This window comes from Falco rusticolus, chromosome 3 (genome assembly GCF_015220075.1).
Source record: "Falco rusticolus isolate bFalRus1 chromosome 3, bFalRus1.pri, whole genome shotgun sequence".
Taxonomy (NCBI): domain Eukaryota; kingdom Metazoa; phylum Chordata; class Aves; order Falconiformes; family Falconidae; genus Falco; species Falco rusticolus.
Genome location: NC_051189.1, coordinates 37,798,468 through 37,870,556, shown reverse-complemented (window position 1 = coordinate 37,870,556; position 72,089 = coordinate 37,798,468). Strand labels below are relative to the sequence as shown.

Sequence of the window (72,089 nt, the reverse complement as noted above, 5' to 3'; positions counted from 1 at the left end):
GTGTCACTAGCAACAGATATTTATGCGTGTCCTTATATTACCTTACCTAAGGAGCTAAAGGACAGATTGATCCGATCCCACTTACTATCCCCATCACTGCCTTCTCTCCCCTTGTCTCTCCCAAGCTCAGATATAGTTTCTTAGCACAACTCATACCTGACATTTTCCCCCACTGCTCTATGGCAGACTCCCAAGAGCTGCTACCTACCCATGTGCCATTTGTGTCCAAAAAAGTCTGTGACCTCAAGGAAGCTCCATGAGCACTGGAGGTATTTAGGAAGTTCATCAGGTATCCCCAGATACCTCTAGCCATTCCAGCACACCCATCTGTGACAGATGTTACATTTCCATTAATTTCAGAATATTGTTACAATGCTGGCCAAGACCTTGCAGGTGACACTGAATGTGTCTTAAGAAAAATTACACAAGCTTTATGTAAAAGTAAAAACCTTTCCAATATAGTGATTTAATTCTTAATTTTTGTTTCTACTAGCAAATTTACAACTAGCTTCCTCTTCTCAGGCCTCTCTAGCCTTCACCTGTGGTCTTCAGAAACAGGTGAAGCAGGCTAAGTTCCCGAAAAACAGCGAGCAGTTTTCTCAGATAAGCTGTCTTCTTGAGATCTTCCTCTCCTTCTTCCCTTCCTTTTTTTTTTTTTTTTTTTTTTTTTGTTCCTGAGGATAAGACAAAAGCATCAACTTCTTAAATCTCTTTATTCAATGCAGGAAAATGAAAAAAAGGTATTTGTAAGGCATCGTTCTCAGCCCTGAAATTTCAGTTCTTCTTTGCTCTCCTTTTACTCACTCATTTTTGTCTTTTGTAATTCCTGCCTATTCCATTTACAAGATACCTGTTCTTGTATCCAAATATTTGGTATTTCTGCTCTCTGGACTATTCCTCATCTTCCCTCCTCTGGAAGCTGACTGTATCTTCAGAGGCAGATGAAGATGCCTCAAGTGATGGCGAAAGACCATGATCCTCTTTCTCCAAACTCTCCATTCTGGTTTGGAAGTTGACTGGGGTTTAGTGATATTTTCAATAATGGCTGGTTGATATTCTCTTTCCAAATGTGAGCCCTGCTTTCAACAGCAGAATGATAAAGATGTAGTGCTTAATAATGAAGAACAGCATTTTTTATTTTACAAAACAAGCCTCTCAGCTTCAGTGGTGTTATTCATGAATAACACCTTGTGCATATGCATTATGACACAGTGCTTAATTGAATGATTGCATAATATGTTGTTCCACAGAATAAAATATGAAATATTCATTAGGCCAGAGAGAGAGTTAGAATGCCTGGTGGTTAAATCACTCACCAGGGAAATCCAGCTCCTATTCCTTGCTCCAAGTGAATATGTAAGTAGTTTACACAAAAAGGCTTTAAAAGCAACTAGGAATTTTACCCCAAAATATACTACACCCTCATGGCTAGTGTACTATCCCAACAGGCAGGAATATGCTCTGAGTGGGGCATGGAGAGACACAGTTAAATGTATATCACCTACATCTTTTCATGTAGTTAAAGTGCTCAGATGCTTTAACCACTAGGCAGCTGGGTTTAATGGAACCAAAAACTCCCTACAGATTTTATTTTCAGGAAATTATTGACTTGGTATAGGTGCCTTGTTCAGGAAAGGGTTTCCAGATGTAACTCCAGAATAGAGGGAAGCACTTTACTGCCGTCTAAATTCAAGGTCAGTTAAGTCCCTGTGAGGAACATGGTATAGGCAATATGCATATATCCTTCGCTTAAAGTGGAGGGCTCTCCAGTCACTTTTAGCTGCTTTGTGTCAACTGCTAAGAGCCCAACTCATCTCATGCCTCGCACTGGGAAACTGGGGGTAGTGGTAGGATACCAAAAACTTTGCAATAGTCTGTATGTCAACACCTAAATCCTGTTGCTGGTTTGGCATTTGCCAATCTTTGAGGTAGAAAGATCTTCAGGAAACATGTTTAGGTAAAGCAATACCTAAACCAATACCCTCAGATAAATGAAATTGGCATCGTAGTAGTTGCATCTGTTGGAATCATGAGGAAGCTTATTGAAACAATAGTGGAACAGAAGCTTGAAATAGATACAACTAGGAGGAAAAAGATACTTAAAAAATAGAATTAATTGAAAAATAATTTCCATCTCGGAGAACAGTTGGCTCTGTCGAAAGATATGTATGTATTTTATGAATTTCTGATAAATAACAATAACAAAATACCTTTTGATTTTATGGGTATCACAAAGAGGCATTCTCCTGGCATATTTATTTTTGTGTTTATTCAGGAAAAAAAAGAAAGTGAGATTGGGGAAATAATACACTCAGGGGAGACAGAATCAGTCAGAATAAATAAATATGCCCAAAACAATAACTGAAGCAAATGTGGCACCAAATATCACTGATAGACAAAGAATACATTAATGCAGTATTGCAAATTACTTTTGCTTAAGGCAGACATACTTGCTATATCCTCTTAATTATTGCTCTTCTCATCAGTTTGCAACTCAAAGCCCATTCTCTCAGTAGCAATTAAGGAATGATATGATTATATGAAGCTCTAGGAACAAGAGAAAGCTTGCAAACCAAAATGCTCAAGAGGTTTTTTTTTTAAAGTTTGTATTTTAACAACCACTTTGTACACTGTCCATCTGAAGAACCCCTTCCACATCTTCAGAGGCAATGGAAACAGTCTGGGCCAACAGAAACTTTGACTTTTTACATCATATCTTTTCAATCCACCTTCTCTTAGGCCACTCAGCCTCTTCTCAAGTGCGGAGAAGACAGGAGGAGGATGCTGTAGCTGACTGGTGAAGCAAAGGGTTCAGCTTCTTGGCTCCTGTTCATCCAGTGAGTGGTTCCCCTTGAGGTCATTCTACACACATATATACATATGCATCTATATCTCTATAGACGATACTTATCTCAGTACCTGACTGGTGCTAGAAGAAAAAGCTGCTGTAAGAAGGCAGGGATCAGAAACACTTGTCATGTTTATCTGCTTTTGTGTGTCCAAAGGGTTAGAGGTGTGCTAACGTGTCAGTCATACCAGCAGGACTTTGAAAGCTTGTGAAATTATGTCTCCCCTCGTTTCCCACGGGCCATGAGTCTAACCCACTCTGTTCTCAATGCACTGTTCATATACTTATCAGCTAGAACCTTATTAAGTTGATTTCTGTCTAATTCCACGTTTTGGTGAAAAGTCCAGGTTGTTTTGGCAGATCAAACCGAAAGGTACACAGGCTGTAAAAGTGCAGTATAGCATGCATATGAATTGATATATGTGGACTGACTATAGTTTAAGGTCATATGAAAGTAGACACCACAGTGAACTTCTTCTCAGTGCAAGAGTTCATAAAAGGACAAAAATTTGCTGCCTTCGTATTCTTTTGTTCAGTTAGTTTGAGATATTGCCAACAAATGAAAAATAGTGAATTATCCTCTCTATTCAGTGCTACATTTAGCTAGTTCAGATGGAGACTAGATTAAATGCTCACTAAAGCTGTTTGTATTGTGAAAATCATTAAGACAACTGTGATATTAAAAAAGATTAACTACAGATATGGTACCTTTAGTATTCTGGGAAGTCACTTTGAAACTGGTATTTTCTTATCAGCTGTGTTTTAAGTAATGACCAGACCCAGTTTCTTCTTAAAGGCAAAACAAGAAACAGCGTACTTATTTTTGGAGAGGTCCTGATTGTAACTATTTTTTTTTTCTTAACTTTAAATGGAAGAGTAGTGTAGAAGAATGAAGCTGGGCTAATTAGCATTGATAATATACAACTGTGGGCTGGCTTCAGGGGGGGTGGGGGTGGGGGGGGTGGGGGGGTGGGGGTGGTGTAGATAAGGGGCAGCTGTGGCTAGTTCTGTTAAGAGGTTGAGAGCCAATGAAGAGGGAGCATCTGAGGAAGAAGTAGAGGAGAAACAAGAGGAGAGAGAACACACATTCTGGATGAGGTGAGACTAGGAGAAGGCAGCAGAGGGACTGTATGAAAAGTATGTTGGTAGGAAATGGTAAAAGAACTTGTTGCAGCTTCATAGTTTGGAGAGTGCTGTGATGGAGTAGGACTACAGTCAGCCTTAAAAACCACTTAACATAGACTGATATATTATGGGGCAAGTAGTGTTTCCTATTTATGTAAATGGTACTAACTTGATTTTTAGGGAATAGTGAAAAATTATATCAATGTTTTTCAAATCAATCAAAGAGGGGAAGAGTTAGAGATTGGAAAAATTTGCTCGGAGGCCAGCAAGGAGCCTATTCATGTACTGTTGGCCTTGGGAATCTTGATTTCTGGCAGAAATTTCACCAACATGCAAAAACATCTAGAAATGTGTAAGCACAAATAATTTTTTTCATCTTCCCTAAGTGAAGAAAGACAACCTGTCCTAAAATATTCCAAATTTCCATATCCCTTCCTTATTTGTTAGGGATACAAGGCAATCTGTTATTTTTTCTTCTGCATTAATATTGATCATCATTATTTTAGGAGTATATCAGCTTAAGAAAAACTTTATACTAGATTTAAGTAGATCTGAGGGTGGGATCATTGCAGAGTTTCTCAAGATTTGGCAAAATACAATGCCGGTAGGGCCTTGGCTTAGGTATCCAGCAATCAGGCATTTGAAAAATGAAGAAAAACTGCCTTTGCATCTTACCGTTCCTCTGCTTCTGAAAATGCTGTTTTAAAAAGTAGGGATAACAAAGTAATTTTCTGCATTACAATAAAGTAAGATTTTTCTCAATCAGAGTATTCAGATGTGACAAGGATAGAGGTCAGCTGATGCCACACCACTGTTGCTTTCCATAGAAGGCAGTTAATTCATAAAGAATATTTAACTTTATGATAATGTCAAAGAATACGTATTACAGATGTTATCATCATAACCTGGGTTCTTCATTGCAAACAAAAATGATGGTATCTAAAGCAGACAAAGTGATAGGAACCTAAAAGGCTGTGGTTGTGACTGATAATATCTGAGATGACATGTGAGTACAGAGGGGACAGTTTCAGTAGTATCAATGTTCATCCAATTTTTCAGAATTATGTGTCAGATTGTAAATATATTGTCTGCCTAATACTGTGCATTTGGCTTGCATCAGGAAGCTAGTTTTTTTCTGGAAGCTTGATCTGTTAGGCATAGCAGGGGGTCAGAAGCTAGCTCTGATTCATTCAGGATGAGGGAGAAGCCATATGAATGGATCAAGATAAATCATGATAAAACCAATGGATGGAAAAAATAATGGTATTAGGACACGAGGTCATAAGTACAGCCACATCATATTACAGCAAAGTGACTATGATTTCAGGACACCACACCAGAAAGTTTAGGTGATCACAGGAGCAGTTTGGCTGATTTATATATTAGCTGAAAAGAAAAATCAGGCAACACTTGGAGTACGTGTTCAGTTGAATCCTATGTTCTGTTCAAATTTCTGACTTGAAAGGGAATATGACGCTGGCTTCTCTAACGGAAACAATTATTGACAATGTGAGAATCTGTCTGGGGTAGAAAAGTTGTTGCCCCACTCTAGGAAATGTCTAGTGAAGGTAATTATTGATGAAGGAGTCCACTTTATGATAAACTGTAATCAGAAGTGAAAAGGGAACAGAAGGCTGAAAAGAAGGTTGGGGCTATGCTCGAGCTGAGGTACAGCCTCCTTTCTCCATTTTCAGCCCTCTTCAGGGGGAAGGGGGGCCATATATCCCAGGAGTGATGCTAAGGCCATGTTAGCAGGGTGGAGGGCTGATGGCAGTTTGCCACCACGTGGTATGGATTACAAAGGAAGTATGACCTGCACTGGACGAGTCATTGCCAGATGGTTCCCAGATGTGTTATTTATGAAGTCACGGCCTACTTAAACCACATTCCTGGTGTCTTGTCTTCTTTTCCTGCAATGTCCAAGACATTAATGAAGGAATGTATGAGAACTAAATAGCAGACCAGTTGTCAAAAACCAAATGGCAACAGAAATCCTTTCCTGTCTCTGGATATATGTAAATACATATTAGATTAACAAAACCAGCTTTAAACAGCTGATCCCTGAAGAGTCATAGAATTGGCTTCTGTAGTGCATATTAAGGACAGTACTTATCTTGGCTTCATCAGTCCCTTGTGAATCTCTACCATAAAACTTACATTATCCTCGATGATTCTGTTCTTATATCTTCTTCCTTCAAAAGGTCCCTCTCTCCCCTAACTTCCTCAATGTAGGGAAAGAATTCTTCTAAATAAAAGCTAGGTTATTCTTTAAAATATACATACCAAGCTAATCTGGATGAATGCTGTAGTGTTTGAGATGATCTGACAACGTCAAATACAGTTTGTGGATTGATTGTTTTTTTCGTTTATTTGCTTAAATTAGTCAGGTTTGGCAACACGCTAACATGACTGAGTGATCATGCAAGTTTCTTACCAGAAGGTAATTTATTTAGTTTGCATAATGTATCTGAGGCAATGCAGTAACGGTGCATTGGAGCAGAATTTTCTATTGCTTTTGTTGGTCTGTTTTTGTCTTTTGTTAGAAATGGATGGGATATTTATTTTTTTCCTGTTGCTATAGCTATGAGAAACAATTCCTGAGTTAAGCTAAGAAGGTAGAAAAGAACTCTGCAAACAAGCTAGTGCTTTGTAACATCCTAGAGACAGAATTGTAACAATATGACTTGACATGCAGAATAACATCAGTTGGCACGAATTTTATTGATTACAACCTATCATGTGATGGGCCCTCCAGGTTTTAACAAATAAGCTGGAATTCTACTGGTATAAGAAATAATGGAACTAAGTTTAAAACAATTCAGAAGTATTTATTTTGAATACAGAAAACTCGTGAAATATTTTGTAGATAACATTTTTATACAGATATTCAAAATAGATAGCAACCTGTTTGCTTTCTATTGCCACAAAGTATGGGATATATATTAACATCGATTTTCATTGCAGTGATCTAGATTTCTTTCTCAATTTATTCCCTTGGTGAGCAACTTTACTAGGTAGAGGTCAGTGTAAATGAAATCAGAATATGTCCATAATATGATATAGTATTGCAAGTATATTCAGGGTCAATGGGATTTTTCTATTTATATAGTAGACTATTTCAGTGTAGATACCAAGAAAAATGAAACTGTTATAACCTATTTCAGGTAAATACAATAATTCAAACAGCAGAAAAGGATGAGTGTTGCATGTTTTGTATAGGTGCAAACACTTCATGTGAAAGACACTGGTCATCTTCATTCAGTCGAAACATTTTGAATCATTCATCTGACTGCCAGCTATGTTGGAAGGAGAAAAAAAATATGGTTATCATTAAAGAAAAGCCCTGGAATCTGTTAGCTTCTTGTTAGAAAGATTAAGTTTTGTAAGTTAATACAACATGAAGTAAGGAAGGGGACTGCAATATACAGATATACATATTTAGGCTGAACATATGTGGCATTTTATGCATTAGAAGACATATATATATTCAATTTATATATTAGAAGACATAGAGCTCACATACTGAGAGCTAATATTTTGATAAAGAAGTCAGGGAGTAATTTATTGAAGAAAAACCAAATAAATTACTTGGCTTTTACCATTGTTCAAAATACAACCTTCTTGCACAGATAAGTAAGCCAGGTTAAAATAATTTAAGAACAATAATGCCTGGCAAGAAATAGCAGGTCAGCTGTGTCAAAATTCCCCCACAAGTAAAAGTTAAGTGAACAATGCATTCATGTAGTCTGATTATTCCAGATATTTTTAGGCATCCAATTCCCAAAAAATTTACATTGCAAAATAATGCACCAAAATAGTTTATACCTGTATGATCTTATCTTTCCTAATTTCCAGTTAAAACTTGATTCCATACAAACAGTACAAATTCGTCATTACTGAAACTGTACAGTAATTGCAACAGACGATCAATCTTGGATTCATGCCAATATATTCTTATGAGAAGAGTACATAATTTCATAACTTTATTTTCATTTTAAACTTATGTTCTACTAGGAGTGGTTCAGAGAGGAAGTTATTTATAACACAGCATCCATTTGAGGGGTGCAAGAATTTCATTAATACAAGGAATCACTGTTCTAACCCAACTTTTATTTCTTGAGCTCCCAATACCTAATGATGAAATGTCTTTACAATTCTTTAAACCTTACTTAGAGATATGAACAAAGATAGTGCAGTTTGGAGTATTATGTGTGAATACATATGAGATGACAGCAGCTAATGAGCTGGCTACTAACTGAGTCTTTCCATTATATCCTTCTCTGCCATTGCAGTATGACCTAGATTGAATTTCCTATTCACTTCAGATTTTCTGTTGCTCCTTATGCAGTTTAGAGTTCACTTTGATTTCTGAGTATTCATACTAACCAGCATGCCTAAATAATTCCCTGTTGTTGGAAGCACAAAAGAGCTAGTAAAATACAGAAAGAATAAGGGAAAGATGCTTGGAGACAATGAATGAAGAGAACTCGGAACATTTTCATTAATATCTTCATTAATGATCTGGATAATGCAGAAGAGTGTAAAGTTTTCTGATGATGCAAAACAGTGAGGAGTGGCTGATACGGCCGAGGTTGTGCTGCCATCCAGAGGGACCTTGATAGGCTGGAGAAGTGGGCTGGCAGGAACATCATGAAGTTCAAGAAGGGGAAGTGCAAAGTCCTGGGGAGAAACAGCCCCAGACACCAGCATGTGCTGGGGAGCCACCCAGCTGGAAAGCAGCTTTTCAGAAAAGGACCTGAGATTGCTATGCGAGTCAGTAAAGTGCCCTGGCAGCAAAGAAGGTTAATGGTATTGGGGGCTGTATTAGGAGGAGTGTTGCCAGCAGATTGAGGGCAGAGGTCTTTCCCCTCTCCTCAGCACTGGTGAGGCCCCATCTGGAACACTGCGGTCAGTTCTGGGCTCCCCAGTACAGGAGAGACATGGACATATTGGAGAGAGTCCAGTAAAGGGCCACAAAGATGATGAAGGGACTAGAGCATCTCTCCTATAAGGAAAGGCTGAGAGAGCTGGGACTGTTCAGCCTGGAGAAGAGAAGGCTCAGGGTGGTCTTATCAATCCCTATACACACCTGAAGGGAGAGTGTAAAAGGATGGAGGAGGCTCTTTTCAGTGGCACCCAGTGACAGGACCAGAGGCAATGGGCACAAACAGAAACAGGAGGTTCTGCCTGGACATCAGGAAGCAGTCTTTCACTGTGAGGGTGACACAGGTTGCCCAGGGAGGTTGCGAAGTCTTCATTCTTGGAGATATTCAAAAGCTGTCTGGGCATGGTCCTGGACAACCAGTTTTAGGGGCTTCTGCTTGAGCAAGGGGGTTGGACCAAGGACCTCCAGAGGTCCCTTCCAACCTCGGACACTTTATGATCCTCTGACTTTTAGTGAAAGGAACTCATTTGAGTGTAAGTGCATTTCTCAAGCTACAAACTATTGTACATGGGATCAAAGAGAATTAGACTAGATCAAAATTTGTCTATTTTTTCAAGGTTCTTCAAAACCGGTCTTTATATATAAAATTCTCACTTGACATGGAAAACAAAATACTTCACCATTATGTATTCTAAGAAAGCTTTTTTTTCTCTACATAAGAACCAAAAGCATAACCAAGAAAAACCTGGTATCGACCTCCCACTCTTTTTGTTAACTTTTGAAACTTCTTTTCATTAACTTTTTGTTAATGAATTTTTGTTAGTATTTTTTCAAACCTAGCAAAAATTCTAAAATTACAAAACGGCAACATTTACCATGTCAAAAGATTTTTAAAAAATCCCAAAATTAAACAGCGTTCTAATATAGATGTTTTTATCAGCCTTGATTTTTTTTTTAAATGCTGGGCTGCATTATTGGCAAGATAATTTGCAAAGCATTACTCATACCATTTGGCTTAAGAGTTGTTACTGTTTCTTATTTCCTTTTGGAAGTTTTTTAAAACAGAGATGATTACCGAAAGAACAAGTCAGTTCCTTTATCACAGTGAAAACTGCCAGTAATAGATTAAATGTATAGATATTAGGAAAACATTATTTTAAAGGTATACATACAAGATTGTTTATTGCTTTACATGGTGGTTTTCAAGGTTTATGTAAGTTCTGTTAATAATGCATGTTGTTACATATTGTGCCATTTGACCAAGGAATGGAAAGAAAGGTCGAAATCTGAGACAATATTAAAATACTTTAGAAACTTTAAAGCATTATAATAGTTATTTCAATAAAACTACTTCAAATATTTCTTCAAGAAGGAAACAATTTGGAGTTCAAGTTCAGCAGCATAATAACTGAAAATGTGTAACAGTACTCTTACTCTCATCACTAAACTATAGATTAGGGTCTTTTTCAGTTGTTGCCATTATAAATCCCTGTTCCCAGGGGTGCCAAGCTATCACAAAAATTTGCTTTGGGCAATGCTTTGAGATAAGTTCTTCAAATAATGCATAGGGCTGGCAACTCCCACTTGTGTTAGTAGGAGTTATCAAGGCAAATCTCTCATGGATTCATGGGAGAAAAAGCTCCAAAGTATAAAAAGTTTCGGCCTGAGGATTATTTGTTTTTGATATATATCCTGATAAAAACATGCTCTAAAATAAACCACTTCAAGCTAGTGATCTCAGTTATTTGCTGGGACTGTTAACACTCAGTAGATTGTGTTAACCTGAAATTCCACTGATGAAGCCTGTAACATAAATTACTTCCTAAATATTTGTGGAAGAAAGAATGATAGTTTGGCTGAAGAAATATGAATTTTTAAGACAATAGTAGATTTTATCTAATTAATAACACAGAAAATTTTTATAATAAACTTTTATGTTGTTCACCAATTCAAAAATGTTAGTTGAACTTGTTCAGATGTACCTGCTCTTCCTTGGAAGGTGGGGATATAGGTTGGTGTCGTTCATCTGAATGTAAATAGTTCTTAACTTCTGCATGCAGCTGCACATTTTCCACTTTGATGTAGCTTACAGTGGTAGACCAGCCCATCTTCCCTCTTTTTCTGGGACAAATTCCATTCCCCTGATTCCAACAGCTCCCATTTCATACTGTCCATCCGTGGATCAGATCAAAGGTTTACTATAAATGAAGCGTGTCAAGTTGTTTTCATTCATCTTCTGAAAAATCTGGCTATGTCTATGTCTCTGGTCCCTGCATTCCCCAAGTAGTTAGGCAGTAAAATATGTAGGAAACTTCCACTGAGAATAATAATTTTCAGTTCTCCTAGTCATTTACATTAAACATACAATTGGCTGAATACTGAAAAAGGAAAAAAAACCCACTACACAGACATATCAGCTTCATCAACTTCAGTCAGTTTGGAGTAGTAGCTTAATTTTATGTGTTCTGATTCATTCCTTGGAGGAAATTTTTCTCACAGACTATTGCAAGACTGCAGGGAAAAGAAATATTAGCCTTCCAGACTAAAGACCACCTTTGTGAGCACCACTTTTTCTGCCTACATGTTCTACATTCTTTTTCTTAGGTAAGGTTTTCCTAAAAGAACAAACATCAGCAGTAGACTATATCAGCTCAAAGTACTTCTCTGACACAGTTACAAGACTATAAGCTCAGCATATAGGCTAAGGAAAGTGAGCTACTCTTCATAAAATAGGTGCAGCTAAACACACTCTGTCTCCTGTAGGCGGATATTTCAAGTCCACAACTTTATGCTTCTTTTCATTTCTATATGACTTTCTGGTAAACAGATGGCAGAAACTTTAAATAGTACTTCAGGTGAGATCTCACCAATGTCTTCTACAACAGTAATATTGCTTTCCTTTCTCTACTGCAAATACTTACCTGCCACAGTCTCAGATTGTATTTATCATATTGATAGTGTCTTCACACTGGTGGCTCACGTATTTTATGTGACTGATTAATAGTACCAAGCTTTATCTTCTTCCTCTATTATTTCCACTCTAAGCACCAAAGTCTTGCTGTTTATCTTAAATCTCACACTTTCAGCTGTTGTGTGTCATCTCATCTCTTTTACTCCAGTGTTCAGTTCTCCATTTTGCTCTGTCATGGTCTGGACCTCTCCTGTGCTAATACCAATTTAGTACCATTGTAAACTATTTTAATTTTCATACTAAGTTTCCCCCAACAGTACCACTTGCACTCTTTCCTACCCATATTACAATTCTTGGGCTAGTCCATCTTCATAAACTTAATAAATGATTTCCTATGGGAATTACTTTATAATAAATTAACATCCAGATATACTTTAGCTGCTACATTTTTGTTTGCCTAGAAAACCTATTAATTTATCCAAGAAAGGTACAGCATTACCCTGGCATGATCTGCCTTTTCTGAACCTGCCTATAACTTTATTTCACTTCTGATTTACACAATTAACTATAATTCAATCCAGGTTTGTTCTAAAATCTTCATGAGGTAAGGCTACTATGCCTGTAATTAGTCAGAGCACACACCTCCCTTCCTTAAATACATGCAAGACATGTTTGTTTTGCTGCACCAAATGCAATGACTTGCAGTCTGATGGACTCCTTCAACACACTTGCTACCAGATTACTTTTCTGTGAGGAAATACTGAGTTGAAATATTTAAACAAAACTTAAAAGGTTTTTTCTGCTCATGTGGAAAATATATTTAAAAATCTCAGTGGAAAGTCATGAAATTGCATTTTGCTGACCTCTTTGGTTTGCAATGGGTAGCATTTAACAATCTATACATATAAATAAATAAATAATGAATATTTATAGCCCATCTGCTTTGAATATAGTCCATCAAATTTAAATGAGACAAAGGATTAAAGCTACAATTTGAAAGCTTAAAACTAGGAGGGTTTATTTTTAACCTTAAGGACAACCCGGCATTTAAATAAGACCAATTGGAACTGGGACTGAATGTGAACTCTTAATTTTATTAATCCCCTTATACTGTTGTGCATTGTTCTGAATCACCAAAATATGCATAGCTTCTGCATAGCCTGACATTTTGCTTTGCATTTCATGTTATATTTTAAGAAATACGTATCAAGTGTCACTTGCTAATGATTTCTGTGGGAGGAGATGAGTAATTAAGGACTTGTGAAACTGGGGCAGCATATGTTTTTATAATTGATAATATAAACTCACAGGATGGCTGCAGTTCAACAAAGGGCTTAGCTTGCGCTCTTCTATAAATAAGCACAGTAAATTAGATTACAATTTTAAAATTAGATTGCCAAGATTTTCAAAAGTGACCATAGGATCCATGTCTCTGGCTTTGGGACCTCTGCTATGAAGTACTTTTCAGAATCCTGATGTTTGACACCTTTTGAAAATATTGCAGTTTTAGAAAGTCTTTTATTTGTCCAACCTAAAAATCTATAATATGGTTTTGAGAAGAATTTAGCTAGACATGAAAAAAAACTCCAATCAACCCAAACAGAACAAGCAAGACTACTCTGTCAATTACATTGTTAGGTATGTTACATATAATACAACATGGGATATAAATTGTTTTTAAAAACGTGGATTATAGTCACTCAAATCCTTCTGTATTTTTATTTAGTGTAAAGCATTTATTTGTAATATTGATAGGTACAAACTGAGTCTTACAGTTGTTCCCTCTTCACTGTTGCTTTGCAGTTTCATTTAGAAAGTCAATGAATGTTTAAGTTTCATTGCTTTTCTTTCCTAAACATCAGTAGAACACAAGACAATGCCACGTACAGTCTTGAAGAATTTATCCGGGATTTGTAAATAAACCAGTCCTGTTTTATGGGGCTTAGATGCTGAGTTTCAGGTAGAGGAGGGAGGAACGGAGACATTTTTCCTCCTCCAGTGCTGAAAAAGATGTCTGGCACCTGAAAGCATCAGGCAATCCACTCAATATGGCTGATACACTAAGGCTGGCTTCTAACTACAGTTTTTGATGACTGTATTGTGAGATTCAGGGGTACTTCCCAAATCCCTTTGAAAGCTCAAACAATGTTTTGATTTAGTTCTTGAATAGAACCTAAGCAGTCCACTCTATCCTACCACTGTTTGGTTTCCAACAGAAGAAAACTGAAGTGGAAGGGTGAGAAGGATGCTGGTGTGGATGATAGGGGCAACAGGGAAATTGTCAAAATACACTTTACCTTGACACGTAGACCATGTTTACTATGATAGATCCATTTTTTAGGAAATCCGGGAAAATGCTCTATACATTATTTTCTTTTTTTTGCAGAGTGAGAGAGTTGGAAAAATCCTGGGAATGAATCTCTGTTGCCTTTTTAGAGCAGAATGAAATACAGAACCAAGAGAATGAAACTTTATTCACCTTTTCTTAAATTCTGAAGTCTCTTTGCACTCACTACTGTTTCTTGTTTAGTTGTTTATGAAAGAAAAGAGTAAAAAATAGTCTTGAAGACAGAAAATATCCCAGTAGATGTTACATATGTTACCATAAATTAAATGCTTGTAACATAGTGGCAGGCAATAGTAAGAACAAGAAAAACAGTTGAATGTAAGGCTCAATTTTTCTGTTGCTGCTGTTTGAACTTTTTCTACTACCTCCACTACTTCAGGAGTAGATACAGAACTTCTGTGCAACATCTAAAAGCTTATCTAATACCTGCATTTGACCACTGCACAGAGAAAACAGCAACATGGACAAACATTTCATGAAAGAGGAACTTCAAAATTCTTCTTACCAAGAATATTGTCAACTGCATAAAAATGAAGCTTGCATATGCTGATCTCTTTTCTCTAGTGCTGCTCATCTTCCTTCAATTAACAGCCTGTGTAAGAGGATTTAGGACACCAAAGCAAAAAAAAAACAAATGGATAACTATTGTAGTTGTCACTGGAAGGAGTTTAGATGAGCTATTAGGTGAGTATGGTTTTTGCTGTTCTGGTGGTACAGATGGCAGGAACAAAAAAATTTTGTGGATAAATGTGCAAATCTGTATGTTTTGTCCAAAACAAAATTAGTCATAGAGCGGACGCTACATCTGCTTTTAAATTGCCCTTTCACTTCTAGCCCACCAGGTGAAATCAGTCCTAGGAAAACTGCAAAGGAACTTTGTCACTAAGAATAAATTGTAGTCTGAATTGGCAACCCTTGTTAGATTCCTTCCTCTCTTTTTGCTGTACTGTCCCTAACAGATATGTACATATATGTATACACATTTATAAATGGCAGTACCAAAATTAAATGCCCAGACAGGACTTGGAATGGGTCTGTGTACTGTGTAACTCCACTCTTCTTGAGATGGTCTATGTAAAACTGCACTGATGGCACTGTCCACTGGGTAAGCTCACACAGTTATTCTTTCTGCCAGTCCTTCTGTGTCTCACAGAGATCAGCTTATACATCTTAGTTTTAAGCACTAAATTCATGTAGTGTTTGGAGGATAAAATTAAATGCTGATTAAGATAACAGTTGAACACTATCAACCACTTGGAAGGTGGGAGGGAAATAGCAGACAAGGACACATTTTTTGTGATTATACCATCCCACTACTCAGCTGAAATGGAGGAAATGCAGCTCCCAGTGCTATTCGGAGAGAATCTGAATGTGTTTGGTGGTATTTTGATGCAAAGGGAAATAAAGACTCAGAGCAAATTCACTGTGTGGAGGAGGAATGACACAACAGTAAAGCTTTGTCCTCAGCTACTGAATCTTAAAGCCAAAGTTCCTGTGTGTATATATACACCATAACTCATCTAACAGTATATATGCTGTATATTAGATATATACACAGAAGATTTCAATATGAAAAGTATTCTAAACTCTTCATGTAAAACCTGTATTTTTGCTGCAGCTTCAATCTATGAGGCAAATAAGGCAAACGATGTCTTTAAGTTGCTAAAACAGGTATTTTGCAAAATGGAAGATTCTGTTTCTCAAGAATAGTAAACTTTTTTGAGACAGTATATTAAGGTCTGCATTCTCAAAGGGTTTTCTGGACTCAGGCCAGGAAACTGAGTAAAGTTTTGTATTATAAGCTACAATGGAAGTATTTTTGCTGTTACTAAAAACGATAGTAGAATGCATTTTGTCTTCTGCCACTTCTCAGAATTGAACATAAGGGCACAAGAATTACTAACTTTTATTAACACACTGTAACATAAAATTTTACTGTCTGTGGTGAACTTCTCACAGAAAAAAAAAAGTCTGGAAATAATGCAACTAAATATAATTTAGGTCCAGTAGACACAGATGAAGAAGAAAAAAAAGACATATGCACACCCCATTACATTCAATGATACGCTGAATGCCATCAGCTCTTGTTGTTGAATGACAGTTGCCATTGACATCCATGGAAGTTGATCTTCAGTATCTCCCAAGTGTTGAACTCTGAGATACAGAATTAGCAATCAACAGAGTTAGAAAGACATATTAATTGACAAAATATTTCTGCCAACATAGTACTTTACTAACTTTTCAGTTGAAAATAAGGGACAACTTGCTCCCAGTGGAAAGCACAGTTATGAACCTAACACAGAAAATAAAGAAATAATTAAAAAGACACATCTAGAGTCTATAAATTCTTACATATTTGACTGCTGCCTGCCCTGCAGCCTACTCTAGAGCTGGTGTTAGCTCCTCATAGGCAGGTACGAGTTGAATTTCCAGGAGATGGAAATCACAGAAATCAAATGTTTCACTTCTACCTATTGTTATATTAAGAAATATGGATATAGGCAGGTGCACCTCTCACTACCTCTTTCTGTTTCATGTATGACTCATGGCTGTCAATGCATGTTTGGAGATCCTGGTGCATGACTGCTGAAATAGGCCTTTCAGAGACATAGGTAGAAGGATACCTGCTTTATAAATCCACAGTTGTCTTAGGCACAAAGTAGGTATTGGCATGCTCTTCTGTCCCGAAAGAACTGTACTTTGGGTCATGCATAGTACCAGAGTAATATATGTCTAAGAAACTTGCTGTAGCAATTAAGCTACTGGTAGAAAGCAAGGTGCCTAAAGATTTGGGGGGGAGTGGGTGGGGGTTGTCTGGATCACTCTTTTGGATTTAGGTGCTGTAATACTTTCTTCAATATGTTCTTAGAGCCTGATTGCTTCTGTTTAACAACTAATTACATTTATCTTATTTACTATTTAGTCTTTTGTGTAAGAAGTTTAAAAAAGTTCTCCCTTATATGTTCCTAGGAAACTACTAGTTTCCACGTCTGCTTTTTTTCAACATAAAATAGCTACGAAATTCAGCTGGTTACTGAGTTCCCAAGACTCCTAAGAAAAGACAACTCTGCTATATATTTCAGCAAATAACTCACCTGAGGTGCAGGAAGAAGAAGACTGCACTAATTTATAGAGAGCATTACCTGTTTTTTTTCCATTACACAATAAAAAAGAATTAATTTTTCTAGTTATTGGCTGATTACTCATGTTGTATTTCTGGTAAGTCTGGAATCATTAACTAATACAAGGATTCAAGACCTGGTGTTAGATTAAATTAGAATATAAATGAAATAAGCAACCCCAGAATAATATCATACCATATAAAGATGACTAAAAAATGATGCTATCAAAGTTCAAACCAATATATTTCATCAGAGTTTGTAATTTGTATCAAGAAATAAAAAAAGCATTTTTTTTTAATGCACTTTTCTTTTTGGTAGGTGATAAAAGCACCATTCAAGAGAGAAATCTGTAGTGCCAGTAATTTCAAATTTGTGAAGAAAGCTTTCTTCAGATCAAAAGTAAGAAGATTGTTGGCACTGTTAAAGGAAGCAAATATAAACTTTGGAAGTACCAACCATTTCCAAACTAGTGCTATCTCATTTTTTTTCTTACACACAAGGCACACTTGCTATTTTTAATTACAAGTTACCAAAACATTTCTTCCCTAATTTCATTGCTTTACTGAATGGTGGTTTACACTGTGCTTCTCATAAGGTTTTTCAAATTTGAGCCACCTATTAAAGTAACATTACTCTATTTTGCTTTTAGATGAAGCTCTACTTCAGGATAGGCTTTCTTTGTGTAAGTAGCTGTCATCTCTGCTAACATCACCAACAATGTATTTTTCTTGCATTGTAATTGCTTTAGGCATGACTGTCTTCTCATTGCATGCAACGACACTCTCTTATTAGAAATAATACGTGCTGTATGTATAAATAAACCTATGCATATAACACTTGATTAGAAATATTTAAGTTAGAATTAGCTAAGTGACGGCTTGGTAAAAAGAAATGTCTGGATGTTTTATTTATCAAGTAAAACTGCTATAGAAATATGCTTTTATGATGATTCCATGCTAAATATGGAATTATCAGTTTATTTCTGACTACCAGTATTTCAAGAGCATTTTATGATTCCTGTTCTGTTAGTACAGATGTTTTCCCCCTAGAAGACCTAGCAAGATTTCTATCTATGATAAGCTTTTATCATCACTAGTAGGAGGAGTGCTCAGCAGCCAGCGCTGGATCAGCATCTCATTTCCTGTCTTCTGCAAGTGCCTATTTGCATACAGGAAACAATTTGCTGAGAGTATTAGAATTATTTTACCAGGCGTGGATGAACAGTCTTGTTGACTTGCTACCTTGTTAAGAGACGGATATGAATCAATAAGAACACAATCCATGCTATGCATGTGAAGCCAAGGTGGTCATCACACATCACCACTTACATCCAAATGCGAGAGTCAGTGTCTTGTGGTTTCAGGTTCCGAGCTACGTAACATGATTGGATTCTTGGTTCCCAGAACATAAGGATCATAAATCTTGGATGCAAAATATCATGCTAGTGGTTTCAGGGCACAATACCTGTTTAAATTGTCATGACACAAATTAAATCAACGTGGCTATCACAGTAGACTCTGTTGGAGGATTTGGTTTGATAAATCTTAGTACCATTTGTTTCAGGGTTTAATAAGTTAACTTTTCATTTAGGCTGGTTTCTTTATCATAATTTTAATTTACTGCTTGTTTTTTCTAATTTTAATGTGTTATATACATAGCATCTTCTCCAGTATCTCACCTTTAAATCAGTTCATTGTTTCCAAAGCAATTGGCTCATCTTACCTTAGTTTCAACAACATGCCTACGTGAGACTCTAATAGGTAAATGATTTCCTTTTATTTCTTTGTTTTCAATCTTATTGGACTTGCACACTGGAAACATTTTCTCTTGCTTCTAATCAAGTAGTTATGAAACCGTTGTGTCCTTCAGTTTTGACTGCGTGTGTTGGTTGCCTTTACCTTGAAGACTTTCAATTCTCATTGGTTTTTCAACCTATAAATTAAATGTTTCACCTGAAATTTGATAGAACATAGATGCTTTCAATACCTTTACTCATTATCTGCTAAGTATGTTCATTAATCAACATTTCCTATTTTAAATAAAAATGTATTATTCTGACAGTTGTGATTATGGTCTCCTAGCAACTTTCTCAGACTGGCCCTTTTCACTTCAATAGGTCTAAGACCAGAAAAGAATGAAGATAGCCTTAATTCTGCATGTGGTTTAATCCTTTTCTCCATGTGGTATAACTTTAATTTATTAAAGGAGTTGATACCTGTAATTTCATTGGACTAATGATAAAGTACAGTATTAAACTTACATTCTACATGTCAGGGTAACCTATATCACAGAAAGAAAAATCTTTTCCCACATATTCACTTGGAGCCTGCAGTTAGCAGGCTGATTGTTTTTCAGACAGAAAGGTCCAGCAAGGCATCTTAAAAGAAAAACTGAATTCAATAGGATTTTTCAATACGTCAGCAAGAATCAACTTTTCTTCATTTTATGTGCTGCTCTCCTCAACTCCACAAGGCTGCATGAGGTAAATTTTCTTGTCCCAAGTTGCCAAGTGCCTTCTCCTTTTTCAAGTCCTCCTTAAGCTTTTCTCTGAAATTACTTCCTCTTCTTTTTATGTCTGTCCATATATCTGTACCTTTTTTCTCCCAGACCGTATTTTTGTCTTGTCACAGCTCATTCTTACAAAACTGTGTAAACTCTTCTCCTTAGGTGCCTGATGTTACAATCTCTGGCACCCTAGGAGACAGCTGCACTGCTTTCAGAAGAACAGAAAAGTTTATAATGCTACAACAGTAGATCTCCAAAATAATAGTTAATAAACCGCCATATATATATATATATATGCATGTATATACTTGTACATGAAGAAATCCATTCTTCCTTGCTGTCAGGGTGCAATTTCTCATTCTTCACCACTGAACAGATCAGATCTCTTTGCATTGGTTGGCACTTACTTCACAGCTCCATCTTCATGGATGCACACGGACAGCAGGACTACTGACAACATCAGTGTTCATCCCTTCTGTGTCTACTGAAGCTATCAGTTTAAGTATCTGAGCCTGTTCTTGCATTTGTTAGTCATCTATATTGTTTACAACACAGTTGCATACAGGCTTACAGGATAAATTCCGTAGTTCTCTGAAGGGGTAAGAGACTGGATGTGCTCAGGGCTTTATTATGGGCTCAAGTTTCTGGTTTTATAACTTGCAAAGGACAAATACAGGTAGTTTGAGTGCACCGTCCTCTAGAAGATATGCCAAATTCAACTATTCTTTGTTGACACACAGTTGATGTCCTGGTCTTGTATGGTTTGGAGCCAGAAATAAAGCTGGAAAGAGTGAGCTTTGGAGATGGTTGTGCTTAAACCTACACTAGGCTTTGCCCCAGTTGTCATTGCACAGCAAGCACTTCAATGGGCTTGGGGACATGATTTCTGTAACACTGTTCTTAGCAAATCATATGGATTTTATCTTGGAAACATGGACACTAGCAGTCTGAGCCCTTTTCCTTATGCTAGCAGTCACAGGAGGAAGACCATGCAGGAATTCTGCCCTGGAAAAAAGTGAACTGGAGGAGCAAGAAAGAAGCAGAAAGCAGCCTGCGGGCATTCACAAATCCTTCTGCAGAACTGTTGATGTTGGACATTGGAGCTGATGTTCCTTTTATGGCTCCCTAACTTTTACTGATGTCCATTCTCTGTGGAAGTTAGTATAAGAAGGCAGCATGCATCCTCTGTCTGTTTTTATCTATTACTGAGATCAGTTACACCGCACAATTTGTGAACTTAGTTGCAATATGTGGGAAGTGCTCTACCATGTGAAATATATTCAAAATTACTTAGAAATAAAGTCTCTGTGGTTATTTCCACATATGCATATAAATATAAATATACTCAGCTGACCCCAAGCATTTGAAATCATCTTGTTCTAACGGATAGTGAGTTTACTAACACAGACAGGGACTGTGCCATGTAGACTGGCCTCAGTAACAAAAACCCCCAGGTCCTGACAGGACTGGTTTTCTAGTATAGACATAGTGTAGCTGTTAAATCTGGTGAAACCCTGAAACTTACCATGTCAACAAAACTCAGTTGGATCCAGATTCTGCTGTTTTCTCAGTCTTTGAACAAAGGTTTCTTCTTTTAGGACTTTCACCATTTTTTTCTGCATCAAATTATATACTATGCTTGTGGATACAGATACAAGATTGTATCTTGCTCTTTTTTAATTCAGTTATTCACACATTTTTGGAGACATGTTCTCTCATCATGCTATGACTTACAGCAAAACTTAAAGCAGTATAAGCCAAAATTTACTTGCTGACTTAATCTGTGCATTTTGCTACTATCAGCTTCTTCTCTAAGAGTTAAATTCAACCCTGTCTTGGAGGTACTGATGAAATTAATTCTCCTTAGAAAATAATTCTCCTTTCTGGTTCCTGCTGCTTGCCAGCTAGTGTTCTGGTTTCTCAGCTTCAAACTTTTTCCACCCCTTTTCATTTTCTCCTGGATGTATTCCTTCCTTTGTCTCCTTTCCCTCCTTCAGTTATCAGAATTGACTTTGGTATCTACATAACTTAATGCAATGGAAATATAGTAGGGTGGATTGTATATGCTATACAGAACAGGATTAAACAAAACTGCATACACGTGCAAAAAGTAGCTTTTAGGCCCATCCTTTATTTCTGGCTATTGGGATAAAACAGAATTGAATGAATAGTTAATTACTGGTTCTTATAAAAGTAAACCCTAATTTAAAAATTAAAAAGAAAGAGGGGAAAAAAAGGCAAGCCTGTTAGACAATGAAAATTAGTGGCTGATAACTAGGGGAAATGTCTATATTTTGAAGTATTAAGAAAGAAGGGATGAGGGGAAGGAGAGAATGAAGAAGGGAGGGAGGAAAGAAGAGAGGAAAGGAAGGAGAAAAGAAAGAATGAAGGAAAGGAGACAACTATGTAAAGCACTTACGCTTTGTTTAACCTCAAAGGAAGATTTTTCTCTCCTGCAAGTTATTCACTTATGCACTTGCCATAGAATCAGCATTGTGAGTAAGTTGATAGCCTGTACAGGAAAGGAAAGAATGGCAAGCTGATTACTTTATGGTTTCACAAAACTGATGAGACAGCAAATGATATTCAATCCTATTAAAAAGACTAAGCACAGCCTTCCCCCCGCCCCCCTTTAAAAGAAAATATATTCTACATTCCTTGTGCTGGGATTGGATGATATGATTCTACAATTCAGGGAGTCTGCAGAACATCTGCAACAAAATTGGTTTTCTGTGGAAAACTGATGAATCACTTACTGCCAATGACTGGAAGGAAAAGTACTTGTTTATGCCCTTATGTAATGAATTTTTATGAGGTGAAGTTTGCTGTTTATAAAAAATATACTTTCAGTTGCTGTAGATGTACAATAATAGAATTCAGAATTTAGACCCAATGCATTACTGAAAAGACAGTCACTAGTAGAATATCATCTGTTTACCAAATGCCAAAAAAGGGCTTTTACTTCTATAATGGAATTAAAATTTCCATCCGTTCGCTAAGGTCTTACAAGAGAAAAAAATAACAGGGACATCACTGTTACCTTTGTTAACATATCTTAAAGTAAAAAAAAAAAAAATTCTATAAAAAATATGCATTCTGCTTCTAAAAGTAGGTCTGAAAAATACTGTAGAAGAAAATCATGTTCAACTCCTCAGAAAGCAAGTCATGTCTCTCTGTAATCAAGGACAACTAAGTACCTGCTCTTCCTTGCATACCCCTTCACTAATAACCTCTTTTAAGCAAGAGTTAAACTGACAGCTCAGGGGTAAGAACTGACCATTTGAATGTGAAAAATAACTTTTCACAATCAAATCTGCCTTAAGACAGTTCTATGGCTGCAAATTAATTAGTGGAGCTTTCAGAATTTAATTAAAATAATTGTTCTAGTCTTAAATTGGGAGATGGGTACAAGAGTTGAGTTTGATTGCTACCATCTTTTAGTTTCTCTCAGTATTTTCAGATATTTAAGTAAAAGATGTCACCCTGCCAAATATTTCCAGGAATAGCTGTAGGTGATTGGAAATGTGCAGATATGTATTTTTAATGACTAATACATTCTGCATTTCTTTAGCAAAAGCTGTTTTGCTGTGTATGTGAAAAACTTCAAGTGTTATTTTCTTCATACTTATCTCCTTGTCCTGACATCCGTATCAGTTCTGCAAGTACTGCTAATGTACCAGTCTTTCTTGAATCAACTTACAACTTTATTTTTATGAAGATGAGTTTTTGTGGCACTAAGCAATGGCACAGAGAGCAAACTGCATTCCTTTGTGCCTTGCATGGTTGCATCTACCACCTTTGAAATTATTTTATGGTGTAGGCTGTTGCTGCTATCAGTCACAGGGATTATGAAAAGGATGTAACTGAGAAGGCATGCTGCAGATCCATCTATACCTTCTGCAATGGCCAGGTTTGCTTAAACCTGGAAACAGAGGGCCAAGTATGACTTAACTTACTGTTTTCCACAACGCATGTAATAGAAGCTGTGCTGCGTGGCTAGTTGCTCATCTCATGCTTGCATTTGCAGCATGCTCTGGCCATTCAAGCATTGCTTTTGGAGAAGAAATACTACTCACCACGTGGGACCATTTTATCCTCTGTATATGGAATGAACAGCAGTCAGTGCAAAGCTTTTGCATGGAAAATGCCTTCTTCAAAATCCTCATGTTGCTTACCCTGAAGCCAGAGTCCTCTGGAGCTCTGATCCCTGTATCCAACACCACTCACTGCATCTAGTTTGGCCCTGTTCTGATCCTTTGGGTTAATATGGAACAAATCAGGGATGGGTTGTTATTACCGATTGTGTAACAGTCATAGATGTTAGACCCTATTCTGAAAACTATCCTGAAGCAATGGCAATTATTTGCTCTCTGAATCTTTGAACCATGTGACTATTACATGGGACAATCAACGGGATTTACTTTTGGTAGGAGCCTACATCAAAGGAAGCTGGAGTTAGGAGTTATCAATAAATACCATGCTCACATCACACATGCTTTTGCTAATTACAGAGACTGTTTTGTGGATATTATAACTCTAAGGTAGTCACTCACTTGAGAAACCTACTTAAGCACAGACAGACTGAAACCTTTTCATCCATTCAAAAGCATATTCAGAAGAGCTTAATCAGCCTTTGGGTCTGCATCATAAACACTGCTTCTTATTCCTTGTCATCGGCCATGCATCTCTACCCAGATAATTGGGTCTCACATAGTAGGTTCAGTCAGATGTTCAGTTCCTGTTGTGGTTTAATGCATCTGAAAGTAAGATAGAGATCACCAGTGACAACCTTACTGCAACACCGTGCATAACCATGACTAAAGACCTTACATCAAGACTGTGTGTAATATGACGATTCCTTCAGAGTAATCATGTAACAGGCAGCAGACCTGATTTAAAGCAGAGCAAGTTTCAAAACTCTTTGCAAGTCTTTAGTGCTAATACAGATTCCAATGTAAGAGTCAATACTGCCACGAACACTACTTACTGTCTGACTGTTGTAATAGGCACTCTCCTAGTTGCTAGTCCCAAGGACTGCCCTGCCTTTTGGCAGAGAAACCTGATCCTTTATGCACACCCTTTTTTTTTTTTTTTAAGCCCCCAAAAATGTGACAACTAACTACACAGGGCAGGCTAGCAATCTTGCTAGGGAATCGGGTATATTTACCTGAAGACTTCTATTGAACCTGTAAGACTGACTTTTCCATTAAGACAATACATGAGTAAGATCCTTGGCACAATTATATACCAGAGGTACCCTTCCCAAATGTATAAACAATTTGGAAAGACTAGGTCATGCTACTTTCTCGGTAAACTGAGTCCTGAAAGACTAGTTAGTTAAGAACCCAAAACAAGATGTCACACCAGCTATTGGCAAAGCATCTAAAAGCTAGGGGACATGACAGGACCACTTTGGTCAGTTTGATTAAACTTGGCGGTTCTTCAGTCTGAAGTTAGACGAAGGTTGTAAGGAAAAAGACAGAAGAGAGGACAATGGTCTCTCCCCCTCTCCTGGACTATTCCCACTTCTATGATTAGTTAGTTCTCTGTTGCAGCTCTTCCAATACAGCATAATGCAGAGCGGTTACCTGGCTGCTGACAACTTTTTCTTTCCTGAAATACCCTTCAATATCTCCCTCAAAGTAGATACTCCTTTGAGATGAATGGTAGCACACTGGCCACCTTTACTATTCTTTGCACCAGTCTGTTCTCTAAGCAGACTCAGGATCAGAGAGGTATACCGCTATGGATTTTGTACTTATGAAAAACTGCCTGCAAGAACTAGAACTACCTGTTCTTGCTGTTGCACAAGCTTGCCCACATCTCCTGTCTGAATGGGCCTGCATTCTGTGTGCAGTGAACAGGCAGTTATGAGCAGAGGTGCAAAACCCCAGGTGTGCTCCAGCAATGGAAAAGCTCACTGCTTGGCCTTAGTAGATGCCCTGCAAGTATCTCGGTATGTTTGTGTAGCCATCTGGTCCCAGTGTCCCAGCCTGAGAGAAATCCCTTCAACAAACCTCTTATGCTTTGGGTCACCTTGCCAGGCTTGCATCAGATCCCACCTTGGAGGTGGCCCCCCCTGGAATAGCAGAAACTATCAGGACTGCAGTAACAATTAAAGTGGATGTTTTGATGGTGACAACTTTTGGGAAGATAAAGACAGGCCGTTGTAATCTATTTGACCAATTCTACTAAATTTTTCCTGGGAATGCACACAGCATTGAAATTCAAAAGGAATGAAGCATCGTTTTGAAACTGCTCCCTAGTGTTTTGGGTGTATGCACTGTGACTTGCAATAGCCCAGGCTACCATATTTTTGTTATTAGAAGTAAATGACCATCTGCTTTAATATCTATCATAGCAATAACCATATGACCCTATTCTGTGTGTCCAGTCATGCCACAATACTCTCTTTTACTTACAGGCTAAGACAGCTTCCTAGCAACCACTCAGCAAAGTGTAACAAATCATTGCTATGACTAGTCTGCCCAAAACTAGAATTATTAAAAAGATAATTTGCCTTGGAACCTAAAATTGAAAATTTTAAAGTGAACTGCAACTATAAACTAGCTGCATTTTTGCATTTTAGTCTCACAAATGCTAAAGCATGAAATCACTTGACAAACAAACCATTGAATAAGCAATAACTACCCTTCCAAAAAGTCTCTTAGGAAAAACTTCATAACCTCCTTAAGAAGCATCTTTTATTTGTAAACTTGATTTTCATAAGAATGATACATCCCAGATAACAATTGTAATAATATTCTCAAATAAGGACATTCATTGGATTTTATTTAGGAAATACACTTCTTTCACCTTTAACATCTTCTCTTCATTACTTTGTCCAGATCATCCTTGCCTATCACATTCCAGGCTTATGCAAAAATAAAGAAATATTCCCAGGTAATGCAGAAACCAGGTATCACCCCTGTAATTTCTTTTACAGGATGCTCAAACTCCTGATTTTCAGTCTTCCATAACATTAAGACCTCTCAAAGTATATAGAATAGATGGAGTGGTGGTGGTTTGTGGAAGCAAGAAGTCAGCATTTGCTTACTGTTTTCATCTAAATGCTTCCAAAATCACACCTTATTAAAACTGGTAATTCTCATTCAAACAAAGATATGAAAAGTTTTCTAGTATATTTATTAATATAGCCTGTTCCAGTTATGGCTTCATTTTTTTCATTTCTGATACAATGAAAACATTCACATAGCACACAAAGACACAACAGAGCACAAATAAAATGTTAATACAGGGCTGTAACTCCAAGACTGGAAGTTCTGGTCCTTTAGCTTTCTTAAATTCTAGGCATTTACCATTTTCACTGATGCATATATGACTGCTCAGAAGTACATTCTCATGGTAGCTGAACACTAAAACCCTTTTGTTTAGAAAAAATGACTGAAGAGATTAACATTCCAAAATTACTGCAGGAAGCATAACTAGATGTCCTTTGTTACAGCAGTTTTAACCTGAAGATATAATGCTTATGAGGGCAAATTATTAACGCAATTAGTATGTAAAATTAATTATCCTTTGATTAGTCTGCAAAATATGTTTTTTCTTTAATATCTTCAAAAAAGACTTTTCTGCAGTTTATATAGCACAAGACATCACAAAACAGAATTACAACACAAAAAAAAAGTGTATTTTTGATTTTACATTGCTGTAAGGAAGCTGCTGAGTACTGATTTTGAAGTCTTAAAAAGCTAACCTCATAGCAAGGAGCTTTTCAATACGCAAGTTGAAACCTTGGTCTCATCAATCTGAGTTGTGACTACAACAGAGTGAAGGTTTCACCATATGGTAGATTAAAGCAAAGAAACAAACAAAAACCCCCAATCTATACCTGACAGAAGGAACCAGTTTCTTCCCAAACCTTCTATTTCTGTGAAAGGCATGGTACCTGCTTAGTTGCATGGAAAAATAAAAGAAGCAATCCCACACATTAGGATCTAGGATCTTAGGGTAATGCAAACTGTTTATACACATCATAAGACGTAGACTTTACAAACTTGGTCAGTGATATGAGCTACAAACCTAACACACTGACGAAGAGGTACTACAATAGTAGGCCAATGCTTTGGTATAATAAGCCATCATAAGTATCAGAAGTTAAATTCCAGAAGAAAACCAGGGAAGCCAAATGCAATATAGCACTGCCAGCAGAAGACAGCTATACAATAGAGGTACAAAACTTCTAGAAACAGGTTTTGTACTGATACTGTAACAGGGATGAAAACCAGAGTATACATTTTACTAGGATTTCATCTGCATGAAGCTGGAAGAGACAAACCAACTCTGGGAAATGCATACAGCAGGACAGAGAGTGGAATGAACAAGAAGGTGGTAACATTCTTTAAATATTCAGGAAAAAAAACATTTCTAAATAGGAAATAACTCCCACATAAGAAAAACATCACAGCTATCAGAGTCCAATATAGAAAACCCATGCTCCTGTGACACAATACTGCACTGTGACTTCAGAAGGAATGAAGACACCACAGGAAATCTGCTATGATTACAAACCATGAACAATGGATTCTGAATGTGTACAAATCTTAATAAAGATAGTTAAAGGGACAGGTAACAGAAATGCTGATGATCCTTTCTGGGACATTAGCCCACCCCAAAGTCAGGGTTGCCAATACATTTCTTTGGGAAGAGCTTTTAAGTGATGTGGAGGGACAATTCATACAGAATCACTGCAGGACCAGCAAGTAACTCCAGGATCATCTCCAACAAACTCGCCACTATCGATGCTTCTAATGAAGACAGATTTGTACCTGCTGGTTCAAATTGCAATGGTTACAGAAATTTGGCAGGCTGCTGATATACACGCTTGATGGCAAATAATATATTGTAGCACGGTATCTGGAAGCAGTTGCTCTGAAGTCTCTGTTGACTCACAGAACAGTAGCAGAATTAATGAAGTTCTGGGCTGCCCAAAGATACTTACAAACCCACTAACTATATTTAATTGCATCAGATGAAAGTGCTGTGTGTCACTCTAAAGATCAAACCCTAGAATTTAAGATCTTCAAACAAATAGGCTCGTGGGTTGTTTTAATCAGATACTCAAGAATGTAATAAACCATTTCATAAAAGTAGATCAAAGATATTGGGTCAGTTGTTACATACTATTTTTGGGACTGACTACTGATGATAGCCAATCAAGAACACAGCCACCATAAAGTGATTTACTTAGTTTAACCGTACACATTTTTGAGAATTCAAGAGCCAAAAAAGGACGCAATGTTTTTTGTGTTAATGAGACCTTTCTGGGTAAGACTTCCTGTTAAAAAAAGGACTGTAATTTTTTAAAACTTATAAATCTTATAAATTTATATCTTTTATATATATCTTAGATAAATCTTATAAAATCAGGTCAGAGAATAAATGGATGAAGTGTTAAACCAGGGAATAAGAAAAACATTACAAAGCCAACAGAGAAACCAAATAGTAACAGTCAAGAACAGGAAGAGTTACCTATTTTAATAAGTTTACATGCCCATAACTGTGTGTGATCTTTTTTCTGTGTGGTAGTGACTTCTTAGAGAGGTTTGGTAGCCACCTTGACCACACCAAAAACAGAAGAGTGGCAAGTCCCAAAGTAAGCATCTTGTGAGTAAACAATTTTCTCCAGTGTCTCTGACTCAGAATAATGTGGGTTACCTTGGGTAGCTGCCACATTCCAATGGATGATGGATTGCATCCCTCAGCTTTATAGGTAAGAAGTGGGAGGTGGTCATATATACACCACTGAAGATCACAAACATAGCTAACTGAGAAAATGAGTTCAGTCATCTCATGAAGTTCTAGAAGGTGCTCTGTATTTGCACAGGAAGTGGAGTACCTACCTGCCTACCAAATGGATCACTTAAAGCTTATGGTCTATCGATAAGAAAGCAATTCTGACTTAGAGAAAGTATGGTCTGTTATGGTAGCTGAATATGATGAAAACTATTATTAATCTGCTGAGATAATTAATCTTATACCTTTCCTTTTCACAGTAGAACACCACACTGGGATTCAAATTTAAAGTATTCAAAATTAAAATTATTCCTTAGGCTTGACAAGGATGCCCCTCCCACTAAACCTATCTACTAGCTAGCTAAGTTGGTAATGGCAGAAGCTTTTACAAGCTTGAGAAAATCCACAAAATGAGTAAAAGCTTACTGGGCATCTTCTCTATCTTTGAGGGAGTATATAACATGCAGTTAAGAAGTGGCAGGCTGACAGACTCTAGATCTAAGGAGGAATGACTTCACAACACAGGGGTAGCAAACTGCGATCAAGTAGTCTGACAGAGTAAAAGAGCTGGTGAACTCCTTTCTTTTCTTCAGAGAGGCAAGTTGGCACAGTTACTCAGTAAAAAAATAAGACTAGTAAAGACGTATGTTACAACAAATTACAGAGTCTCCAAAACTATCTTTTAAGCTGTTTTACAATAATTTCTGAATTTCTCCATTAATCTTGTCAACATAATATTTCACGTACAGTATAAAGCCAAATCAAGCTCGTATCAGGCATGCAATTCTGTCATTTCAATTTTATATTTCAGTGGCTGAAGACTGTGTACCTCTGAGCCACATTTAGGACATGTAAAATACATATCAAATAAATAGTTACTTTTAATACAGTAGTAACAAAAAACATGTGAACAGCCTATGGTATGAGGCATGGTAGGCCATTCCCCACATAGTGAACATTCCTTGCAGTGAGCTGCTAATGTGTTTTCACTATTGGAAACACCTGCAATAGGCAAACAGCATGAAGAAATTTTAAGTTTTAGTTTCTGTACGTTAATAAGTGGTAGCAGATATATCAAAAATTCAGCAAAGCCATGCCATAAAAGTTCCCTGTTCATGTATTCAAATCCTACCTGACGAATACTTTGTGGCTTGCAAAAAACTGACCTAATTCCTAGAATGCGTTCTGTAAGCGTTGCGAATGTTCCTTTCTGAAGAAAAATCAGAAAATTTAGAAGTCCACAAAGTTTAAGAAGTCCAGCTCCAAAGTTAATGTAACTCTTAATTTTGCAGAATGATTGCAGTTGTCGATTGCTAAATAAATCATAACATCTTTCTTCCAACCATCTTCCGCCAACAGTGAAAATAAGATACCATAACTTCTGGTGTTTGCTCAGAGGCTGGTATTTCTCTGTCTGAGATAAGTTATTCTTGTACTGAATATTCAGAATAGCCTGTCCCACAGTGGCATTCTTAGAGTAGATAGTGAATCTCCATAATATAAGCCATAAAAATGCTTTAAGTTCTGGTTCAAAATGAGCCAACACTCCTGGTTTAAATCCATGAAAACAGCTGCTAAACTGGGACCACACTAGTTGTTCCAGAGCTTTGTTTAGTTCAAGAGCATCAAGTTGACTTATTCTTAGCACAGGATTCACACTCTTTTCACTTCCAGTGCTGGAGGCCATTTCTTCACGAAACCCCCACTTTCTAGGAATAAACAAATAAACACAAACAGATTTTAGCATAATGAAACATTTCCTATTTTTATTCTTACTAAAGATAACAAAGTTCTAATATACCAGTAGTAAACAAGAAATAACAAAAAAGCTTCTTCAGAATGCTGTATTAATATGCTCAAGTCCTTTCAGGAAGCTTTACATTAACAGTGTAAAATTGCATCTCAAAAGAAGTTATATTGGACTATTTCTCACAAATGGTAATATTTGTATTTTATTCTAGAGAAATGTTTGACACCTTCCAGATATTTAGAAAACTCCACAGATTTAATATTTTGTTGAATAAATAAATAAATAAATAATTGCTGGGTATAACTGTAATGTTCAATTGGAACTTAACATAGAAGATCAAACTATCTTGTAAAACTATATAGTGTTTTATGGAGAAATAGGGAAAATTAACATACTGACTAAGATCTAGGAGAGAACAGTGGGGTGGATAGAAAATATTGCCACATGAATACCTCAGTAGCTGCAGCTGAAAGTAAAATCTCTGAAATACTAACAAAGTTAAGATTACACACAAAAATATATGAATGAAAATTAAGGTGGGAATGATAAACTTGCTAAATAAAGGCAGTGATTTGTTTAGAGAAGAATCACTACATGAGATTCAAGAAATATTCAGTATTCAGACATAAATTATCATACGGTACATCACTGAAGCCTGCACATATTTTCTAGAGTTTTTTGACAGGTGTGGGATTGTGTTACTTGTCGTGTAACAAATTTCCTGGCAAGATGATTAATGTATTCTAGCCACTTCAACAAATGTATACTCTTGTTGTTCAAGCATTACAGAGAAAGATATTTTTTTGTTTAAATTGCTTAGTTTAAATGTTATTGTATATGGAATTCTGTGACTAAAAAAAAATATGCAATAAATCACAAGAGCAAAATACAGATGATGCCTCAGTAATGCAAAATTGTGGGGTAACTGATTTTTGGTTCCTTTCATTCACATAAAAAAACCCCAAAGTGATATAGGAGAAGTGGTATATTTCAGGTAATATGCAACACATTTAACTTTCTAAACCAGATTCTTTGCATAACTGACAAGCAAGGGTCAACAGCCTTCTAGAGAAAGTACAGAAGAAAGTGCTTCAAATCCTTAAGGAAGGCCTACTATAACACAAGACTGCTTTGAATAAAAGATGCTGTACAGGATCCTGTATAGGAATGGTTGCTAACGATGCTAAGAATACCAAAGAAAAAAAAAAAAAAAAAGAAAAAAAGAAATCCTTCAAACCAGTAACTGTTTGCTGACACAGAGTGCACCACAAGTTTTAAATCCCAGTATAAAACATTATTTGCATCATTCCTATTGCTTTCTACACCTGTAATTGGTCACGTCTGTAAGGAAAATAATCATGCAAAGCCAACAGGAAATACAATTTTGTCCTTAATGTAACCTGTACAATAGTAGTTTCCAATTAACTAAGACTGGCTACATGGGTAAGTCATACAATAGCTCCACTCAGTTTCTTTACACTTCTTGTTAGCAAGCCAAATTTCGATGAAGGTAGTATATGGCCATCTCCTGTGGGCAAACAGCTATGGAGTTCATTTCATTAACCTGCACTGGCCTGACAAACCACTATACAAGGGTATACAAGCCAGTATATCCAGGTCTGTCCCTCTCACACTTCTGCCTTTTTTGTAGCATGTACCAAAGCAGAGGAAGTGAGGTTATCCAGTATCTTCCCAATAACCTACCTCCTCCACTTTGTGATCAAAGGGTTAGTTCAAGCCATACTGGATCTTGACTTCAAAAACTCCGGCTCCAATGAATATCTGCTCTCCTAACCCTCATCTTCTCATCCCACTCCCATTTTAGGAACCACAGCCTCTGATAAGTGTCTGCTCTGGAACCTGCCACTCTGGTTTAGTGCTACTCACTCGTAACCCCTAAAAGTCTAGTGTCTTCACTTCTGGTAACACCTCAGTCCCTTCTACTCATTTCACTCTGTTCTACTCATTTCAGTTACCCTCCTGCTAGTGTTCTATACAATTCCCAAGACACAAAACTCCCTTTTAAAATGTTAAACTTGTTTGAAAGAGACATTAAACAGCTTTCTTGATCCATCTACCAAGACTATTTTCCAACATCTGTTCAACCATCTTTTCCAGCTGTCTTCCACTGTCCCAGGAGCTATGAGAAACTGCTGTTGTAGATTTCTCATAAATAAGGTATGCTAAATCTGTGCAGATTTCCACCCCCCAGTGTAGCCAAACAATCTAAAAAAAAAACCTCAGCAAGTCACAAATAGGTCATCAGGAACCTTCTTAAGTTCAAGGAAAAGGTAAAACACACAGGATTATGATGGATCATGAAATACGCAAGAAAACCCATGGATCACTGTAGGCTGGGAGCTGACTGCACAGCTGCTTTGCAAAAAAGGACTTGGGGATTCTGGTAGTCAGCAAGCCGAACACAAGTCACAAGTGCATCCTTGTATCAATAATACTGGAGTGCCTTAGCATGTGTATAGCTAGCAGACTAGAAGGATGTGCTTATTCCCCTCTATTTGGCATTGGTAAGTCTACACCTGTGATACTAAGTCCAGTTTTGCTTCTTTATCAATATTACAAAAAAGGTCTACAAACTGGAAAAGAGTCCAGCCAGTAACATCATCGGGGAGCCCCAACACCTGATATATAAGGAGAGCCTGAAGGAACTCATATTGTTCAACTCAAAGATAAGGCAGCGAAGCAGTGATCTAATAGTAATCTTCTACTACCTAAAGGTTGCAGAGAAGATTAAGTCAAACATTTTTGTGAAATGCAGTGAAAGAAAGAGGGACAACTGGTTTTAAGTTGCTACATGAGAAATTCTAATTGGAGATAAGGAGACTGGAACAGTTTGTCTACCGGGACTGCAAAATCTCCAGCTCTGGAAATTCTTAAAACTTGACCAATGTTCTAAGTTACCTGTTCTAACATTGAATTTACCCTCAGTTTTCACAGCAGGATGGCCTAGATGTCATAAAGCTCTTCCCTGAAATTTGGAGCTTGATCTTCTCAAGAATTGGTGCATCTCTTGTAGAAACTAATTGATTTGTGACAATACATTTTTTTTTTCATGTCCATGATCCTTTATAGAATTTTATTTAAAGGAAATAACTTCCGTGAACCTGTGAGAATGTGTTAGAACTTTGTATACAGAAAATGGGAACTGCTTTTGAACCAAGTCCAAGCACTGTTTGTTAAACTACTGAAATTCTGTAAAATCGAACAAGTCCCCTTTTTAAAAGAATTAGAATCAACACCATATATACTCTTTAACTGTGACATTTAATGTCTCTTTCTGAATTATCAACTAGCAGATTGATTCTACTTTGAAGTCACTTTTATACAAACTATATGGAAAAGGAAGAGTATCAGGCAAAAACTAACAAAGATGTTATGCTTATAACATTCCTACGTAAGGAAAGCTTCCTTTTTGAAGAACAATTAGGTAAGCATTCTCAATTTAAGCAATAAAACTGGGCATTGTTCTGAAGTTCTTTGTTGCCAAAACCACTGAAAGTTTGCCATAGGCTATGGCTGTTAACGAGTCCCTACAAGTTATTTACTTAAAAGCTTATATCCATATAACTTTGACTTCAATGTGTAAGCACATTTCAGTGTGCTTACTGCTACATACAGGCCGAAGCATTCTGCCACACACTCTGCTTACTTCCAAACTGGTTTAAGATTTTACTGCACATACAGGGTAGATACTTCCCACATTAAAAAGTAAAGCAGAGATCTGTATTTTCCTATGAAGGATGTCTGCAAACGTCCTAACGATGTGGGTAACAAACTGAGTGAAGATGCCTAAATTCTAGTCTCTCTCTACTTCGCTATAGTAGGAATTTTTCATTATATTCTTGATCTATGCTGTTCATTTTTTCAAGTTATAATAAACAAATGATAATAAATTTTTACCTTTTAAAAATACTTCCTCTATACAGAATCCTTTCAGAAATCTGTTAGATTTTTCAGTTCATACTGTTTTCAAAAATAGCGGTCCTAGAGCAGTAATAAATGAAAACTATCCTGGTTTAAAACCAGATAATGCCTCTAAGTGTCAGACATTTAACTTGTACTTTTTTAGTGTTATTTTTGTATTCCATATTCTGCTGAGCTATACAGACTATAAAGAGAATGCTGGTTTTCCATCATATTTCTGTATTAAAATCTGTTTGTCATGTCCTTAATGTTTTAACTTCCTTATGTTGTCTACTCTATTTTTAAAAAAAAGTTAAAGGAAATGTACACTCAGTAATGAAAGAGACAAATATCAATGCTCAGTTTAGGATGCCATCAGGCTTAGCTTATATGATCAGAACAGAACAGTCAAAAATCAGGTGAAGATACATAATAAGGTCTATGTGTGATTAACTTGTTACATAAATACACTTTAAAACAAAACACCAGAGACTACCACTTGAAAGGTTCTACCTTGATTTTATACCATCACAGATATCACATAGAAAAAAAATAAAAATTTGTCTCCCAGAAAAAAACCCTCACATAGCTTCTTTTTAAAATAACCTATAGTTGTGGTTTGTGGGGTTTTTTGGTTTTGGTTTTTTTTTTTCTTAAACTAAACAATTGAACAACCCCACTTGTACAGTACACTGTGCAACAAAACCAACAATAAAATAATTATTGTATATCACCAGGGAAAGAGGAGTTTCTTCTGGTACATGTTAGTGCTGTTATTGAGCATCATACAAATTATGAATGAATATATTTTATTTGGAAACATGTTATTGACAGAAATATATCAATAGTAATATGAGTATTGTCAACAGACTGTCAATATTAATGTAATTATGATTAAGGGGATAACATGGATTTTAGCTATAATACCAAGTAACATCTCCTGCAGAGCTGCTATCAATATAAGCATTATTATTGACCTGTACTGGGACTATCAGTATGAGATGTATTACCATCAGGCATATTTGTCAATGCATTCTACCCACAAAAATTCTACATTTAAATTTACAGGTCTGTAAACTTTGCCTGAAGAAATATATAAATCCAAATAACCTCTAGGGTACCATTTTTTCCACAGGGCAATTCCACTGTGGATGAGTAATCAAGGGGTTTCTACTGTCTCTGTGCTACTGCAATTGCATTTCCTGCTTTTCTAGCCTAATCATTAGAAGACAGACATATATCATATGTGGAAGCTTGAAAATATTTTGAAGTATGAAAAGTCAAAACACTTTTGGGAAGCCAAATAAAAATATATTTTTAAGTAGAAAATGAACTTGGCTCCTTACTGCTCCAAGTTAAAATTGTATTTAGGATGCAGGAATTAGCACACCCATGCACTTCATGAAGTTCATGATTTAACTCTTTAGATAATCTCTTCTGTGCTGTCAAAACACGTAGTCTGAGACTGTACTTATGCAGAGATGGAATGGACAGGAGACTATGCAATCCTAACTCAGTATGAATTCAGACTCAAGAATACGTTGGCAGATGTTTAACTACCAAGAAAGCTGATTCCACACTTTGTCTAGGTAGTCTGCTCCAGTGTTTTATCACCCTAATAATTATAAAGGACCTTTTTCTCATATTCAGTCTAAAGCATCCCTACTACAAAGTAAGATGGTTTTCCTTCCACAGAATACAGTAACCTCAATGGAGAAGAATTTTCAGTTTGTCTGCATCTTCTTGAGAGGAAAAAGCAGTCAGGCATGTGAGGGGACCAACTACATGATTTGCCAAATTAGATAACATCCTCTTTCCTACAACATACCTGGTATGATCCTCCAGAAACATACACCTTTACTTTTTTCAGCAGCATAGTATTTACCTCAAGGTCCACTACATCTTCAAATCTTTTTCTGCCATTTTTCTGTCTGAATTATTATTTCCTGGTTTGTACTAAGGCATTTGATCTTTTCCTCTTAAATGCAGTGCTTTATGCTAGCCTATATTGCTTTTAATCTTGTTGATTTCAGAGATTCTCTTCAAATTCATCAGGAGTTATTCTGGATTCAGATCTTATGTTCAAAACAAATTATAAAAACCCAAAACTTTCAACCCCTCTCCAGTAAGTGTGTGTTCTCTTCGATCATCCAATTCATTAATGCCTTTTCATCTTGACAGGGTACTATAGATAATTATTCTGTAAAGGCAATTTTTCAACTTGATGCTGATAATATTAGCGTCTAATGGAGATAGTATTGATACCATGTTTCTCTAGCTTGCTTATGTAAGGAAAAAGACTTTATTAAAATAAAGCTGTATTGGGCTTGAAGTTTTCTTCTTACTTACTAAGCTTGTCATCCTTTCTGAGGAGAAACAGACTGAGGTTTCATATGAACACGTCATGTCAAACCATACTGGCTCTTTTACAATCTCTCTTCTACACATTTTTAGATACAAGTTAATTGCTAAAATATTTACTCCCAAATCTTTATTCGGAATTGAAACCAACAGCTTCAATAATTCTCTTAACAGAAGAGTAAAGAGACACAAAACCACACACACAAATCCATTTTGCTGGCCGTTTTCATCCTCTAGGACATTAAATAAATAAATAAATTAAAAAATCAGTAGTACTTAATTCCTCAATCATTCTAGGATGAATTTTATTAGGATTTGCCACTTGAGCACATCTATATTAAGATTCCTTAGGCTATTCTTTCTGTGAATTGGTTCCACTCTTATTTCCTAAGATTAATTTTATAAAAGTAGCTGGTCACAATATATCTCTTTATAAAAGAACCAGTCTCTGAAAACCTGTTACTTGTTCTCCTTTCTTATTTAATAACAGATCTAGGTAATGGACCTATCCCTTTGTGCCTCCTCTTAGATTTTTGGATCTTTTCTTGTGCTTTGTAAATTGAAACTTGTTTTACTCTTTAGATTCACTGATGTTATTCTAACATTCCTATACTATTCCTTTACATTCATCGCTAATCATGTTGCATTATTTTTGCCTGGACAATTCTTTTGATTTCCAGGCCACTGAAGAATTCCTGATATATCAAGTCTCTTTAACATTCATTATAATTATTATAAACTATCTCAACATAAAGAAACAACAGGACATACATTAAACATAACCATTTTTTAGCCTTTTCAGACTAGATTCTGCCAAGTTGCAGCATGCAGATCTATGACACTGGCAGGGGAAAGTAGTATGTGGTGGGCATGCTAAGAATTGTACCCTCTCTGTAGAAAATATCACTAACGCACAGTTTCTTGTTTCTTCAGGCGCCTACAGTACATTCGGTATTGCGCATTCAGTGTTGCCATACTGGATGTGGAGCAATAGCATTTGCAAGCCATACCTGTGGCTCTACTATCCCTCCTTTTATGTTCACAGAGTTAGGGTATCAACAGATAGCAATGAAAACAATTTTTCTGCCAACCACAAGACTGTTGAGATTTTTTTGTTTGTTTGTTTAAAATCAGGTAGGTTTTTTCGTAGTTTGTTTTTGTTTTGTCTTTTTTTTTTCTGTTGTTGTGGGGTTTTTTTTGTGAAAAAGTATTTCATTTAACTGTTCTTTTCAGTTACTCTCAATAGCAGAGTACATTTTAGATGCCAATTTGCAATCAATAAACTAAGTGATAAGAAATCAAATTGTATGTAAAGGAAAATTTTAAAATTAACTGGATACACCAATTCTCCTAATAGAACACAGAATCTGGACCCCTTCTGCTCAAAGCCTCATGTCTTACCATTAATTCTCATCTTTCTTGCTCATCAAGTGTAAAGAGAAATATCCTCAGATCAAAGTCTAATTGGGAGCCCCAACTGTGCTGTCTCTTAATCACTGTAAAATTAACTTATCACTACTATATCATTACCCCAAATAACCTTACAAAAGATTGATTTTGTATTACTGTCTGGATTTCTGTATACTTCAGCTAAATACCTACCATTCTGTAAAGAATATAAACTGATTCTTTAATCATTTGGACTAACTACTAACATGAATTGAAAAACCAGTAATACACTGCAATCACAGAAAACATTATTTATTTAATTCTGGAAGGCAGGACTACTTCTCAAAATAGACAAAATAAAGGAAAAACAAATCAATCCTATAGATGAAATTAGGATTTTTCACTAAGGAGGCTGTGTGAGAAACTAGTGACAAATTCAGAATTTTAAATGCTAGTTACATTTAATGTCCAAAGACCAAGTCCAAGACACATCCAAATCACATGTTGCTTTTCCAACTTTAAGTCAGTAAACTTGGATATCATAAAATGGGATACAATGAATAGCTGGAGACAGCAAGAAAACATAACAATAGCTCATTGACTTTTCTTCCAGAAAATTATTTTCTTCCTGCCAGAGTCAAAATATTAGGACTTCAAGTTATAGAACCAAAACAAGCTCTGAAGAGCCAGAATTGATAAAACAGTAATGAAGAGCAGTTGGAAAGTGCTGCACTGTACATCAGTCATTTCTGTTAGTATTTGATGGAAACTGAAAACCCCGCATCAGTGTAATGCATTGCCTTGATAAATGCTAGCAACCAAGACATGATTGGCTACCATTAAGGATACTCTGAATGCTAAGAGCTTCCACTGACTTCAAAAAAAATAAAATTGTAATCAGTAAGCACTCTCAGAAGACAGATTATTAGATGCAAACAAGTAGATCTGATAGTATAGGTAATATTTTAAATATTAGTTACATAGTAATTAGTCTAAAATCTCTTATGTTAATTTTAAGGCTACAAAAGCTCAAAGCACATTTGTATTCCCTGTAACATAAAAGCCATAGATAGCATCACCCTACCAACCTTTTGGATATGGTCCTAATTTTCATTTATTGGAATAAATAGGAAGGTAAGCATGTAACAAGTAGTATGTTCTATCACCATTATTCTTTATCCCATCCTCTTCTTCCCCCATACTTATTTCCTCTTTTTTTTTTTTGTCATCCCTCTCCTTAGTACATCAAATTGCAAATTCACCTCTAAAGGGATGTGTCAATTCTGCTTGTAAATTCCCAGTCTGCTGTACTACATGAAATCTCACTGTAGTTCCTTTTAATTAAATCACTGACAGGAGAACCCAAAAGCTTAACAAAAATCAAGCTTCACTGTAACTTGAGGCTTTCCAAAAAACATGGTTTAAAACCCCCATTGAACACTAAGATGAAGAGCCAAAATATATGCTAAATACAGAGTATCGACTCTTTCTTAGGAACCAGGTAATGGGAATTATCTTACATTTACTGTTGCTGAATTAACATGGTGGAGCACTTGGTTGGAGAAGCTTAACAGAGTTGCAGCTGTGATGGTTAACTAGGAAGGAATTGCCCCTTTCAACGAAGGGGCAACACCTCTGATTAAACCAGTATCAGGAGGTATAAGAACATGGGAAAGATAAGGATCCCTTGTGTTAAAAATGAAGATCTCAGCTGCTGATGACCATATCAGCAGATGACAGGGAAACCCTTGCATTTGAAGAGATTTTGGTAATGATAAGGATATAAGGTTCTGGTCTAAGGATCGATAACTGAAAGTTCTATTGCATTACATGTGTAAAAGTGGAAAGGATCTAAGGCTTAGTAGGTGTTCCATTCCTTGTGTATGCACATGAAACATCACATGGTGGTGAAAGTATACAGCTCCATTTCAGAATGGTTCAGAGACAGAACACTAATGCATGGTTGTGAGCACACCGTGGGCAGTTATAGCTTTAACTCTTAATTTGCTGGTTACTTTTACTCACCTGAAAAGTTGGCTTTATGCCTCATGACAGACATGCTATGTGTTTTTTCACTGTTGTAAGGGTGCCATAGGGTCACACAGCCTTATTTGTCAAGCACAGCATCAATGCCAATTTCATGCATCCTTTTCATGCCCGCCTTTACTTTTTCTTTAAGGCAGTTTCAAATGGAAGAAAGGTATCTAACAAATTCCCACTTCACAGCTCTGTGTTTCTGTTCTGCTCCTACCTGTCTGATCCATATGAATGGATCGCCAGATAGGTATGGAGATGCCAAGATGAAGATTGAGAAGATATGCAGAAGGGATTCAGAAGCAATGCCTGTTCTGTATACTCTGACACAATTTACCACAGATGACAGAACCCTGAAATTTTACATTATACACCCTAAGCTCATCAGTTGTGAAACAGTCAGTGCCCAGATTTTATTCCAGCTTCCTTCATTTTTACATACATATGCATACCAACTGCACAGTCATGAATATGCAGCAATATGCAAGTATAACAATGCTGATCCATGTACTACACTGCAGGAACATAATGTCCTTTAACCTTTTATTAGAAGTACTTATTAGATGAGAAAGGTAAAATCTGTCCTAAATGCACAGCTAACTCATAATTAACCTCTGTCCACATCTCTACTGTGGAAAGGAGAACGGTATGTAAAAACAATGCTGTTACAAACTAGATATATTTGCGATATGTTAAAGCCAAGAAGGCCCTGCATCAATAAAAAGACAAGCCAGTTCACTGTCGGTTTTAAGTTTTGGCTTTGTATCACATGGCATAACTCACAAATAATGGGATCTAATTATAATCAACAACCCTTAACTGGTGGAAGGATAAAGAAGAGTACCTGACACATGTCTCATTCTTTATGCTTGTGTTCTATAGAAACATAAGCTGATGTAATTTCTGACAGCTACAGTCACTCCTGTCTTCCTTGACCTGTGTTGCCACATTTTCTTACAGACTAGCACCAACACTCAATTGATCCTCTACTGAATTGTTCTTGCATGTTAAACTGGAAGAAAATAAACCTGTTTAAATTTTTCTGCAGCTTAGGTTCAAAACAGGTCAGCACAGCACCAGGTAAGGCACGTGCAGTACCAGTATGAAGAGCATCAGGGGCAGGAAAAACAGGTAGTCATGAAAGTGGCTGCCTTTGAATCTCAGTATCATACTCTTATACACATCACCGGTCCATAGCAAGACAGAAACCCAAGCCTTTCATGTAACTAGAACTGCTTTCATGGTCTTCAAACCCAACATGATGAATGTGCAAGGATAACACCACAACACCATAAATAAAACAATGCAATTTTTCTGTCTTTCAAAAATGAAAAGAAAAAAAAGAATTATTTGTACAAGTCTGCTGTAGGACTTATGCAGATTCGCAGATGAGAGGCTACTCTGTCTCAGTAACACTATGTGATCCCTCCCCACTCTTACCTTTGCTGTGATTGTACTTTAAAATGTTTGGCATACACAGTGACTAATAAGGATGCTGGGAAAAATAGATATGCTCAGTGTCCCCAACAGTTTTATTACTTGGTAATTATGGTAACTTTAAGCACATGAGGGAAGACTGATATGCTTTCACCACATTTTCTTCAATCCTAGAACTTCATTAGCATTTTAGAATCCACTGGCACAATTGCACATACATATTACAAGTAACAGTTTAGAAGAGGGATAATAATTTCCTTACTAGGCAGCCTGAGCTGTACACTGTGACAGCTTCTACAGTCCCTCTGCAATTCCAAGTTGAATTCCCCTTCATGATTTAGTTGTGCCCCACAGTGTCATGGCCCTATATTAATTTCCTTTCCAGGAGACGTTTCTTTCTCCTTGCCAGGCCCCTCCTGTGGTGTCTTCTGTCAGCTCCTCTACTTATTATTTTGTAATTTATTTTTAAAGTTTCCTTAGAATTAAAATTTGGATAATTTCCTTTCTTTTCTAACCCCATTGCCAATATTAGCAAAAACAGAGATGGTGGAGATAAGCAGTGGCAGAGACAGGATTTTTAGAGAGGTTGTTCCCGGACAGCTACTGATACAAGCACAATGAATATTAGGAGTGATTCAACTTACTTCTAAAGGCCAAACAAACTCCACAGGTCCTCTCTTGCAGGGAAAGGAGGAAGTGCCCAGGTCCAGTCAAAGCCAACCTTGGATCCAGAGTTGCCCCACTGCCATAATTCCTCTCTCTTCCCATATCATGTATTTGTCCTTTCTTTCCTCCATCTCAAAGGTTTTTTTTATGTCTCTTAATTTGTGCCCCTTCTTCCTCTGAAAAAATCTGCATTTAGTTTCCCTTTGAAAATAATCTGAAACTTCCAAATTTATTGCATTCTACCTCCAAACAAAACAGAACAAAACAAAAACCCCCACACAAACCCCATCAATCTACCACCATCTCAGAGAGGCACATTACAAATAGCATCCCTTCTGTTCTCCTTCTCATGAAAATTTTTACAAAGCTTAGATATGAACTGACAATGCTTGTAGATATAGGTCATATGCATGGCTGCAGGAACCACTTAGCTCAACTGAGAAGCTGCAGGACAAAGCACCTGCTACTTTCTCTGTCCATGTACAACACAATCTGACTCATGAGCCTGCAGCTTTTTAGAGGAACACGGGGGGGGGGGGGGGGGTTATTATTATTATTATTTGCTGCTTTTAACTTTACTACTTGAATAGCTGGTGTTGAGAGCACACTAGTTAAAATGAGAGTTGCAGCATTACACCCTTTCTCCTTCCCCCTTCACCGGTCTATGTGGGAAAAGTACATATTGTATTGGGTCTCAAAAGGAAAAAACAACCATATCCACCCACTCCTACCCCCCATGAAAAAAAACACAACCACCATCACAAAAACACAAGCCAGACACCGCCCCCCCCAAAACCGCAGAAGCAGCTGCCTGAAAACACCATACTGAAGGAACCTCCTGCTACAGTCCAGAAGACATAAAAAGTTGTAGGGGTTGTCATCATTAACTGCAGCAGCTGTACAGTAGAGATTGAACATGGGAATAGACTCAGTCATATGCAACAGCATCATTTAGGTTGGAAATTCAAGTTAGGTCTCTGCATGCTCTAAAAAAATTGTGTGAATTCAGATGTTGTTCCTGGAAAGCTAACATTTGCAAACCAGATTTTACTAGGGAGAAATTTACATTAGGGTATTCTAGTGAAAGACTGATTTTAATTAATGGAATTATCTTCTAACTGCACACATTACATACAAGTACAAATACATCCTTTTCATATTTGATATTATAGAGTTGTTCAGCTCAGTATTCACAAAACATACGTATAAGACTAATATATTTATAAAGAGTTAAGCATACTTATGATGCAAAGGACCAACAGACACTTTATAATATTTATAGAATGGAGTTGCTTGTGATTTAAAGAAAAATATGTCTCTTTTGAAACTTACTGGCAAAGGGGTCTGTTTTTGTCATCATTCTAAAGTAGTACAGAGCAGTTTCCCTCCCCGAATTTCCTGAAGTATGTGTGTGAAAGCCTACTGGTGGGTTGCCAAATACTGCTTGTGTATTTATCACAAGCTAAGGAAAAAAAGAAAAAGAGAAAACATCAGAGTTGACTAGTACCCCCCACTTTTAATTTTTTATACATGTGCTAACAGGTGCAAGTAGAAAGGGACAAGTGTGTTTATTGTAAGCTTATGAAGTCCAATCCCTGACCATTCAAGCAGGGCCATCTGGAGCCAGCTGCCCAGGACCATGTCCCGATAGCTTTTGAGTATCTCCAAGAACAGAGACTCCACAACCTCCCTGGGCAACCTGTGCCAGTGCTCGGTCACCCTCACAGTGAAAAACTGTTTTCTGATGTTCAGGCAGAGCTTTCTGTGTTTCAGCAGGTGCCCATCACCTGTGTTCCTGTCACTGTGCACCACTGAAAAGAGCCTGGCTCCATTCCCTCTGCACCCTCCCTCTGAGGTATTCATATACATTAAGATCCTCCTTGAGCCTTCTCTTTTCCAGGCTGAACAGTCACAGCTCTGTCAGTCTTTCCTCACAGGAATCATGCTCTAGCTTCTTAATCACCTTTGTAGCTCTTTGTTGGGCTCTCCAGTATGTCCAGTCTTCACCTATAGTAGGGATCCCAAAACTGGACATAGTACTCCAGATGTAGCCTCACCACAGCTGAGGAGTGAGAACCACCTCCCTTGATCTGTTGGCAACACTTCTAATGCAGCCCAGGATAAGGATACCGTTAGCCACCTTTGCCACAAGAGCACATTGCTGGCTCATTTTGGTGTCCCCCAGACCCCTAGGGTGTTTTCTCCAAAGTTGCTTTCCAGATGGTTGTACCCCAGCTGATACCAGGGAATGGTGCTGATCCTCTCCAGGTGCAGGACTTTGCACTTCCCCTTCTTGAACTTCATAAGGTTCCTGTCAGTCCATTTCTACAGCCTGTGGAGGTCGCTCTGGATGGTAGCGCCACCCTCTGACGTATCAGCCATTCTTCACAGTTTTGTGTCATCAGCAAACTTGCTGAAGTTGCACTCTGCCCCATCATAAAGGTCATTAATGATGATGTTAAATGGTATTGGACTTGGCACTGACCCCAGAGTACTCCACTGGTTACTAGCCTCCAACTAGACTTCCCACTGATCACCACACCCTGGGCCCAACCGTTCAGCAAGTCCTATGTTGATCTCGCTGCCTGCTCACCCAGTCATTGCAGACAGTGTTGAAAGCCTGACTGAAACAGTATGTACTGCCCTCCCCTCATCTATCAATTTCATCACAGAGTTACCAGGCTGGTCACGAATGACTTCCCCTTGGCTAATCCATGCTGACTACTCCTGGTCACTTTGTCTTTAATGTGCCTGGGAATGGTTTTCAGGATTAACTGCTCCATCACCTTCCATCACTCTCAAGGATGATGGTGAGGTTGATCAGCCTATAGTTCCCTGGATACTCCTTCTTGCCCTTTTGAAAATAGGAGTGAGATTGGCTTTCCTCCAGTCTTCAGGCCCTTCTCCCAGTTTCCATGATCAATCCGATATTACCAAGAGCATCCTGACAGTGATATAAGCCAGCTCCCTCAGCACTCATATGTGCATTCCATCAGTGCCCAGAGCCTTATATACATCCAATTTACTTAAGTATTCTCTGACTTAAACTTCTTCTACAAAGCATACGCCTGCTCTGCTCCAGACTTCCCCTTGGGTTCCACAGTTCCTGAAGGTCTTTGCTAACAGAGATGGAGAGAAAGGTCGTCAGTACCTCAGCCTCTTCCACATCCTGTCTCACCAGAAGCCCTGTCCCAATCAGCAGTGATTTTCCCTAGTCATTCTTCCACTACCGATGTATTTCCAGAAACACTCCTTGTTGCCTTTGACATCCCTCGCCAGACTTTTAAAAGCCTGCCTGGAAATGACTTTTCTAATCACTTGTCTGCATGCTCACACTGCCTCTATGTTCTTCCAAGGTTATCTGCCTCTGCTTCTGCGGACTTCCTTTTTATGTCTGAGTTTTGTGATGAGCTCCTTGTTCATCCATGCAGGACCACTGGCATTTTTGCCTGACTTCCTCCTTGCTGGGATGGATTGCTCCTGAGCTCTAAGGACATGATCTCTGAATACTAACCAGCTTTCCTGCAACCCTCCAGGGCTTTATCCCATGAGACTTTTCCATGCAGATCCCTGAGGAGGCCAGAGTCTGCTCTCCTGAAGTCCAGGGCAATGATTGTGCTTTCTAATACTTAGGCCAGGCCCTCAAAGAAAGCAGGCGCTAATATAACTAACCAACTGAATAAGAAATAGATTACATCAGTTTCTGCCAGGAACCATACTGCTTAAAAGAGACCTGAGCTAAATTTGAACAAACAAACATGCTGAATGTCTTTATTAAAAAATATTATCTGGAGAGTCTTAAAAAGACCCAAAACACCTCTCTGCACAAAAATCATTAAATATCTAAAAAGTTTTATAAGTCAGATATTAAAAATAATGCAATATATCTTATTCTTCCTTAGACTGACATTAACCCAGAATGAGCTTATTGATCATATATGAAGAACATTTCTTATTAGATACAGCACTATCTTTCAATTCAAAAGCTTGTTCATGGGTAAACAGTTTCTTACATTATAACCTCAAACTGTCAACTGATTTGTTTAGAGTTTACTACTACTTTTCTTTCAGACATCTGCTCACCTCCTCCCTCCTTTCTCTCCTCCTGCTCTCTCTGAACCTCATGGCTTTGAAATCACTTTCACATATTAAAAAAAAATAGGAAAAGGAATGACATTCCCACTCTCTCCCATTTTGAATATGTAATTAAATTATGGGTTTTCTTCTGAAAAAACATGTGCTTCATTACTATATGCGGATATACATCAATACTGAATTCAGACATCACTCTCTACCCCTTGATTATGTACATCTTGCTGAGTAATTTATTTTAAAATATATTTTTTGATATTGCTAATATATAACTGTAAACTTGTTACCCTCCTTCCTTCCCAAAGATTCTCTGGGTAGCAGTCTTCAGCAATTTTCAGAATTATTGTTTTAGAAGACTATAAAAGATTAAACACAAGAGAAGATCAAATGTCTTTCTTGAGTTGTACCACAGCATTTGATGTTACAAGAACAAATGGAGGTCCTCAGATTAGTAACAGTGTCAAAAACTATTAAAGTATAGAAATTACCTTTCCCGTTCTATTCTATGAAGGGTCTAACAAAGTCTTTATGTACTATCGATACCTGTCTGCAAGTTTTAATTGAATTTTATTTAGTCCACTACAATAACATTTGCTTCCTACATGTCCTGAATCAAAGTTAAGTATCAAAACCTTTCTGTGAGTCACTACCTTTTCTAATAAAAAAAACATTATGCCTAGAGTCATGGGGTGGGGGATTAATAAAAGAATCTAAGAGAGGACAAATACACAGAGCTCTCAAACAAAGAAAAAAACTCCCTCCCAAATCTAAACACTCTCCTTGCACAATACAGACATTCCATATATCTAGCTTAATCCCTAATAATCCACCAACATGAACTGGGGCATACCATTCCAACTACCCAACAGATTTTTAATCAGTGGGTGGATTCATAATGCATCTGAAGGCCCATTACCTGAGAAATTAAAACTTTCTAAAAAATCCAGAGGATAATATTTCATATGCTTGAACAGCTGCTGTACTAAGTTCTAAGGGTAGCTATGAAAGACTTAAGCATAGAGATACACATGTAAGTTCACCACCATTACTTTGCAGTTTTCAACATTTCTAATATAAGTAAAAAGATACTTCACCACCCATGCAGAGATGTGTAGTTTTAATTATGTACTCTATTATATCAACACTAGAAGTTTCACTAAAGCTTTAATGGAAACTGATTTTCTTCATTTGGTGAAAAGGATAATCTCAACAAATAAAAAAATCCACAAGTTTGAACCAAAGCAGGCCTAAAAGTTAAAGGCCTTACAGTAAAGGCAAAACTCTAAGTAAAGAGTTATTTCAGCTGCTTCAGTCCCAGATTAATGCAATTTTATTATGCTCTGTACTCAGTAAATGTACTCAATTCATAACCAACCATAACATTGGTGTTTAAAAAAATATAAATTTTATATATATATATATATATAAACACACACGTATAGTCACTTACAAAAATACTTGAATACCCTGTCTCTTTCAGCCTTTCCATTCAGAAGATCCTTGCAAAATGTTCATGGACAAAAGCTTCAAAGTATTCCACTTTAATTCACCGACTATCAGTAACAATATGGAGAATACTAGGCATCATGGTAAGTAAAGTGTAAATGCATAAGCTATTAAAATACTAAGATTTTTGAAAATAAAAATAATAATAATAATGCTACTTTCTGAAGAGTATGTTTGCACAGGCAGACACAAACTTCCGACAAGTTCTAGCAATAAAATAATATCCGATTTACCCAGAAGATGACAAATAATTTTCAAAACATTACTGCAGTGTATAGGATAGCAGAATATTGGGAGTATTTTTTAAAAAATTTTTTTACAGAAAACTGAAATTAGGTTGGACTAGACTACTCATGGGGTAGTACCTCATGCACAGCACTGTTTTTTCTCCACATACATCACTACAGACACAAGTGGTGAGCTACTCTCTCCAAAGAAAGGGTTCGTGGAGAATACAACTTTTTAACTTCATTAAATTATTCTTACTAGCAACTAGTGCTAGAACACTAGTGACCACAATAATTACTCCAATACTGACATGACCATCTGCTTCCTTAGTAAAGATCAGAAAAATTAAAGTGTCAAATTCCTCTAATAGTCTTGATTATGTACCCTACTGGTCTATTCCATTTAAAAAAAAGAAAAAAAGAAAAAAAAAAACGAAAAACACCTTTTCAACAAGTACATTTATACATCTTACAGGTGCGAAGTTATCCCTCTAACTCCACAGCAAGTAACTGAAATTGACAGCTACCTGCAGAATGAACAAAAAACCAACAACAAAACATACCAGAGGAGACAATTGTTACGCCCCTTGATAGTTTATTTCCTGCTCTAACTCATGTCCCAGCAACACCACTTTCACCTGTCCTCCTATTTACTTCATTAAATAAACCAGTGATGACAGACATCCATGAAGTGAAAAACAAACTGCTGATGAGTAGAAAATGAAGTATAAAGAAAAAATGTTTGTAGAAGAAAGCACTGATAAAAGATCTCCATAAAGAATATTACTAGTCTTCAAGTGAAAACTTTATCAGCAGCTGCTGCCGAGCGGCATATTAATAACAGCTCCAAGAAAGTTAGACAAGAATTCACCAGCTTCCAGTAACATCAGGCAAATGGATAAATATTCCGGAATCAGATTTTACTACAAACTGGCCATACCCATCTTTGACCATGGTGAACACCTCCCTCCCACTGACGGGTGGAGGACGATACAAAAAATATACCTTGGGACTGAAAGTAATATATAGTGCTGTGGTTTTCAGTATGGACTATATCACAGGTGGGCCTCTCCTCTGCCAAGAACATGCTGGCCATTCAGGCTGTATCTACATTAATTTTGTGGCAAATTTAACAATTTGTTACTTACACTTACAGGCTGCACAAAACTGGACTTTCAGAAAGGAAAAAGGAGCCACTGCCACCTTAGCAGGCAGCACCTACAGGAAAGCTGTCACCTATAGCAGGCAGTCATAGGAAAGACCCTTGGAGGTCTATAAATGGCTGGCTCTCTCATCTGACACGAGAGTAACAATTCAGATTAAAATACCCCTCTGCCAGAATATTATGCTCTTTCCTCTCTACAGAGCATGTTACCAGGCTCCGTCCTTTCCTCCCGTACACCCTGGGCCTAACTGGAAGCCTCGCCGTCTCTCTGCGCACCGAGGCACGCAACAGGCGACAGGCCGGGCGCGGGGCTCGGGAGGCGGAGGCGCCCGCAGCGAGCGTGAGGCGAAGCACAAGCTCTACAGACGCGGCCCGGAGACGCGGCCGGGGCTAAGGCAGGGAGGCTGCCCCGCCGGCCCGCCGCCGCCGCCGCCTGGCCAGGCTCCATGGAGGGCCGCGGCCCCGGCAGCAGCCCCCGCACGGCGGCAGCGCCGCCCGCCGCTGCTCCGCTGGCCGAGAAGGCCTGCAGCATCCCCGCCTCAACCCGCCCCGCGCCCCGACTGACCTGCGCCGCCGGTGGGCCCAGGCCGCCGGGACTCTGCAGGGGCACGGGCGCGACGGACTCTGCCTCCAGGCTCCCGGTGGAGGCCTGCACAGACCGAGCCTCCTCGGGCTGCCCTGGGGACTCTCACCCGGCTACCGCCCCTGGCCCTCGGGCACCGTCCCACCAGCAGGCCCCGCCGGGTCATAGAGCCAGCTTCTGCTTCCTAGAGCGGCTGTGGCACAGACGCGTTACCGCAGGTAAGCGCCTAGAGTGGCTTTGCAGGAAGCACTCTGGGAGATCGAGATGACGCGTAGAAGAGCTCCTGGGACGGCGTCTCTGCCGGGGAGAACTGTGGGGCTACTTGACTGGCAGACCGCAGAGCAAATCAGTGTCTCAGTTTGCGGACGAGGAGCCAATAGGAAAGGCAGGAGGCGGGGCAGCTGTTGGGCCGGGTAGGGGAGAGTGGCCTGAGGCGGGGTGCGGGTCGTTGGCGGTGGTGCTTCCCAGGCCCTGCGAGCGGTCCGGCATTTTAGTGCGAAGCGGAGCTGAGCGGCGGTTTCGCCACCTTCAGCTTAGCAAGAGCCAGCAGCAGCCGCCTCTGCTTGCCCTGGCCGCCCATGTGGCGGTGGACGAGCTCCTTGCTCGGGGTGGGGGGGTGGGGCGAGGCTGGGTAACTTGGATTCACGGGCAACTTGGAGTGCAGCCGCGGCCCCTGGGGGCCGAGAGGCTGTTGTAGCGTTCACTGACAGGATTCACAGGGCTGTGAGAGGAGAAACTGAACTGACTAGGGAGGGACTGTGACAACAGCCTATAAATACTGCAGGCAGGTGTTTCTCCAGCAGCTTTGCTCCAGCGCTGTTTGCTGCGGGGTTGATGGGTTGGTCACTGGCGTTAGTGACAGCCAAGGTCTCCCTCGTGGGTCCAAAAGTATTCTGGATTACTCGGAAGGTATTGCTTGAACGTATTACACACTTGAGGAAATCTGCATTGGGAAGTTGGTTGTTATGGTTCTAGAAAGCAAATGAAAGAAAACTCTTTTAAAATATGACTATATGAACTGGTTGAGAGGAATTTACAGTTATTAAACATAAAAGACACTCAAATAATGATTTATTTATTTATTTCCAGACAGTAACTCTATTTAGTTTTGGCATATTTGTGAATACAGATTCACAGGTAATATTAAGGGTCTCAGTTCTTCAGATACCTTGCTGAGGTTGTCTGTGCTAAGGAGTCTGTGGGGGGATTCCATGGGCACATATTGATGGATCCTATACCCTTGTTTCCTAGCTTGCAGGCAAGAAATGAGGCAGCGCTCTGGACTACTTGTGTCAGAAAACAGGATGCGGCCCTTTATGAATATTATGATCTTGAAATAATAGTTTCATTGAATATTTACATGTCGTTTTTCACAGTGGTAAAGCATCTTTAAAAAAGATGCCCGACTGTTAACAGTGAGTAATTCCTCTTTTAGAAGAACTGTTTGAAGTGAATAAAGCCAATTCACATGGGTGATTTCGCAAAATGGGGGTTAGATCTTTTATATGAAAACTGCATTTTAAGCAAAATGAGGTAACTCTTTGTTGAGCCAGGACAGTTTTTTTGTTTCAGAGAAGGGCATGGTAGTGGAAAGCTTATGACCACTAAGAAAGGAAAAACAATCACACTGAAATGTTTAGATAGTCTAATACATACACCAAGGTATTTGGGGCAATTTTTCCTTTGTGTTTGAAACAAAACCAAACAATCATTTATTTCTGCTGAGGAATAATTCATTTAATTGAATTATGAAATTAATCTATTTATTATCATTCATTTATTATTGCATATTTGAATTAGAAACAAAAAGAATTCCTAGTGCAGGGCACTGTAAAGAGATATATCAGCATTTAAAAATCTTGTGAAGGGAGACCCTGTGTGACATGGGCATACCAGAGAAAGGCAACAGACCACCTGCAAGTGAAAACTGAAGCAATGTGCGGGACTGATGTTGTGACTGCCTCTGGGAGCCATACTTCGTAGGTGTGAGGTGTTGTCCAGCCTCTTCCTGAGTTTTGTACTGATACTCCAGGTGCAGTTGACTGTGTATGTCTGTTAGTTACATGAGGTCTCTCAACAAAAGCTTGCAATGCCTAGTTGTCAGTGCTTGGAATACATACAGACCCTATAACAGGAAGTATAATTGAGGAGTGCTGAACAAATCCCATATGCAGAGCAAAGTTTTGGCATGAGTTCTGGAAGATGAGTTTCAGAGCACTTCACAAGTAATTCTTGCTGAAGCCACCTTTCCTTATTCACTCCAATTACTGAAAGAAACAGTAAACCATTAGGTGTAGTTCATATCTGAAGTTTGTCCTCATTTCTGACACTCGCATTTCCTCCTGCTGTTTCTTTTGCTCTTCTCATATGAAGATTATATGGCCCCCATGCTGCTGAGAAATCTCTTTCTCCTCCAGGAATCAATGTGGATGAAGACAGCAAATTCATGGCTGATCAGATAGGTTTTACAGACTGGATAGCCTTAGTCTTTTCTAAGCTGGAAAAAGAGCATACTTGCTTAAACTATACTACAGTAGTGAAAAAGGCAGTTTTCAGGTGTTCAGAATGAAATGGTTAGCAAATGAACGTTACCTTTCTCTTTGAAAAGCTTCAGACACCCTCTCCTGCAAGCAGTGCTTGAATTGTGGTTTACTGGCAATTCAGTCATCAAAATCTTATTTGTAGTGTCTTTGTAGCAGACTGCACAGATGAGGAATTTAGTCTCTGCAGTTAATGTTCTTCCTGAAGCGGAAAACTGCAACTAAGAGACTGAAATATAAAGAAAGAGTGAGGGGTGGAAGAAAAATGAAAAGCTAGAGCATACCTTTGTCCAAGGTTTTCATTTGTGTCTAACCTTCCCTGTCATTTCTATCCTTCCAATTCTTTCAGGAGATGATAGAAAAATATCCTCTCAGACTACAGAAAAGCACTCTCAAATTTCTGTGCCACTACTTGAAACGTGGCGATGCTTTTAAAACAGACATTTTGCGTGGCCTTAACTGCTCACAGGTCTGTCCTAAAACCAAAGTAGCTGCTAGGCATACCCAGTTAGTACTGTTCATAAACATTTTTATAATGTTTGACCTTAAGAGTGACCTGAAGATTAATGGATATGTTGTATCAGTTTTAATGGGTCTCTTCTCCCTTGGATGCACACATGTGACTCCCATTAGCCTTAATGGGAGTTACAGTGTGCCTAGAGGTTAGACAAGATCTCTAAAGGTGCTGTTATGCTCTGTTGTATTAACGATCTCATAATTGCTGAGGTGCAGCACCTTTGCATTGAAAGCAGACTAATTAAATCAGTCTAGTATTAAGTTGGTATACTAGCATACCTGACACGTATGTGTGTTTTCCTGTGAGTCCCTCAGTACACAAAGGTAGAGGCCAAATCAAACGTGGAATTTAAATTTTAACTGTGACTTGGCTTCCTTTTGAATATTTTTTAAATCCAACATAACTTAATGAGTTGGATTCCTAAGAAAGATTATTATTGTTTGTGCCAATGCAGAGGAAGAAGCTGAATGTGGTGTTTTATCATTAAAGCTTTTATTGAGAAAGGGGACTGAACTGATTCTTATTTTTGATGTTCCAAATCATACACTTTGAAAAAGGCAGTTAGGTCTAGAGGATTAACATGAAGCTTGATGTTGAATTTTAATTATGGCTTTGTTACTCATTTCTTCCAAGTGCCTTTAGACAAAGCACTTCACCTTTCTTTGATTTTCTGGTATGTAAAATATCTGCTTGCTTCTTAGTGTTGTAGACATAAATTAATATCTGTTCTATGCTTTGAAATGTTAAGATGGGTACATCCAGCTGTATTCTGCTAGCATAATCATGACAGCACAGGAGGAGGAAAAAAATCATAGTACCTACCTGATACAGCCAGCAGAAGCCCTGGTGGAGATGTAGATCTGTTGAAAGAACTGATGTTGTTCCATAGTTTATGATGCATAAGACAGTGCACTGCTGCAAAATCTTTAGTATGGTTTATTGGAAGAGATTGTACAGTAGGGTAAAATTTACATTGTATAGATGTCAGGTGTTTTTTGTCAGTCAAAATAATTATTAGAATTTGAGTGTCACTCTGAAAATTTGTGTGCTGTATTCCATGACTATTTCTTTAAGTTTGAAAATCGACCATGAGGTAGTCTTTGAGGATAAGAATTTGGGGAGAGAAAGAATATTCATTTTTACATTCTGGGGAAAAGAAGGGTTTACATGGTAACTTCCACATTTAAAGTTGATTGGTCTTTTTTATTATTATTTTGTCAGACTAAGTTATTATATAAACTCAATTTTGTGATTCAGTTGAGTAGGTCTATACATACTTCAGTTGTGACTCTGATATGCTGAGGTTTAAAGGAGCCAGCTCTTTACCTCAGCTCTGTAAAAGGGAACTGGGTTGGTAAACTAAAGCATGAGCTTGCATTTTAGCCTCTCTGTTTCATAGCCCTCTGCCTTCAATAACAATTGTAAGCTTTACTGTTCTGGAAACTGGGATGATTTAGGCATTGGCACTCTTGATTTTTGACTGTAGGTGTTAACTGAAACAGTGCAAGTAGAAAACATATTGGTGATACCATCTTAGTAGCAATTTGTTTGAACTTGCCCCAGGTGGAAAAGAGATTGGTGATACCATCTCAATAGCAATTTGTTTGAACTTACCCGCAGAGTTCTTGAGGATTTTAGAATCTTATAAATCATTAGGTAGTATTCCGTAAAGATTTTGAGTATGCAGAGTATCTTAAAGGCCACTGATTATAACTGTGAAAAAGGTCTGCTACAGTGCATACACCCAAATAATTGTAAGGATGCTGGTAAATCACTCTAGATCAATGATTCCTATATGAAATTAATGAAGAAAAAATAAAAATATGACATGAAAACCTAATGTTGCTTTTAGTAACCTGTACTTCTTATTACTGTTACTTGCACATTTCAAGGATGGAAGAAAGTGGATGGTTAAATGTGTTAGTGGTCTATGGAGAGATTGATTTGATATGCTTTCTCTAGCTTGCATTGAACCCAGCTAGAAAAATGAGTACGTTAGTACAAAAATTGCTGACGTCAAGGTGTGCATGGGAATAGGCTAAAAAGGGCCAGAGCTTGTCTTGACTTCTTTTCTATTTTTTTAGTAATCAAACTTAATCTGTCCTTTTTATTTGTGTTCAGTTTTGAAGTGGGACAAGAAACAGAGTCCAAGTCTGCATTCTTTTATGAGTGAATAGTTTGCCCCATTCAGTTCATTCTGCAGCTAATGTCACAGAAAAATGCAGTAGAAATTCAGTGCTCTTCAACTCAATTTTCATAAGCCACAGTTACTCATAGCTGGGATAAAGGGACTAATCTGATTCTGAATGAAAGTATGTGATGGATAAACAGGAGTATTTGTTGAGTTTTGTAGGGTACATATTAATAATGATTTCATTACCATGATACAGACTTTTCAAATTATGGTTTATTTCAAATCAAAGGGCATTATTACCATACATTTTTTTGGCCTGTAATGAAAGAAAAATTTCATTTGACTGTTCGTGTACTTATGTATGCAAAATGATCTATGTTATGCAGATACCTGAAAGCAGGAGAACTGGATTTGAGAGGAAGCCTGTGTTCTGATATCAGCAGCAACTTAGATCTCATTGGTATCACATCAGAATAATGTTTTACAGCCTCTGCCAATTTAAAAATCAAATTGGAGCTAGGTTTGTATAGAACAACACATTTGACTGACAGGAAAGGCTGTTATAGATGGATGTGATGTTCTATCCTTGTATAACAAGGGGTTTGACTGACAGTTTTAACAATAGTACACTTTCTATCCCGTATATTCTAAATTATTATTATTACAGTACAAAACATTTTTGCACTTGCTGTATATAGATAACGTACACTTTTTGTGTAATAACATTCAAGAAACGAGGGTTTCTTTTATGTCTTAAAGATGATGACAATTAATGAAGGCTCTGTCTGACACTTAAAACCAATGTCAAGGATTGCTATTGTGGTACATGGTAATGTAAAAACTGTTGGGGTACTTAGCTCCCAGTGAAGGATCAGTATAACTTGACACATGCTATATGGTAGATGAAATAAATCTCCTTGGAGAGCAATAGAAATATTTCTTAAACTGAAGAGTGCCCTTTCTGTTTTATAATCCCTCTTTTCAGCTTTGCAGTTCTTTGCATCACTGCAAGATACAGTTTTAATCTGAAAAATAACTGTTTAAAATGGTAACTTTTAATGCAACAAATTTGCTTTCAGTGCTTTGCAGTCAACATTTCTCTGGTACAAGACCTATGATTCTTCTTCATAACAAAAGCTAGACATAAGGAAGGTACACAGGTGGTTTTTTTACTTATTTGGGGCTCTCATTTTCTTTTGGGGAGACCATATTTTTAGTAAGTATCCTTATAATTTTAAGATTTCCACTTTAAATTCTTGGCATCCTTTGTCCCTTTAGATCTTTGCAGCACTATGTACACTAACTTGATTCTCAAAGCACAGGTGTCTCCTACTTTTTGTAGGTTTTCACAAGCAGAGACACTATAGTGTGTGTACATTGTATTTGATGATATCACAAAGATGAACATTAAAATCTAAACTGCTCTGTAAACTTCAGTTTATTGTTGCATGCAACTAAGGAAGAAGGCATGCTCTTTTATGACCCTGTAATGAAAAATAATATAAAAGTTCGAATGAGAAAATGGGACCATGTTCATCAAAACAGGTCATCTTTCTGATTATCTAGACTGAGAAAACATGGTAAATACAAAGATTGCTTTTACATTTTTTTTTAATTGGCTTACTGTGAAGGATATTTTTCTTAAATGACTGTATTTGGTGAGGGAATTAAATAGATTAATTTTTTTCACCTCATTATGTACTATCAAAGGGATCTTGCTATCTCTGGTTGATTCTGTAAGGTTTTATTTTTCTGTGGAAGGACAAATTCATTATGTGTTTTATCCAACAACAGGATTATTTATTGACTTGGGGCAGTGGTAGTGATATTTCCTGCAAAGCACTAAAAAAATCTTTAAAAAAATATTTACCCCGTTACTGGTGGTGCCAACTCAACTCTGTCAGTTTTAGATATAATACCAGTGCTTCTCCAGCAGTGATTTATGACATGAAGGAAGGGGTAAAAGTAATTTGGGAAATAATATTATCCGGTTAGAAAACGATTACTCAGAGAAATTGTAGTTTTGTCAATATAAACTGCTAAGTTTTTAAGTGAAGCCAACTAAAAAAAAAATATTCCATGATGTGGTATTACATTGATCTTCACATATTTCATTGTGATAATGCAAACATCTGCTACTTAATTTGAGAGAGTACTAACCATGATCATCTGTATAGGGGCCAACTTTTCTAGAGGTGGTTAAAGCACATGCTTTGCTGACCACTGAAGACTGTTGAGATTGTAAACTCAGGCTAAGTTTTAGTTTCTAAACAAGATGGCACCGAATTGTACTGTACCTCCTCTCCCCTGGCCACATCTGTCTGTGTCCCTCTTGTTTAACACAGCTTTTCTTTCCCTGGCATCTTTCCTAATCTTGCTTAATGCATGTCCTCACCTTACTTTCTGTCCTGACTTTGCTCATTGTCCTTGTAAAACTGTCTCATCTCAGTTTCTCCCCGTTCTGCTGTGTTGGTTTTTGTTGTTGGTGGTTTTTGTTTTTTTTTTTTTTCCCTCTGACCTTTTGTATCATTGTTCCAGTAGCAGTTGTCTGTCTAATCTACCTAATTGTCTTTGGTCTTTCTTCCCTTTTTTATGCTTCTCTTATCTGTGAACTCTCAGTGCTCAATTAGTGAAGGAACAAAAGACAAAGAAGGAAATGTTCCCTTGCTGTCTATTCTTGTCTTTGGCATTGTAACAGCCTGGAACAGAGGCAACTACAAAGAGCTGGATTAGTTCCTTCATCTCCAGTTTGGAGAATACCCTGTAGGGATTTTTTTTTTTTTTTTTTTTTATAAGAGACTTTTGATTTTTTGATTTTGGAATGAACTTTCTGCTGAGCATATGCAAAATATAATTTGCAGAGATTCACAACTTGGCCAGAGGTGGGAGGATTTCTGCAGGGCTCATGAAAGCACAGTACTGAGATCGCTCATCGCATAAGCTTTATTTCAAACCTTTGTGTTAAATTATTATGAGGTTTACTCTTTAAAGCAAAACGTTTCCTTCACTTTTAATAAGGACAAAGCATTTCCTGTGTACCTCATTTTTGAAGTGGATGCAGTATTTTTCTTGAAATTCATATACATAATTTTTCTCCTGGTTAAACAAAAATGAAGAGTGCAGTCTGGGACAATCATAAAACCATGCCAGCCAAAAAGTAAGGATTTGTTACTTGGGGAGCTGAAATACTCAGCTTTAGTTTTAGAACCTGGGCAGTCTGATGTCTTTAAGCATCCGCTGTAAAATGAACAACACTTATAAATATGTGTGAGGGAAACGTATACACGTTATCTTATTTTTTCAAATAAAAAAACCCCACAACCTAATCTTCTTAGCAGAGATGTTTTCTGTCAGAATAAAGACCTGATTCTAGAGTCTCATAGATATTTAATTTGCAAGATAGCGTAATGAAAATATGTTAATAGCTTTTTCAATAAGTTAATAGCTTTCAAGTTCATACTAATTAGTTTGTTAAAATATTCTATTGGTAAAATACTACTTTTTTTCTTCCCCCCCAATAAAAGTTAAAAGTGTGGCACAGTCTTACAGGGACCATCTTGCCAACAGTAAGGGCAGCATGAGAAGTAATATCAAAATTGTTAGAATAAAATAATAAAACAGAAAAAAAGAAGAATAAAATACAATAAAAAAAAAGTGCGTGATGAAGGAAGCTGCTATAATTGGCATCAAAGATAACTTTCTGTCATTTTACAGCAAAATCAGAGTGTAGGAGTGGATCTTGTGGAGGAAGTAAGCATTCCTGGGAGCAAACTTTTCATGGTGATATACTTGGTCCCAGGTGTCTTGCATTCCTGACTACCTACAGTGGCAGCTGCAGGGAGGGTGAGTGGTACCCCATTCCCACCCCATCCTTGGTGGCTAGAGTGCCATGGAATTGAAGTATACATCTTCATGTTGATATCTCTCATTTTGCATGTTAATGCTGTATTCTTAAAGTAGTGCAGTGCTTTATTCAGTGGGAAGTAATGAAGTATGTTTTCTTTGATTTTTTTTTTTTTTAATATTGTGTTTCCCCTACATCCTGCCATTGTAAAATCTAGCTTTTTGCTACCTCCCTCTTTATTTGGCATCTTTTAGTAGTACCCTTAGATTTCACTAGGAATTTCTAAAGCACTGTCCCTTATATCCTTATACATTAAGTTCTCTGATATCCTTTGAATCCCAGTGCAATTTTTCACATTTCTTTCTCATGTCCTTTTGAAAACATAAACATGTAGTACCTTTAGCTTCGTTTTGCTTCTGTTGGTTGGGCAAAAGGCATCATGTGCTCTGGCTTATTCCAAACAAAGCTTGTGTTTATCCAAAGAATGCATGTGTGAATGGCCTGCTGGCTTTTGTTAAAGTGAGTAACATCTAAAATCTCCCTGTTCTACTATCAGTCTGTGAACTAATAGACGTTATTCCCACCTTTCTGTCCCTAGGCCTTCCCCATTTATGGAGTACTACAACAGCTGTTATATTTTTGGGAACTAAGTCATGCTCAGATTTGGTAGAAGTAGGTCACTGGATTAAAATTTAAGATAATACAGCCAACGAGATAATTTGGAGTTGGGGAATTTTACTTGAGATAATTTACTGTGAACTAACATGATTCTGTGATCACTGTTTTGAGTGTTGAGAAGTAGAAAATGACAAGCAGTTATACCCACACATACATAAACATTTGGTTCCCCTGCTGCTCTGGTCCAACTGCACTTACTTTGCCCTGAGTTGTGTTCAGTCCATTGAAACACCTCTGGTATGGTGATTGGCAGCCAGGAACTGAGGTGGTCTGTGTGATGGTTTCTGTCAGCAAATCCATGTCAGTGATTCCTGTGTGGATCACCTGTAAGGCACAGTCTCTTAGGGGTGTCCCTGCCCTGCTGTGGTTTGTGTACAGTCACAGTCCCTTGGGTGTGTCCCTACTGCGTTTTAGCATGGAGTGCCCGCCCCATCCCCACCAAGAGTGTTTCCAGCCCTTCACATGTGCCTTAGTCTGTGTTAACTATGTCTGAGCAGGGATGCTGTGTGCACCTCTGGTAAACCAAAGGTTTTTTCCACCATTTTTATCTCATTTGGGACAGGCTAGAGCTAGTTTTGACTGACATGTGGCAGTTCATCACCTCCTCCCATACGGGTTACCGCTACAGCTCCTGCTACTTAAAGCCTACAAAATAGGCACATTTACAGGCAAAGAGAAGAAGGTGAATGAATAGACAGATAACATAACGCGTACCTCTTGTTTCCATACAAAGCTATGGAGAAAAAAGGAGGACACTAACTTTGCTAGGGTTTTTTTTGTAGAAGGCAAGGTGTTTGCATTATCATTCATGGGATGAATGAGATTCTTACTATGAAGGAAGAATTTTTTCAGTGAATTTTAGTCTTACATAGGCATCGAATAGAAGTGTTCCTTTTAGAGTAGTATTAGATAGGAAAGATCAGCAGAGGAATTGCATTTGAGGACCTGTCTCTCTTGTATTTTTAATTAGCGATTCTTCGCTCTTACTGTATTACTGTTATAATTCCTAATTAAGCAATTAACTATACTCATTGGGTAAAAAAAATAATTTAGAGACTTACATTTGGTTCATAGTCCCTAGGAATATGAAGGTCTTGTCAACTTGTGAATTTTCTTGTTAAAATTGCAGCTTTCTGTTCATTCAGACTTCTCTCAAATGGCCTAGTTTATTCTGACTAATGTAACACTTCAGAAAATGTCCTCGCTTTCTCTGAAGAGTGTCTCATTTTTAGATTGGTTACAATTGCTTAGGTCACTTTGCTATTATATTTTTATCCTAATAGCATTTTTCTTCTTGTTCTGGAAAGCAATGTCCTGGTTCCATACTTGGTTGAAAGTATTTCTTATTGTTGATCATCATAAGGTTTCAGCATTTTTTCAGTGACTTAATCTTCAAGTCTAACTCTGTATAATTATCAGATTCATGTGAGATCTGGTTTGGTCAAACATGATTCTGTTTTAGCTCACTTGTAGAAAACTAATAGAATCCAGTGTTGTATAGAACCTAAATTTTTAAAATATTCAGGTAATAATTATTCATTATTTACTTTAAACTATGTTTGTGTTTTGCAAAGGAGACAAAATCCTGTTCACGTGGGGAAAAGGATGGATATGTAGAAAATTATAAATACTTTCACTGTGAGTTAGAAAAATAATTTCACTTATTCCAGTCTTTGTGGCAGTTTATGGAAGGAGTTGAATGAGGCAAAGAAGTTTGAATAGCAAACAGGATTAGAATTGTACAAGGAGTTAAAATTTGTTTTGGTAAGCTTCCAAAAGCTACACCCTAAAGGAAACCATGTTAGTATGTTACAGAACCTTTAACCTGTAGTTCAGTCTAAACTTCTAATAAAACTAAGAAAGCTTGCCCTTTTCCTTAGCAGTTCCTTGGGGCTACATTTTAAACATTTTGATTCTGTTTAATTGTTTTTATTTCAATACATAATTAACTTACATGGGCATGCTTATTATGACCATTAGGAAGAAAAAAGTGATGAAATAATGTTGAATGATGAGGAACAAATGAATTTTAACTGGTAGATGCCAAAATTTTGAATGAGGTTATCCCTTTTTAATGTTATGAGCTTAATTTTTCTTTTATTTTAAATTCATGTGCAAATAAGACTATTTCAGTTCAGTATAAAATGATCTGAGTGATCAAAACAGAGTTTTGTTTCAAATGTTTATTTTTTGCCCATGTTTCTGCAAAAGCTTTGTGTTTACTGATTCTCCAAAATTTTTGCTAAACTGGTTTAATATTATCTTCCTCAGCCCACCATGACTGAGAGAAACTAGAAAACTGACTAAAGTTCAAGAAAAGTATTAATCAAAACTTACAGAAACCTTGAGGAGATTTCTGATGGAAGGCTTTTGCATCTGGTAGAAGGCTAAGCAGATTGATGCATGGTAGGTGAAGTTGGGCAGATTTAGATAAGACTTAATTTTATAGTCAGGGTACTTAACCAGTGGAACAAATGGTATAGGAATATGGTGGGCTCTTCAGAGCCTGAAGTCTTTTAAATTGGAATTGGAGGTCATTTAATACAATAAACTGTTACTTTAGCAGGAACTTACGGATTTAATTTGGAATCATATAATTCTGTTGTCTGTATTATTCAGGAGGTCAGCACAGATGATCATAATGTTTTTTATAGCCTTAGGTTCTATAAATCTACAACTTGAGCTTTTACACGTGTGAGAAAGAGCAAAATACTGGGCTAGCAAGGAAGGTAGAAGAAGAACACAGTAGACCTGAACGTGAACTGTGACAGAAGACCTGTTATTCACTTACTAGATATCTACTCAAAATGAGTGCCGTAGGTGTGTCACGCAGTTAGCTAATGGGAGGAAGATGTTCACATTGAAAACAGGAGGTGAGAGGGGATCTTAAAAGCATATCTACACCTTGCAATGCAAAAGTAAATAGCCTATGTGCAGTGTACTACTAATGAAGTTATTCTGTTCTTGGGACTGAAGCTAGTGTTTCTGTATGGTATTTTAATATGCTATGCAAATACACTAGCTGATTTAGTGGTGTTTCAGTCGTCTCTAACTTTAACACTGCATTACATGGCCTGTCTGCCCTTGGAGTTGCAGCTGGCTTTCGTGGAAGGGTTGTATTTTTGAGGAAAATCTGTGCAAGGAAGAAGTGACAATTGAATGTATAATGCATTTTGATTTCTTTTGGAGCAACTGCATTAATATTTTGTTAGAGAAATTTTGCTTTTAACTTGAGCTGATTAGTTTAGTTTCTTAATGGATTTTGTTCATCTACCTCATATAGCAGCCTTTGTGCCTATGTTGGCTCTGACAGACAAATTCACTTTAATTACTGCTGGTCAAGTCAACAAAAAAGAGTAACTGTCTAAAAATTATGCTAACATTAGTTCATATGACTCAGCCTATCATATTTTGACTTGTATGCTGTCAATAAGTATATAGACTACCAGTGTAGTTAACCATACATGTTTTATCTTTTTAAAGGGAAAAGGTTTGTTCATCAGTGTAAGGTGACCACTCCTGCATCTCTTCAGCCTCTGCAGTATGTCTGTCACTTAACAAGAAAGCAAAGTACATGGGCTTCAGATGGAAAGAAGGCACTTGTTTTATCCTTCATTTACAGCCTGAGCACATCTGCTTTTATTAGGGCATTCGCAGGGTGTAGTGAAATGTTTGCCTTGTTTCCTGTGGATAGGTATACAAAAATCACTTTACTGAAAGATGAGAAACCTTGTCTGTCAATTCACAATGCAACAACAGGTATGAAGGACAAGAGCATGAAGTGAGGGAAAAGAGGTTGGTGCTAAGTACTGGCATCACTGAACAGTGCTTCAACCTATGTCATTCTTCTATGCTGGGAGGAACTGCTCTCCTCCTTGGGAGGGGCTTAATTCCCCTGAGGTGGAAGTCAGTGGCAAGTAGAGATTAGAGGCACCCATCTAAGCCCTTGAAGAGGAAGCAGCTGTCGGCTGCAAGAAGCAACATCTTTTCAAACAACTACTTCCTCTTGGAAGCAGCAAGAGTTGATAGTCAGTCAGGTCTTGCAGCTTCTCAACCATGTATGTGTATGCATAAAACAAAATGTGAGTACGGGATAATGGGTGTTTTTACAACAGTCTTAAAAAAAAAAGTCTTGACTTGCATTTGCATAAAGGTAGTAATGCATACCCCTACATTTAATTGTAATGTGATTTCCTCAAATGATACTTTCCAAATGAAGAGCTAAAACCCCAGGAATCTAAAAAGTAATTGAAATACCCTGAATGGGCAAACTGTTCTTCATCTGAAACAAACTTTATTGTGCTTATGAATTACTAGATAGTGTGCTATCAAAGTGCTGTATCTTTCGTTAGAGTTTTCTTTAGCTCTAGCTGTGTTGTGTAAATGCTAGCTGAGCTGACAAGTAGCGTATCACTCTTGGACATGTGTGATGTTTCTGTGCCGGGACCATTTTTTAGACCTGTAGTAGATAGCTTTGCCAGCTGATGGGGCAGCTGAAATTTCTCTAAAGCTAATGCCCTTGCACACATGCGTTGATCTGGATAAGTTTAAAGTTAGACCTGCGAGATGACTCATATTTTGATCTCAAAAAGTATTTCTTTTTTGCTTGTTCTTAATCTACTGTTTACTTAGTGATATCCAGTGCTTGCCTTTGGTGCTGCTGAATGCTTCTCCACACAGTGACAAGATGTATTTCTACTAATAGCTGTTTATGCTTTTTGCCACTAGTGTATTGTAATGTTGGGGGTGAGTATTGGTGATGGATTTAGGAAGATAATGCACCACATAAACATTTGGGCCATTGCATGCAAAGCCACAGACTTTCAGTTGCATGTTGCCATATATTGTAAGTAATTAAATATTTGTTTGGGTTTTTTTTGTTTGTTTTGCTCATCTTTTGTAAGCCTTGCTATATTTGTAAGATTGCTATATTATATGGTGCTTCTCTTAGAATTATTCGTGGAGCATTGAATTAGCAGTATGCAGTAATCAGGAATAAGTACTGTTAAAAAGCACTATAACATCCCAGTTACTTGGCTTTCTTTTACCCATTGCAGGTGGTAATATAGAAAAGATAAATTAAGTCAGTCATTTTGGATTTTAATTTTTATTCAATTTCAATTTATTTGGTATTTCTATAGCGGCTTGGTTTAGTAAATTTCTTGGTTTTGTGCAGCTGGTAAAAACTTTTCTACCTGTATTGCTTTTTGTTTAGGAAAATCACAAGATTTATTTTAGGACTTCTAGTGTTTCTCTTTATTTCAAACATGACAGTAGAGATAACCTCGTTATATACCTCTTTCATCAATTTTTTAATATTAACTAGAGATTTTGTTCTGGATTTTTTCACTTACCACACATCTCATATAATTTTGATACACTTTTTTTAAAGTAGGGGGTTTTTTTAAGCTTTCAAATGGAAGCAGGAAATATTTTTTTATCTAGTATTCTTGGATATAAATTATATATGTATGTAACTAAGGTGAATATTTTAGGTATTTAGTTAAATGTGCAATGGTGTTTATAAATGTGAGGGTTTTTTGGTGCTTTGCACTGTATGAGAGGAGGACGTAACATTACTTTATACTTACAGTGAAAACAAAGTGTCTTGAGATGTATGAAAATATCCCTGTTATAAAAATGTGGAATTTAGACCAGATACAATAAGGACTGTGGCTATACAGGGAATTATTATATCCTAAATTTATAACTATTGTATATCTTTATAAGTCTATGTACCGATATTTTATTCTGAAACAAGCACAGCCATGGACAAACTTTTAGTAATACAAATCCATTGGTAAATTACGTTATGCAAACAACTTGGTAGTATGTGTGCCATGTGCAAATTTCTGTGCACTATGCCAGGAAAAGATCTAAGTTGGCTTATGCTAACAGGTTAATTCTCCCTCTGTGAATATAAAAGAAGGCAAAGTGGTAAACAATGTAAAAAGCATGTTAACACTGCTATAAAAAGTAAAAAGCATCAATTATTTTATTTTAATTTTGCCTGCTCTACAAAAAAACAATAAAATCATTACTTGATTTTATAGTACTTAATTCGGTGTTTTGCAAACTTTTCAAAGTAAAGCCTTTATATTTGGGAAATTGAAAGCAATCAATTAAAATCTATAGATTTGAACTGCTATTAAATAAAATGTAGTTCAAAACAAGTAAATTTATTACTTTTAAATGTTCTTAATATGGCATGTTCCTTTTTAACAACAAAATAGAGCAATTGTGGGAATAACAGGGCCCTTAAAAAGAAACATTTGAAATACTACCTCCAGTTAAAAAAGGTAGACCCAAGAATCTCGCAGGTGTTCTGCAGGGTCTGACTGTGATCTGACAACTCTGCTCATTTTCTCAAAGCTGTAGAGCTTCATGTGTGGGACAGAAATGTCTGAAGGTCTTTCTCCAACTTTATCAAACTCATACTCAAAACACATTATTTTGTAAATGTAAAACCTGATGCTCTTTCTCCATTATGAATACACAACAGCTGTCCCTGATCAAAGAATGCTTTTTCTGGTTTTTTTTTCCCAAATTTAAGTAATACTGTGGATTATGGAACTATAGAAGAGAATTTAAGGGGAAAAGTCTTGAATAATGAATGCACTCCCTCTTCCCTGCTGCTTCCTACAGTATGTAAATACGACTTGTAAACAGCCTAAAATCAGATTGATTGATGAGGATAAAACAGAGGTAGATACTGCTTAGATTATTATTGTAGCTGAAAGAAACTGTCATCAGCGTACAGCTTGAGGAAACTGAGTTCAGATTTTGCATATTTTAGAAACTGATGAAAAAAATGTTGTAGTTTGCAATGGGATTTAACAAATGCTGATTTCACAAATACAAGTCATACTAAAAAGCAGAATCACTGAGGTGAGTTGCATTTTGAAGCTGTTTGTATTCTACTAATGGTAGAATACCTTTTATGAATGGTATACACTAGCACATTTTAAGAGTCACTGATGTGAGAGAAATTACATGGTTGGGCCTCAGAATTATTTCTTTTCCTTGTTGTTGATCTTGCTATGAATGTTTTCATTCCTAAGTAGGATTTGCTCTGCTAGTCTCAAATGATGAGTAAAGAAAGAGTGGGAGCTTTGGAACCAAACCATTTGGCACTGGAGCTATGTGAGGATTGCTTAATGTGTGGATTGAGGACAAGAGACAATTACAGAGTAACAGACGTTACAGATGGAAAAAGACCTGTTAGATCATCCAGTCTGTCTCCTTACAAATTCAGGACTACTCCCTACAGAACATTTTCCACATTTTGTCCAGTTTGGTTTTAAATATCCCAAATGATGGAGATTCCACTACTTCCCTTGGGATACTTTTGTACTGCGTTGCAGATCTCATTGCCAAAGAGTTTTTCATTATACTAAGCTGCAGTTTTTTCTTTACTTGTTTTTTTTTTTTTATTATTATTACTTCTTGTAATTTATTTTTCTTTTCAAAGTAATTATTTAATCTAATTTTAAAAATTGGTCATATAAATATTATATGTAATTCTTAGTATCACAGGGGCTGTCTGTGATGCCTCTTAATCCTCTGTAGTGAAACTGTGTATTTTTAGTTTTCAAATGTTTTTTCTTTACATGTCAACATTACTGGCTTCTGATCACTTTCACTGAACAACTTCTCTTAGTACACTTACTTATTTACACTTAGTTTATCAGTGCATGTGAACACCTTATCATAATGAACTTTTACCATTTCCAGGTGGTGGACAGATGAAGTGTTAGAAAATACTTTGGGTGTATTGGTATGGACCTGTGCATCGGTTTTCCATGTTATTTCAAAGATACATAGTGACAGTGCAACAAAAGGAAGAAAGAGTATTCATAGTTTAATTATTCTGAGTGTTCATGCATGTACCAGTATGTAAGCTATGTGGAAGTAACTCTTGAATGCATAAATGACATTTTGCTGAACCACTCCAGGTATAAACTTTATAGTTACAACATACAGATATAGGTTGCACTTATATATAGATATAAGTGTCTGTTACAGACACTTATAAACTGATGTGGCATTAATTTGGGAGCCAGAGTGTTTCCTGATAATTGGCCTTTTTCCTGGAAGTTTTTGTGTGATGCTGGTGTCAGGCATAGTAACTCATAAGAGAGAGTAGCTGTGTTTTGTCTTTAAACAGTACAGACACCAGTTCACACATGCATTTATTATTTTGACAGGTGATTAATTCATTAGGCTCAATCAGCAGTTTGACCAGTTGCCATGTGGCTTTTGAAATACTGTTGACTGTTATGTGACATTAAGAACTGTATAGATGGTTTGGTGTGAGTTATCATTAGGGAGCAGTGGTCAGGCCAATCTGAAATGTACTAAACCTTTTCTTGGAAGTCAAATAAAGAATGTGTTTTCTATCATTGACATTCTGTTGATGTGTTAAAATTAGAAAATCCTGACATTTAACTTACAAAAATCAAAAAAGGCAGGAGGAATGAGGGTCTTTCACCTTCACCAGGTTTTGGACTGTTTGTTGCAAAACTGTTTTCCAGAGCTGTGCATTAGTCTGTTCTGAAAGGAAAATGTCCCCATGGAAGCCACTTAATGAGTTTTTTGATGCAGCTTGGCATAAGTTTCTCATGTTTTTTCTGTTTCCAGAGATGATGTTTGCATTTTGCCTTGGTCAGGTTTAAGTTTCATGTGATTAATGATTCTAATACCAAACTTGTTTTCATATTCTTTGTGTACAGAATGTACATGCTATGCAGAAATCAACAGCTTGATATACAAGAATTCCAACAACCAAACCCATATCCCAAGAGAGGGTCTAAATTAAGCATATGATGTCACTGATGTGTTGTCATTGATCTTTGTGAGTTCTGTGTTAGTGAGTGAGCTACCTGAAATTCTGTCTCTGACTCAGGCACAAATGATGACGCAGATAGGGAAATACATGGTTTGAATGGCAGACATTAACTTTATCTCCAATTCATATGTACGGAGCTTAATCTACCTTAATTTGGAACACTAGAGCCTTTAGTCTAATTTTCAACCAAGAGGAAGTCTTTTCAGTGCAGCTGAAAAGGAACAAGCTTTTCTCGAAACTCAGAACTGGATGCATCTGACCATGCCTGAGGATGTAGCATGAAGCATGGCTGCACTTTCCAATATATGTTATTCAGGGCTCACATGGCATGAGATACATAAGGTTTCTCAGTCAAAGATGATACCCCAAATCCAATAAAGGAATACCATACTTTGCAAGCTGCCCTACCAGTGTACATTGTATTAACCTCTGAGAAATAACCATGGTTCTACATCAGCTTTCTTTTGTGCCATGTTCCTTATTAAAAAAAAAAAAAAAAAAAAAAAAAAGGCAAGAAATTAATTCAGCCTTCATGTTAGGTCGCATACTTCCACAGCCAGCCCAGCTCATCACTGGAGAGGCAGGATGGTGTTTTTATTGAACACAAAGGTAGGAGTTAACCAAGAATTCATCAGTGTTCCTTGAACTCCATCTTCTGGAGTCCATAAGTCTAAGTGGTGGCATGGGTCATTTGATAGCTGTGGCTACCTGAATGGAGATGTAAGTATGACATGTGCTAACAATCACCCTGCTTCTGATACTGCAGAGAGTATATATCTCACATGCAGTCTGCTTAGCCTGCTCAACTCTCTTTATAGCCACTCATTTGGGAACACATTATTTACTGCTGTCGCCTTCCTGCAAACCAGAAAATAAATTCAGCTATGTTTATGTAGAAAAGGAGGAGGACTTAATCATTATGAAGCAAATATTAATTGTAATAGCAGTTAGGCCTCCATATCACAGTTACTTGGGTCAGACTTTGCTCCATTCATGCCCTTGAAGCACCCTGTCCCATCCAAACTAAGACTGAAATCACTGGGATGTTGATCAGCACAACATGAGTAGTTTTTTTCGCTGCTGGAGGCTGTAATGAGTTTTGCTCATACATGCAAAGAGGAGATGCCTAGCAGAGCTCCAAATTCCTGACAGTAGGCAGCACTTTCTGTCTGCTCCATCAACCAGTTGAGAAAACATTTTATTTGCTATTTTGGACTGCTTTCCAGGATAGCTCATGCATTTGCTAGTCACAGTGGCTCTGTGCCACATCTCTGATGAAGATCAGGCCACCATCTCACACAACCTGTATGAAAAAGCCCATAACACAATGATGTAAAAACAAGTAGGATTTCTCTTGAACTGTGAGTATCCTGGCATGTTCCTACTGCACATCCTTGAAAACCGTAGCTGTTATCATACTTCTGTAACCTTTTCAGGACCAGTATGTCATCTTTGCAGCCACTTGTCTATGCGTGTGTGCTGTTTCTTTCTATCCCCTGAAGCTGCAGAAATGAGAGCGCGTTCACTACAACTTCCTGGACAAAGGGTCCTTTTCTACCCCTTCCCTAAGCCAAGTAGAAATTTTCTTGAATGTTACCTTGCATCTTCCAGGCCATAATTCCATTATAACACCTATGTTACTTGGAAAAGGGATGTTATAGCACAAAAAAGAAGTTTGAAGGTCTTCACTAAGTTTAAAGGACTTAGTTTGATATTGAGAAGCACAGTACTTCAGTTATGTGCCACTGGAGAGGGAGATTATTATTAAACTGAATACTGATCCTAATTTTCAGTGATTTGGTCAATATTAAGTATGTAATTTCTCTTCCCAGTACGCACTGAAGTTCAGTACTTTGGGTACATTTGACTGTAATTGGAATTCCTCTTGCATCCTGACACCAAAAATGGTGCAGTGACCCAGGAAAGAATTTTGTATGCCCGTGTCCTCCTCCCATTACTCTATAATTTTTGATTAAATGGCAGTTAGTAGTAATTGGCCATTACCATTCTATTCCAAATGTGTACATGCACTGTGCACGTTTGATTACAAACTACAGCTGCTTTAGTGGTTCTTTCTTATCTGTCTACCAAAAATGGTGATGCTGATTTGTCTTGTTGAACACATATATCCGGTTATTCCTGAATATATAAACAGTTCTGGACTAGACCTTCATGTTGTTCCTTTAGATTTTTTGTACAGCCACAACTGACTTGATTTTACCTAGCTGTCTGGTCACAAAGGCACCCACAAGCTGGAAGTCATAGAGTAATGTCTTATCTGAAGCAGATCCACTTCCTGATCCATCATGTATGCCAGCAATATACATCTGAATATGGAGAAATAAATGAAGTGTCCGTGTCATGCGAGTTGTCTTTGAAAGACAAAAAAACCCCAACAGCCACCCTTAAAATTAGGAAGTAGAAACTGCAGAGGCATAGCAAGTAAAGCACTTGCCACCAACAGTTTCTGTGAGCAAGTATGATGTGTTACTTTATTACATCACAAGCTTTGAAAAAGACTTCTAAGATGCAACAGTCATGGCTGTTAATCGAGCTTTGAAGTGTTGCATTTTTTTCTTTGCAATTTTACCTTTTCCTGTTCTGACTCACTGACTTCTTGCATCCACTGTGTTGCTTCTAAGTGAGCTGCAAGCTGCCTGCTTCGAGTATGAAGCAATTTTCTTGCTGCAAAAGCCTGTCTGTCTGTCAGTTCTTGTTTAATGGGGCACAATTATTAACTTTAATTATACTTACAGTCCTTAATTACACTCAGGTGCAATTCTGTCTTGAAGTTCCGTGTCACAGTGGACCTGATTTGTGTCCTGCATTAACTACAATTCTTCATGATGGTTGCCTTGTGCTTTGTTTAAGGACTGGGCTAGTTCCATCTCTTTGCAA

At 37.4% G+C, this 72,089-nt stretch overlaps 1 protein-coding gene across 2 annotated transcripts; it reads right to left on the bottom strand.

Moving 5' to 3' along the window:
• Positions 1-26,430: 26,430 nt before the first annotated feature.
• Positions 26,431-50,958, bottom strand: PEX2 (peroxisomal biogenesis factor 2). Of its 2 annotated transcripts, none has more exons than XM_037380599.1 (2): positions 50,613-50,958; positions 26,431-31,208 (listed from the first exon to the last, which is right to left on the bottom strand). In XM_037380599.1, the coding sequence occupies exon 2, from the start codon at positions 31,184-31,186 to the stop codon at positions 30,272-30,274; it is 915 nt and encodes a 304-aa protein (XP_037236496.1). In that variant the 5' UTR covers positions 31,187-31,208; positions 50,613-50,958; the 3' UTR covers positions 26,431-30,271. The 2 variants fall into 2 exon arrangements, with proteins under 2 accessions (XP_037236496.1, XP_037236497.1); XM_037380600.1 differs by lacking the exon at positions 50,613-50,958 and adding an exon at positions 43,036-43,565.
• Between the last annotated feature and the right edge of the window lie 21,131 nt (positions 50,959-72,089).

Bases quoted from the DNA above. Each gene is read 5' to 3' on its own strand.
- PEX2 (XM_037380599.1), bottom strand. From the start codon at position 31,186: ATGGCCTCCAGCACTGGAAGTGAAAAGAGTGTGAATCCTGTGCTAAGA.